This window comes from Lacerta agilis, chromosome 2, assembly GCF_009819535.1.
Source record: "Lacerta agilis isolate rLacAgi1 chromosome 2, rLacAgi1.pri, whole genome shotgun sequence".
Taxonomy (NCBI): Eukaryota; Metazoa; Chordata; class Lepidosauria; order Squamata; family Lacertidae; genus Lacerta; species Lacerta agilis.
The window spans coordinates 111,389,620-111,459,594 of record NC_046313.1 but is presented as its reverse complement, the minus strand read 5'-3'; the positions used below and the strand labels follow the sequence as shown (position 1 = coordinate 111,459,594).

At 45.8% G+C, this 69,975-nt stretch overlaps 4 protein-coding genes and 1 non-coding gene across 8 annotated transcripts in view; 2 read left to right on the top strand and 3 right to left on the bottom strand.

Moving 5' to 3' along the window:
* The window catches only part of LOC117042851 (zinc finger protein RFP-like), a 13,930-nt gene extending 13,451 nt beyond the window's left edge, over nucleotides 1-479 (bottom strand). Inside the window, exon 1 of the mRNA XM_033142510.1 lies at nucleotides 54-479. Coding sequence (XP_032998401.1) covers nucleotides 54-479 — 426 coding nt within the window. The remainder of the gene's footprint in view (nucleotides 1-53) is intronic.
* A 6,156-nt stretch (nucleotides 480-6,635) lies between these two features.
* On the bottom strand, nucleotides 6,636-17,515 carry LOC117042844 (zinc finger protein RFP-like). Of its 2 annotated transcripts, XM_033142503.1 has the most exons (8): nucleotides 17,090-17,515; nucleotides 16,010-16,105; nucleotides 13,674-13,904; nucleotides 12,609-12,631; nucleotides 11,506-11,624; nucleotides 8,888-8,920; nucleotides 8,141-8,170; nucleotides 6,636-7,349 (listed from the first exon to the last, which is right to left on the bottom strand). In XM_033142503.1, the coding sequence occupies exons 1-8, from the start codon at nucleotides 17,513-17,515 to the stop codon at nucleotides 6,835-6,837; spliced, it is 1,473 nt and encodes a 490-aa protein (XP_032998394.1). In that variant the 3' UTR covers nucleotides 6,636-6,834. The 2 variants fall into 2 exon arrangements, with proteins under 2 accessions (XP_032998394.1, XP_032998395.1); XM_033142504.1 differs by lacking the exon at nucleotides 8,141-8,170.
* A 7,220-nt stretch (nucleotides 17,516-24,735) lies between these two features.
* Nucleotides 24,736-55,381, bottom strand: LOC117042443 (zinc finger protein RFP-like). Its single transcript, XM_033141988.1, is given in 12 exon segments — nucleotides 24,736-25,546; nucleotides 30,843-30,865; nucleotides 31,598-31,828; nucleotides 33,384-33,479; nucleotides 35,992-36,471; nucleotides 38,457-38,629; nucleotides 41,451-41,591; nucleotides 47,925-48,106; nucleotides 49,199-49,221; nucleotides 49,905-50,135; nucleotides 52,160-52,255; nucleotides 54,928-55,381. Coding segments are annotated over 12 exon segments (2,637 nt in total). The 5' UTR covers nucleotides 55,354-55,381; the 3' UTR covers nucleotides 24,736-25,011.
* Nucleotides 55,382-59,114: 3,733 nt separating this feature from the next.
* Nucleotides 59,115-63,683, top strand: LOC117042685 (zinc finger protein with KRAB and SCAN domains 8-like). 3 transcript variants are annotated; one of them, XM_033142288.1, is made up of 3 exons: nucleotides 59,115-60,172; nucleotides 60,974-61,103; nucleotides 62,573-63,683. In XM_033142288.1, exons 1-3 carry the CDS (start codon nucleotides 59,450-59,452, stop codon nucleotides 63,568-63,570), a joined length of 1,851 nt encoding a protein of 616 aa, XP_032998179.1. In that variant the 5' UTR covers nucleotides 59,115-59,449; the 3' UTR covers nucleotides 63,571-63,683. The 3 variants fall into 3 exon arrangements, with proteins under 3 accessions (XP_032998179.1, XP_032998177.1, XP_032998178.1); XM_033142286.1 differs by having other exon boundaries at nucleotides 62,570-63,683; XM_033142287.1 differs by having other exon boundaries at nucleotides 59,117-60,172; nucleotides 60,977-61,103; nucleotides 62,570-63,682.
* Nucleotides 63,684-69,494: 5,811 nt separating this feature from the next.
* Nucleotides 69,495-69,567, top strand: TRNAV-CAC. Its single transcript has one exon. It is a non-coding gene; the product is annotated as a tRNA-Val (tRNA).
* Nucleotides 69,568-69,975: the final 408 nt, after the last annotated feature.

The window sequence follows — 69,975 nt, the reverse complement described above, 5'->3', positions numbered from 1 at the left end:
CAAAAAGAATCCACAGCTATTCATCCCCTTCAAAATCAATAATGATTTCCTACCTTGTATTCTTGGGACGCCTCCTCCAGAGGAATCACCTCGTGGTGTTTGTGCTCCTTGGATCTGTCACACACCACACAGATGGGGGCTTCATCCCTCTTGCAAAAGAGCTTCAGGGGCTCCTGGTGCTTCTCACAGACTCGCCCTTTTCCTCCTTCCTCTTTTCCCTCTTGACGGCTGAGATTCTTGATTAATTCTACAAAGTTTGCCAGTTGCCGGTTGGGAATGAGGCTCCTTCTCTGGACTCTTGTTCTGCACTGAGGGCACGAAGCCTCTGCCTCCGATTCCCCCAAGCACTGGATCAGGCAGGACTGGCAGAAGTTGTGCCCACATTCTGCGATCGTCACTGGATTCTTGAAGTAATCCAGGCAGATGGAGCAAGTGGATTCATCGTGGAGACACTGGAGGTGACCCCCACAAGCAGCCATGGCTCCCTCAGGACAAAGTCCCAGTTATGTTTCACTTTCTCAGTTTTCAGCCACTGGGTGTTTCACTTCCTGAAATGACTCAGTATCTCAGGCACCACATGATGTAAAAAAGATAAAGAAAAAAGTTGGCAGGTCCATGCAGTTGCCTAATGTTTTCTCAAGTAGCTGTGAATGTTTATTGATTGCTCCATCCCTTTTTATTATACACACAAACACACCTGGTTGTCCCCTGCAAACGGACTAAAATCCCACCCTTCCTGCTCCTCCTCCTGCTGACTGGAGGCTTGAGAACACAATCCTCTGGCTGCCTCCATTTGGAATCTTGCCTGGCGCCCCTTCCTCTACAGATGCAGCTCATGGGAACCTTTTCAACCCAGAGGAGAGATCTTGTGGAGGAAAAACCTCCTCCGTGCTTCCCTGGGCCAAAACAGTTGCATGCAGAGCAGGAGATGGCATGCATATGGGAAGGGACCTTCTGTTGCAGGTGTCTCTGAAGCAAAAGCCACAGCCAACGATATGGATGAGAAAAGTTCCTATATAGCAGAAAAGGTTAGAATTTGTTTTTTTAAAAGAAATTATTATTGTTCCTGTTACATTTCTTTGGAGGGAATCCAATGTGCGGTTTGCATGCACTCTCACGCTGTCTCCCTGTGCTGTGGGCACTAACAGGTGGACAACGGAAATGGCCTCTGCATGTCCTTCTGGTTGAGAAAAGAAGCACTCTTTTAAAAAAATTATATTTATTGATTTTCCAATACAAATCTCATTGAAATTATTTCAATTACTGATCAAATTACAATCCAAATTATTTATACAATTCCCAATTAAAACAATTCCAATTATAGCTCATTTTTATAACAATTTATATATGTGGACTTCCCTCAGACCCCCGAGCTTTCTTCTCATCTCTTTCAATTGCATCCAAAGTCCAGTACCTTCACAGCCTCTGATATATGCCAGCAGGCAGATGAAATTATACAGTGGTGCCCCGCTAGACGAATGCCTCGCTAGACAAAAAACTCGCTAGACGAAGGCATTCGTCTAGCGGGAGGCTGCCCCGGTAGACGAAAAAGTCTATGGGGCTGCCTCACAAGACGAAAATTTTTCGTCTAGCGAAAGCGCGGCTGTCATTGCCGCTTCACTAGACGAAAAACCCGCTAGACGAAAATTTTCGCAGAACGAATTATTTTCGTCTAGCGGGGCACCACTGTAATGAGTAATGTCTCTGTATGGATAAGGTCACTCTTCTTTCCAAATGCCACATTCCGACCGTCGCCATCTTCTCCTCCCGTTGCATACCAAACTTCTTCCCATAGCCTCTCTCCCCCGCTAGCGTTGCACCTACTCCATTCCAGGAGGGCCATTCACCTCTATAAAGTCCAATATCAATCATCCACCAGAACTGGTTTCTCCCTTTGAAGTGGTACTCTGCTTCACGGGCTCTCCACACCAATCTATCTTGGCTGCGCCATTACCAGTTGGATGTCCTCCATTACTATTAAATCTTTCCAAGTCTTGTTTTCAATTCCATACAGTTTATACATATAACATCCAATCTTTTCTGCCAAATTCAATCTCAATCTTTAAAGTCTGCTTGCTATTTCCCTGTGAAAGTGGATTTTCGGGGGGGGGGGGTTCACCTGTGTTAAGTAAAATATTGAGGCAAAACAAACATAGAGTCATGGGCTCCCCCCCTTCCTTTCCCTCCTTCACATACCATTGTAAAGTCCACATCTTCTTCCGATTTTTCTTTCTTAACTGCTCAGGGCTGAATCTGTTAGCAACATTCTTTTCACTCCTTTGTCCGAGGCATGCCCAAAACTTTTAGCCAAATTTATATTTCCAGTTCTGGGACTCGTGCACAAACAGGGCCGGTGTCCAGGAGATCCACTTTGCGCCCAGGCCCCCCCACTCGTTCCCGAAGGGTCAGAGTGGGTTGAGGGGCATCTGCGGGCGAGGCAGCCCTCCCCGTCATCCCGGGGAGGTAAGGGAGGCTGCTTACTCCCATCGCAGCTGCCAAATTCACTCGTGAACGATGGCGAAGATGTTACGGGTCAGCCATTTTCCTGTTGTGCACGAGCGGAAGTCTTGGAAAAGAAACACTCACCTGCTGCTCCTCTGTGCCCTGAAGATCTCCTTGCCCTTCCTGCGTTTGAACAGACAGCTGAGAATCATCGGTGTCGTTTAGTTACGTATTTGGACATATTGCCTGTATAGATTTATACATCTAAGTGAGGATCAATGGAGTGCTATAATTGTCAATTATAGCTGCTGATATTTCTTTTCTCTCTCTCTCCTATTTGCAAAGACAAGAATTATAAAAATGAAAACGAAAAAAGTGAAAGGTCTGGCAGTGACTGCAGTTGCTTTGACAGAGAGCGTCTTCTTTTTCGATCTGCAATCTCGCCGGCCCCTCTGAGCTGCAGGAGGCTCTAGGGCTGCCCCTTCCTCTGGACTCAAGCACCCGGCCAGTGGGAGGCACTGCTCAAAGCAGCTTCTGGCACTGATTTGCAGTGGAGAACCCACACCTTATCTGTGTCACAAGACATAGGCAGATGGCAACAGAGAAACCTACTGTAGCGAAAATAGGCTGAAATAAAGTAATTGATTCAGCAGTAAGTTTAAAGTACTAATTGATTAAAAATAGAAATTGGACCAATGTTTTCAGTTATCGCAATAAGTTTTTTAAAAAGGAGGAGAAACAGTTGATATCATAGGTATAAATCTAGAAGAGATATAGAACATCTGTAAGGACGTTCAGTGGTTTTGGTCCAGCAAAAGAGGCGCGGGATCCTGAACCCCTGCCTCCCCCTTCCACGTCTTTCCTGTCTGCGAACTCGGGGCGCGGGAAACTGTCCCTGTTCCCCGCTTCCCCCTTGGTGCTCAGGCTCTGCGATTCCTTCACAGCCCCTGCGCTGACTTCCTGCCTCCAACTCCCCCTCCCCACTGGAGGAATGGTCGCTTCCTCCTGAGGAGGGGGATGACGAACTGGTGAACAAAGGGGGTGGTTCCCTGTACTGATTAGAAAAATAATGTGCCCCCTGGGGGTTGAGGGATAGAGTGGGAGGAAAGTTTATTTTGAAGAGTCTATCTCTGTGTTGCACCAGCTGCAGTTGATATAAAAGATTACTAGACACATTCAGGAATGGCTATGTGGGGCCTCCACTGTTGGAGGCAGCAGGTGCCTTTGAGTTCCAGTTGTTGGGAATCCGGGGGGGGGGAGAGTAGGGGTGTTGTTCTTAGGTCCTCTTGGGGGCTTCCCCCTGGGACATCTGATTGGCCACTGGGAAAAGAGGAATCTGGACTAGATGGGCCTCTGGATTTGCATTGCCTTGTAATGAAGACCATTTAAGATAAGAGGATACCATTTTGTGTTCAACTCTTACGATGCCATCTTGGTTTTGTAACATCGTGACTGGTCTGTATCATTCGGCTGCATGTTCCTCTTTGGGGCTCTAAATGGGGTCTTGTTTTGAGTGTGACTTTTGGATGTGAATATAGAAACTTGTTGGATTCCTTATTAATTGCTTTTTACCTAACATAGAAATTAGTTGGGATTTCAGAAAGTTAAACGAATAGTATAAAGGAGGTCATGAGCCTTACTTCAAAGATGCAGAAGAGCTGTGGCTCAGGGGAACAGCGTCTGCTTGGCATGGAAAAGCTACCAGGTTCAGTCCCTTGCACCTCCCATTTCGGACTGGGAAAGGGGCCTGTCTGAATTCCAGGAGAGCCACAGCCACTCGGTGTAGACATTGCAGAGCAAGATGTCCCTTCATCTGAAGCACCAATGCAACTCGATTACACACAAACACATACACAAGCCAGTGCATGGCATCTCCAAGATGGACTTTCTGTTTCCACTGTTTGGGAAAGCTGGAGCTGAGAGATGTTGTGGTTTTTTTAGAGGCCTGTTCTGCTCCTTTCTAATTTGTTTTTTGGCTGCCTCGAGAAACCAGTTGTTGTTATTAATTCAAGAAAGTTCTCTTTCAAGGCTTCCTGCTCCAGGAGGGGACAAACAAACCGCACACCCCCTGCTCTGGTCCCCATGATGGAGGCAGGGAGAGAGAGAAAGAGACATTATCTCCACATTGCAGATCATCATAGCACTAGAACTCATGGCCCCCAAACAAAGCTGAATGTTGGGAGATACAGGATAGATAAAAGCATTTCATTGTGCAGCACATAATTTAGCTATGGAACTCACTGCCACTGGAGGCAGAGATGGCAACCAACTTAAAATCATGGAACTGCAGAGTTGGAAGGGACCACAAGGGTCATCTGGTCCTGATCTCTGCAATGCAGGAACCTTTTGCCCAACATGGTGCTCAAGCCAGTGACCCACCGAGCTGGAGAGAAGACAAGGGGACAAAATCATGGAACACTAGGCTTGAATTCTAAACCTCAGTTGCTGGAAGCTGCAGGGGGCGGGGAGGGCTGTTTTTGCTCTCTGGTCCTCCTTGCAGGTTTCCCATAGGCATCTGGGTGGCCCCTCTGTTCAGTGTTAACATTAAAGTTAACGTCACAGTGCCTCAGAGTCATGAGATGCAAAAGTCCTTTCATGACCACTGGCTTTTTTCCTGCGACACAGACAAAGGTCCAGCACACTTCAGCTGTGCTTTTAAAAGTCCTTTCCTTTCTTCTTCAAAGCAGAGATTTTCACAGCGGAAAAGCGAAAACAGTAGATCGCATCTGTATTTGACTTTGGCAATTACAGTGGTGCCCTGCTAGACGAATGCCTCGCTAGACGAAAAACTCGCTAGACGAACAGCATTCGCTAGCGGAAGGCTGCCTCGCAAGACGAAAAAGTCAATGGGGCTGCCTCGCAAGACGGGGAAAAAAAATCGGCACGAAAACCTCCGCGCTGCATTGCTGCTTCGCTAGACGAAAAATTCGCTCTACGAAGACACTCGTAGAACGAATTATTTTCGTCTAGCGGGGCACCACTGTACTCACAACAAACGCCAGCTCGTTAAAAAGAAGATTTATTTTTAAGGGCCAGGAGAAAACATTCCCATCCTGCTGGTAGCCGAGGACAGACTGTGTTACAGACTGATACGCATATCACGTTACACAGAGATCGTGTTTAAGTCCTGGATGCAGCACAACGTCATCCTGTGATGAAAGACGTACTGCTGAGCTTTTAACCCTTAAAGCTCACACGCTCTCACACCGTCTTGGACGCTGAACCAAATGGGCCATTTTTGTGTGCTTCCACAGGGTGAGTGGAGGCTCACAGGAAAACGTTCGATGACACACAAACGTCACCAACATCATATAGGGGATGAAGCCAGGGGAGGTGGGCCTCAGGCAGTTGAAGGGTGGAAAGGTGTGCTACCACCCCGTGGGAAACACAGGAAAAGGAGATCAGGCTGCACCGGTCAATAGTCAGCGGCCCTGTTAGTGCAGCTGGTAAAGTCCTGCCAGATCTTTGAGAGGGGTCAATTCCACAGGCATTTGTTCTTCTAAATGCAATGAGGTTTGTTTCTGACAAAGTGTGGAGATGGTGAGGCTGTATTTGCAGACACTCTAATAAGTGATGGAAATGTAAAGAAAAGGAAGGTACTTTTTATCTATGGTGGAATTGTAAAATAATCAAGAAATATTGGGAAACGATATATAATGAATTGATTTAAAAAAAAAAAAAACCTTTGTTAAAAGGCCAGAAGCTTTTTCCAAAGACTTGCCAAAAGAAAAACACAAACTCTTCATGTATGCTACAACGGTGACAAGGATACTATTAGGGTGGAAAGCGATAAAATACCAACAAAAGAATGGCAAGGGGAACTAATGGAATGGCAAAACTTACTGAAAGACTGCGCAATAAGGACAACAGAGACTTTAAAGATGCTTGGATACCATTGATTGCATATTTACAGAAACACAATTAACAAAAGGAACATAGGTTTTATAAGAATGCTGTTAAGATAAGAATAGAATAATAGGAACTCATAACGAGTAAGAAGTAAGAAATATTAGAACAAGCAGAAATGATATTATATAAAAACAAACTAGAGGAGGAAGTTGGGGGAGGTCCGGGAGTTTGGGGAATTTTTCAGATTTGCAATTGTGTATTTGATGTTACGTAACAATGTGAAAATGGAAATAGTAATAATAATAATTACTGTCTCTTTAAAAGGTAAGCTGTGGACAGAATTCTGGGGAAAGGAAGGAAAATGCAAAGCAACAGCAACCCATTTTTGTTTTGTTATTTCTGCTGATTTTGACTGGAATGAATCCTCTCAAAGGGCCTTTGAAAAGCTGCCCAATGTACTCTTGGTGGGTAAATGGTTTTTATATCGGTCACTCTGGTCTGGAGAGAAACTCCTGCTGGGCCTGAGAGGCAGATTTAGTCTCCTCAGGAGATACTGAGGTGGGTTTCATTTTTGCCCAGATAAAAGAAAGGGAGGAGGGTCTCTCCAGAGAACGAGGCTCCTGAGAAAGTGTAGAGTTCGGCTCCTGACTTGGCGTCAGAAAAAGACACATGTCCCCCTTCATAGTCCAGAGTCACCCGGATCCTCCTGGGATCCTCGTTCAGGGACAGATCAGAGTCAGGGGAGGTCAAGGCCCAGTACTTGCCTTCACACTTCTCCACAGCCCAGATCCCTTCCTCAGGCCCAAAGGAATACTTGCCCTTTCTCTTCACAGACTTCCTGGCGACCCCCACAACCCACCCTTCCCCACTTCCCACATTGACTTCCCAGAAATGTCTGCCTGCTGTGAATCCCTCACATCCCAACACACAAGGCCAGTAGTTGAATCTCTCAGGCTTTTTGGGCAGGACTTGCTTTTTGTCTCCCAATCTCACGCTTTTCCGGCCCTTGGACAGGATGAGTTCAGGATGGGCTGTGTCTGGATCCAGAGTCACATTTGCTGTTGGGGAGAAGATGAGGGGAAGAGAAGATTAGACAGAATCAGCAGAGAGACAGAGGCAGACATCCTGTCTTTCAAAATAATAATAATAATAATAATAATAATAATAATAATAATAATAATAATACAGATTATTCCCTTGCTTGCCACATGAAAGTATTTGAACTCATGTTCACATCTTTTTGAACATAAGTGTGCACAGAACAATTTATTAAACTGCTAAACAGGTACATATGGACTCTACTTAAGGGCATGGGGATGTTAACTCTTGCCCTCCCAGACTCCTTCTCCAAGATCTTGTAGCTGAGCCAGCGTCCTTTTAGTTCAGCCACAAGAGAAGGGATTTATACAGTATGTCGCTAGCTTAAGATACAGCTCTGGTGTGATTCTCTGCTGCAGACTAGCTTAGCTGGATGCCTTAGATCTGAGTCTAACGCACTAGAAAAATTTTCATGGGTTAACCAAACAAAATATCTTGGGGCATTTTGCCATATTTTTTAAAAAACCCACCTTGTTAGAAATTATAATCATTAAAATAGAGCCTGTGGCTGGGAAAATGAGGACACATGGCAACCAGGCCTGGAAAAGGTGACATGGAAAAGCAACCCAACTCTAGACAGGAAAAAACCTCTTCCCTCTTCCATCTGATCCACCCTCTCTGTCTTTGTAGTACTAACAGCAGGTCTAGAGTCAAGCTGTGGATTATCCTCAACTGTACAAAACAGACTCTTTACCCCCATGAAACACTAGTCCCCCCCTCCTGTGAATTGGGGTCTCCATGTGAAATTTACCTCTCTGGAGATTTCTGAATGACTGGACATCTGAGGAAGCAAAAAGGGAGGCTTTAACGGACTACACTTTAATAGCTCCAAAAAAAAAAACCTTTTTACAAAACAACACCTGTTCTTTCCTTATTTCAAGCAAAAGATGAAATCGTAGAACAAATGATTGCAAAGACAACAATTGTCGGCCTATGGAATTAAAACAACTAATGTGTTTAGCTATGATTCCTGCATTTCAGGGGGTTGGACTAGATGATCCTTGGGATGCTCTCAAACTCTGCTATTCCATGATTCCATGGGAAAATCAGAAATGGTAAACCATACTAGAAAATGGCGGAATACAATCATGAGATCCAGCGCCGAGGGCCTTCTGGCGGTTCCCTCACTGCGAGAAGCAAAGCTGCAGGGAACCAGGCAGAGGGCCTTCTCGGTGGTGGCGCCCGCCCTGTGGAACTCCCTCCCTTCAGATGTCAAAGAGATAAACAACTACCAGACGTTTAGAAGACATCTGAAGGCAGCCCTGTTTAGGGAAGCTTTTAATGTGTGATATTTTAATATATTTGATTTTTGTTGGAAGCCGCCCAGAGTAGCTGGGGAAATCCAGCCAGATGGGCGGGGTACAAATAATAAATATTATTAAATATTATTATTATTATTATTATTATTATTCAAATCCACAAATGAAATGGGGATCTGAACTGGAGGGCTGGAGGAAGGTTAACATCTGCCCCAAGTAAACTGGTGGAGGAAATTTACCTTTCTGAATCTGTTTTCTGAATAACAGAGCATCTGAGGAAGCAAAAAGATATAAAGTGTAAGGGCAACACTCTTCCACCAGAAATAAATCTCCATACAAAAGTAACACTTCAAAATGTGGCATCCTTAAATTCAAGTACAATTATTAAATAGTAGAAAAAATAATTAAAAACAAGAAAACCATAGGAAGAATCTATGACAAGAAGAAGAAGAAGAAGAAAAAGAAGAAGAAGAAGAAGAAGAGGAGTTTGGATTTGATATCCCGCTTTTAACTACCCGAAGGAGTCTCAAAGCGGCTAACATTCTCCTTTCCCTTCCTCCCCCACAACAAACACTCTCTGAGGTGAGTGGGGCTGAGAGACTTCAAAGAAGTGTGATTAGCTCAAGGTCACCCAGCAGCTGCATGTGGAGGAGCAGAGACACGAACCCGGTTCCCCAGATTATGAGTCTACCGCTCTTAACCACTGCACCACACTGGCTTTAAAACTCAGCAATCATAAAGCAAGATTACAAATAGCAGAATAAAAATATTCAGCATAAATCCTGATGGTCTCTGAACTTTGTCCCTGAAATTGGGCTCCATGTTGGAGGACTGGAAGGGGGGCAGAGCAATAGGAATCCTGTAAAAGGATAAAGAGGGGAGATGGAGGCAAGCCTTAACATCTTCCCCAAGCAAAGTGGTGGGGGAAATTATTAAAACCAAAATTGTGAAACAGAAGGAGAAGCGAAGGTTGATGAGGAAGGATTGGCAGAGCTGTAATGCAAAAGGAAACCCTTCCTCACAAAACGTCTATAAATCTTTAAGGTTGTTAAGAAGAGTTTGGATTTGGAAGAGTTTGAATTTGATATCCCACTTTATCACTACCCTAAGGAGTCTCAAAGCAGTTAACAATCTTTCCCTTCCTTCACAACAAACACTCTGTGAGGTGAGTGGGGCTGAGAGACTTCAGAGAAGTGTGACTAGCCCAAGGTCACCCAACAGCTGCATGTGGAGGAGCGGAGATGCGAACCCGGTTCCCCAGATTACAAGTCTACCACTCTTAACCACTACACCACACTGGCTATAGAAAGAATAATTGTGCCCTTTGGGGCTCATGTGCTCTTGCTTCCATCCTCAATGTGGGAACTCTCAGGAAATCTTGAAGGCTGAAGCACTAGATATGGCAGCTGCAGGGGGACGTGTGAGGAGGAGACAGCTCAGGCCTTGGCTCCACAGCTGAGAAACTAGCCTGAGCAGGAGGCAGAGGGGGAACTGGGGGCTTCTCAATGCCCTTTGACTCCATTCAGAGCAGGACAACCCCATATTGCGTAGAAGGGAAACCAAAAGGAAAAGGAGGTTTCATAGAACTGTAAACAGATGCACATTGGATGAAAAAATCCTGGCTTTGCTCTACACTCTGGTTCAGGATTTATTTTCAAGCTCCAGCATCACAATATACATGGGCCATTCTGGGGGACTGGAAATGAAGGCTTGAGGAAGTGGAAGGGGTTAATTAGCTAACATATATATATTCACCTGAATGTATTGTTAGTCCAGTGAATGTATTAAGTATAAAAGAACTTCTTAAGGTTTTCTGTATGAAACTGCTCTGTAAAGCTGTGAACTTGGATCTGCATTGTACTTCTCTCTGGCAAGCTTTGCCTTACTAAGTGTCTGGAGATAAGAACAGTAGACCTTACACAGAGAGTACTGTAGCTGTCCTTGCAGAGAGGAACTGTTGCCTAGGTCAAGAGATAGGGTGGCCTTGCTGGAGTGCGCATGAACCAACTCTGGCTAAATGTTCTTTTGCCTTATATGTCCTTTTGCCTTATATGTATAACAGGAAATGTACAACAGGAAATGTTCCTTATATGGACAAGAGGAAGTTTTCTGGGGTGGGAAGAGAGCCAGAGAACTGTCTATAAGAACTGTCTGAAATTTGACTAGTTTTGTACTTGCTTGGCTATCTAAACACCGAAGTACCTCTGCATGCAGAATAAAAAATCTTTCTCTCTCTGAAGCCAGAAGCCTCAGGTGTTTTCTGCTTCCATGTTTTCTCACCGGGCGCAACAATGGGAACCCGTAGGGGCAAATAAGGCTCCAGAAGGAAGGTATCCTGGGGTTACTCAATTCCATGCAATAAGAGCCTAGCATGCAGTGGTGGAGGAATCCTCTACGCCACCCGGGGCGGCGTGCGGAGGCACCCCCCTGGGGGCAGGGCATCGGTGCTGCTGCTCCTGCGATGACCGGGTGGGCTGCCGGGTGGGCGGCAGCTTGTGGGCTTTCCCGTCCGTACTACTTTACGGATGGGGCAGCCCCATGAGCTGCCGCTCGCTCGGTGGTTCGCTGCAGAATTTCCGGGCATGCGCAGTGCATCCCGCCAGCTGCTGCTGCTCCTGCGGCGAACGGCGGCTCGTGGGGCTGCCCCATCCATCTGTGCAGTGGGTTGCCGGGCATTGGGGAGTAGCAGGAGGGGCCGCCAAGTGTCACCCCCCCTCCCCTGGAACCCGGGGCGCAGCGCCCCCTATGCCCCGCCCTTCCTGCGCCACTGGTGGCATGTTCTGAAGAAGTAATAGAAGTAATACTGAAGAAGTAATAGAATTACCAGTGTGAAATCCTTGCAGCCATTTTTCATTACCTTTCCAATGTTTTATTGTATTCTCCACAAGATGATTTAGATCACAGGATTCCAAGTTATGGTTCCTCAGTTCTGGAGGGAAAGGCAGTGGCTTCTCTGGACTCTCTCTTTTCTCATACCTGGTGAAAAGAAAAACAATGAATGGCCCCATTGTGGCCCCATCTCCCTAATTATTGCAGGTAATTTCAATAAAATGAAAAAGGTTGATTTCCCAACAGCTTTATTTCCACCACAGATTGGGGAGACCTCAGTCCAAAACCCCTGAGGACAGCTGTCAGTGGCTTCTTAAGGATGCTAAACCGCACAAGGGACAAGATGTAAACATGTGTGACGCCACCGAAGGGCTCCCATGGCTTCCAAAGATGCTCCCCCATAACAGCTTTCTGGGAAGGTCCCAGGATGTAAGAACCAAACCCCTGAAGTGGAATGCCTGCAATCCCGCCCTCCCTGAGCCTCTCCAGAGGATGTGAGTGATGTCCAAAGCTGCCAAGCGCTCAATGAGAACAACCTCCATCCTTCCTGCACCCCCTCTCTCACCCAGGAAGGGCCCCATGGGACTCTCCCTCCAGAGGCAGGAAACAACCTGACTTTCACCCCCCACTCCAGACCACCTTCAGCCTCTCACGCTGGAAAGGCTCTCCCAAGAAAAATAACCCACCTATTCTAGACCAACAGGCCTTCCCTCCCTAAGTGCCTCAAAGGGGCTGAGTTACCAGAGTTGGGGAGCTTCTAGTTGGACATGGAAATCTATTGGTACGTCCTAAGCTCTTCCCAAGCATCTTTGGCACTTTCTCTTCTAGATGTTTCAAATTACCAAAAAGTCAATGAAGAGAAAGTGCAAGAGAAAGAAAAGAGCCCTTATCCCTGTGTGAAGTGATGTGGGGAGGGAGGGAGGAGGCAGAGCTCTGGCCTTGATCACCGGAGGGAGAATTGGGGGGGGGGGCCTACAAGTTCCAAAGAGGAGCCCCTGCTTTTACCTGTGAGATGCTGCAGAGAGTGAGTCCTACAATCTCCCCCCTGCAGCCCCTGGAGGGCCATGTCTGAGGTTCTTGCATCCCAGCCTCATGGAGTGATGCTAATGGAAATGAGCCAGATCCACTTACCTCTGCAAGGTGCTTCTCACATCCTAGAGGGGAAAAGATAAGGGAATTCACTGCACACCACAGGTCACACCAGGAAGACCCCTCAGACCCTGGCCCTCAGATGGCAGTCTGCCTGGCACATGCCCAGGTTTTGAGTAAGGATGGCTGAATCAGCCAGTTTGGGTTTCTCACAGCTTTTATTTTTCCATTCTGAAATGATTGATTTTTCCAATATCAATTTCTCCACATTTCAGTTTTCAATTATTCTTTTCAATCCTTAAGAAAATCCACTAGCATTTTAGAGAAATTTCATGTTTGTGGGTTCAATAGAAGATTCCTCCACATCTCTTGTCTTAAATTATAATTTATTAACTTTAATCCAGTTTGCACTGTGCAATCCAGACGTAAGTGAGCCTACAGGATAATCCTACCAGGGCACTGTCCCAAATTGTCTTCCATAGAAGTACCCAAATTTCAAATGCTACTTTCCACTTGGAAATTTAAAAAGCATCTGCAGCATAAAATGCCTCCAAAGGGATAATAAAACAGCTCCATGTTTCTTTGGGTTCATCTAAACTTCTGCTTTTTCTGTGCCCAGAAAACAAGGGTCCAAGTGAGTTTGCCTTTGTCCTGCCGCTTTCCCTCAGGAAAAACCTGCTCCTTAGTGCAATATCAAAGCATATGTCAATTCGGAAAAAACCTGTCTGTGGTGCCTACCCCTTCCCCCAAAGAATGAGACTTAAGAGACCAGAGACCTCTGTCATGCTCTTTGGTCACTGTGACTGAGCACTATTTTGGACTTATCTGAATCCATGAGGAAGGGGATCAACCCAGAAGTTGTGGAAGGAACAGGAAGAGAAGCTTTGTCAAGAGACTGGCTCATGCTGGAAGGAGGCCTGAATGCATCCTCGGTGAAGCCCAGCACAAGGCAGGAAGGCAGCATTGCCAAGCTGGAAGGCATTTGGTGTCCTGACTAGAGGCTCCATCATCTGAGTCCCTGCACTCCTTGCATACATGAAACGGGCACATAAAGGATTGCAGGCAGCCTCTTCCTGGAGCCTTGAGCTATTCCTGCCACCATCTTACCTGCAGGAGTTCACTCGCTGGCTGCTGACACTTTTCCTCCATCTCCTGGATGATCTTCTCAAGAGAGGAGAGTTTCCTGGTGAGTCTGGTCAGCTGCTCATCCCTTCTCCCTGCAATCTCCTTCTCCATCTCTTCCTCATGATTCAGCAGACGCTTTTCTTGTTCTTCCAGGAATTGGCGCAGTTCTCTGAACTTCTCCACAGTCTTCAGCCTCTCTGTTTCTGTCAATTTCTGCAAGAAAAGAGAAGGTCAAAGTGTGGAAGATGGTCAGCCTTCAAAACATCAGGAAGAGAATTATGAGAATTCCATTTTGAGTTTAAGAATTCTGCAGGGAGGACACTTCTGATTTTCTGGAGACATGAAACCTCCAATGGCTAAAGAAGTAAGCATTTATTTTGAAGGGAGGCCCTCTCCATTGCTGTTTCTGTTGACTTCAGTTTTGCAGAGGACTACAGCCTAAAGCAGGGGTCAGCAACCTTTTTCAGCCGTGGGCTGGTCCCCCGTCCCTCAGATCATGTGGTGGGCCACACTATATTTTTGGGGGGGGAAGGGGGGGAATGAATGAATTCCTATGCCCCACAAATAACCCAGAGATGCATTTTAAATAAAGCACACATTCTACTCATGTAAAAACACGCAGATTCCCGGACCGTCCATGGGCCATATTGAGAAGGCGATTGGGCCACATCCGGCCCACGTGCCTTAGGTTGCCTACCCCTGGCCTAAACGAAGGAGCTTTTTTCCTACCCATGGATGATCTCTGCATGTTTTTGGGTATGGCATAACCAGAGTTCACAGTTGCTCAGAGAACATTCATGGACATAAAACACCCCTCATGTGGGGATAGGTAGCCGGTACCACACGCGGAGAGTCGCTGAAGAGTCGCCTCACACGGGGTACCGGTTGTTGGGGAGGCCGGCGCTTAAAGAGCACCAGCCATAAGCAGCCTGAAGACGGGACGGCCGGTAATTCCGGAGCCAGCTCACACCATGCCGTGGACGAAGAGAACCTCTGGCTGCAACCTGAAGGGTTTGAATTCTGTGAGTTCACTGAAGAGTGCCTCGAAGATGGTTGCGAGCGTCTGTCGGGTTACAAAACTCCGAAGAGGAAAATAAAGCTAAAGGTGGCCAAAACTGAACGGCCAAAGAAAAGGTTTTAAAATAAAACTGGAAATAAAACACGAAGACGAAGACTGCAGTCTGGAGGATAACGGCTTTAGCTACCCCACATGGACGATTCTCTCTGGGCTTTCCGCACGTTCTCCACGCTGGGCTTTTCCGCACGTTCTCCACCGTTTTCCCACCGTTTTCCCACACATCCACACAGGGAGCGGCAGCTTTTATTGAATGAACAACCAACGTCATCACATAAACATGAACCAATCAGAACACTGTTGTTGCCCTAAAAAGAGCGGGAAAGCAGACTAACTGACCGTTGATAACTTTGAAGTTTGGAGCCATAAAGTCCTGCGGATTGATCCAGGCAGTAAAATGCCTGCTGGCTCCTACTTTCACTTTCCCTTCCTGGCGGAAGGATACAACTAATACAAGTATAATAAAACATAATCCCAAACGTATTCCCACACCCTCAGTTTAGACTGGAGCCATTTAGGTGCAGGAAGGAAACAGAAACGGAGGAGGAGGAGGAGGAGGAGAAAGTGCAGAGTTCATCCCTATAGCTACCCTGTTATCTTTAAAGGTTCAAAATGGCCTGAGTTTCCTAAAGTGCACATTTAGAAAGACAATTTTTTAGTAATATTTATGGTAATTCAGGATTTGAATTGAACCGCTTCCACCCTCTCAGCTCACAAGCCCTCAGGCTTCTCCTTGACTGCTTTTCACATAATAAATGGCAATGGGGAAAAACTCAATTTGTTGTTGCTTAGTTGTTAAGTCATGTTCGACTCTTCATGAGCCCATGGACCAGAGCATGCCAGGCATGCCTGTCTTCCACTACCTCCCTCAGTTTGGTCAAAGTCAATTTAGCTTCATTCAAAGGTGAATTTACCTAATTCGCAATTCTTGGAAAAATATGGAGACCGAAACAGAGCAATACGTTGAAATTCACGCCTCTGAATTTTTCAAGGTTGACCCAGCCAGGTAATGTTAACACAAAAATGTATTTATGAGGGTAAAGTACGTATCAAAATATTTATACAAGAAGGTAGCCACCCTAGCATTTGATTCAATTTCAGAATAATAAATAAATGAACAAATTGATATGGAAAAAAGAGAAATGGAGAGAAGTTGAAACGGGCAGATTTCCCCATCCCTCCTCAGTCCTGACTTGATTCTTCAAGTGCTTGTTCCCTCCCTAGTAACAACAGTGACATTTACAAGGAGGTCTTTGCTTTCCTTCTCCAGGTCTGCTTGATACGCCAGAATTTCCTCTCTCTCTTTCCTCAGAATCTCCAGGCAGCGACAGATCTCTCCCTGAAAAGAAAAGGGAAAACTAGGGTTTGATTGAGACACACAGAGAGGAGATGAATATTATACTGGCTTCTTGGGTCCAGTGGCCTTGCTATAGTAGCAAAGTAATTTACTGGAGGAAATAGTAGTACAGAGGTTTTCAACCTTTTGGGGTCGACAGCTCCCTGGACCAACTACATTCTTTCTGTGGTGTCCATATGCGCTGGAAAAAATCAACAGGGCCATGCGCAATACCATGCGGCTAATTGGTGGATTCTTTATCCCACATCCCACCATCAGGACAGATATGGCTGGCATATTCAGGGCGGATAGAGTGCATCTGACACCATTTGGTAATGACCTCTGGCTGCACGACTTGCAATAAATCTTCAGGGACTGGGTAGACAGCAAGGTTTGATGGCAGAGTGTTGGTGATGGTTCCTCCGTTGTGGGACTCTTGGCAGTGAGGCCCTTAGGAGCCTCGGGTGGCAGTTTTAGGCCTTGGCAAGGTATCCTTTAGTCTATCATCAAGTTGGTGGGGGGTGAATTCATGCTCCCTTCCCATGCAGCGGCACTTGCAGGGCCCGTTAAAGGGCAAAACCAGGAGTCCCTGGCCCTAGAGCGGCGGCATGTAGGTCTAACTCCCGGGCTGAGGTTAGTGGAAGGGCATGCTGTGTAAGTTTGTGCTTTACAGTCCCTTCCCACTGCACCTCATCAGCCTGCACATCCTCAGTCAGACGGGCTGAGAGGGTTACCTGCCAAGGCCTGTGCCAAGTTTCCCACTTCTGAAGCTCAATAAAGTTGTGGCCAATTTGAACCCATACTCTGGTCTCTGGTCTCATTCTTTGGGGGAAGGGGTAGGCACCACAGACAGGGTTTTGCGCATGTGCCCGCAATAAACAACCACCAATTCATGCCAGTCCTATTTTGGACCTGAGAATTAAAAAGAAAACCTCCCAAGAAGATTCCACAGCTATTTCTCCCCCTAAAGATCCAAGGATCTCCTACCTTGTATTCCTCGAAAGCCTCCTTCAGAGGAATCACCTCGTGGTGTTTGTGCTCCTTTGATCTGTCACACACCAGACAGATGGGGGCTTCATCTTTCTTGCAAAAGAGCTTCAGGGGCTCCTGGTGCTCCTCGCAGACTCCTCCTTTTCTTTTGTCTTCTTTCCCTCCTTGAACGCTGAAATTCTTGGCTATTTCTACCATGTTAGCCAGTTGCCGGTTGGGGGTGAGGCTCCTTCTCTGGACTGTTTTTCTGCACTGAGGGCAGGAAGCCTCTGCCTCTGATTCCCCCCAGTACTGGACCAAGCAGGACCGGCAGAAGTTGTGCCCACACTCTGGGATGGTCAATGGATCCTTAAAATATTCCAGGCAGATGGAGCAAGTGGCTTCATCACGGAGACGCTGGATGTGAGCCCCAGAAGCAGCCATTGCAACAAAGACCAAGTTGGGTTTCACATTCTCAGTTTTCAGCCACTGGGAGTTTCCCTTCCTGGAAATGACTCAGAAACTCAGTGACCATGTGATTTCTTTTTTCCATTAAAAAATAATGTATGTCCCCAGGTCTTTGTATTTGTATTTGCTGAATGAGTAGCAGTGAATGCTCTTTGAGTCCTTCCCATGCTTTTCATCACACACACACACAAACACACACCTAGTAACTTGTGGTATTCATACTGTAACATTTTCATTCATAGGCTTCCTTGTCATTTTTTAATTGGAGAACAGCTGCTGCTGCCCTAAATGGACAGGAGTTCTGAAGAAAACTCCTTAATTGCACATTTATTTAAAACCATAACAAGGGGACCCTTGTAGTAAAAAGCCATTTATCCAGCCCATTGGAGCAAAAATGTCACCAGAAAGTGCAGAAAGAGGACGCCTTTCACATCTCGACAGGAATAGGGGCAGCCACTCTCAAGGCCCTGCTCAGAGTCACTGTGCAAAAGGGCTTCTGAGATCTTGGGGATGTGCAGAAGAGACACTCCAACAGACTGCAGGGATCTAGTGGTGTATAAGGCATAAGCCCCTCTCTCAAGTAACCTGGTCTTGGAATATGTGAGACCTTGAACTTGGCCCAGGAGCTGACTGGCAGCCCGTGGAAATCTCGCCAGCAGGGCGATCGTTTGCCCCCACAAGCATGTTGGCTTTCTTGGCCATCTCTTGCACAAGCCATTCCACTCAGGGAACTAGTATGCGGCTGAGGGACTTTGGCTTAGGGCAGTGTTGCCACCAGGCCCCTTGAGACAGATGAGGCTCCGCCAGACAACTCCCAGAGACAAAGCTACATGGATGTGGCACTGAAATGAGATGGGGACTCATGTCCATGTCTGATTAAAAGAGCAGCGACTGTACCATGGAGTCTGGATAAAGAGAGCTCTGGTGATCAGTCACATGTCACTCAGCAATGAAGAAGCCATGAAGGATTTTAAGTCTGCTTGCTAGGAATGCCCAGAGAACTCCAATTAGAAGCGTAGTGGATATGCTTTTGTTTTGTTAAAGTGCTGTGGTAATTCAGATAATAACAGGTCTCCCTTAATTTTTTGTTAAAGGGTAGCAGGGACAATGGATCCAACATCTGGGACATTTGCTTGGTTCTGATCACAGTTGGCAGAAGTTGTAAAGAAGCTTTTTTACACACACAAACACCTAGTACGTTGTGGTACCATTTTCATTCATAGGCATCCTTGATATTTTTGAATTGACAAAAAAATCTGCTGCTCTAAATCCATAGGAGTTCTGATTTAGTCTCCTTGACTTGATTACATGAAGAAAACTCCTAAAAGTCTGCTTGCTAGTTTTAACTTAGTCAATTTTTAGCCTGCTGGCAAAGAACTTGAGATAGCCCCTTCCAGCCTTGTCCACCTGGTGCCCTATGTCCATTTAAGACGACAACTCCCATCATCCCTGGCCAGTACATCTCCAGGTATGGCTAGCAATGCCCTTGCCTGAAGACCCTTTAGAGCCACTGCCAGTCTGTGAAGGAAATACTGACCTCAGTGGACCAGTGGTCCTATGGGATGAGACCTTCTGCATGGAATGCATGTGCTTTGCCACTGGAGACAGAGCCTTTTACATGGTGGCACCCGAGTTATGGGGCTCCTTCCCAAGATATGATTCCTTGGTACTATCTTGACCATTATTATTAATCAATATTACTACACAGAGTGAATTCTTCCTATATTCCCAATAAAGTGGCTGAAAAATCTGGAGGGCTTTAACAGAATACTGGTTCTGAATTTCGGTTGCTGGAAACTCTAGAACAGGCATAGGCAATCTTCAGCCCTCCATATGTTTTGACCTACAACTCCCATGATCCCTGACCACTGGTCTTGTTAGTTAGGGATCATAGGAGTTGTAGGCCAAGACATCTGGAGGGCCGAAGGTTGCCTATGCCTGTTCTAGAAGGGGAGAGGGCTCCTGTGCTCAGATCCTGCTTATGGGTTTCCCTCGGGCATCTAGTTTCAGTAATTTCCCCCCAAAATGTTTCTCCTTTCATCACCACTTGCAGGTAAAAGGAGAGAGATCAAGATGGAGAATTCCCACCCAGGGGAAGCTATGCTAGAGGGAATGTCCCAGGGTAACGTTCCTTTGTTAGCTGAGATTGCAGAGCAAAGGTATGAGTCCAAAGGACACCAGGAAACAAAGGAATACAGCAATCTCCCAGAAGTTCCCTTTAGCGAAAACACAACACAGTTTGGAGTGGAAAAGCCCTTCTCCTCAAATCATGGGAGGAACAACCAGCAGAGTTTGGGTCTGGGGAGGCTGAATGCCAAAGAAAGTCCCTACGAATGCCCCCTGTGTTGGGAGAGATTCCAGCGAGGATCCGCCCTGGTTGAACACCAGAGGATGCACATGGGAGAGGAAGTGTGCAAATGGTCTGAAGGCGAGAAGCTCTTTCCCAAGCAAGAGATCTGGGTGCGCCATCAGAGCAGCCTCCTAGAAGAGAAACCATACGAGTGTCCCAAGTGCAGGAAGAGGTTCAGCAACAGAGCAATGCTGATGCGGCATCAGAGGATGTATCATGGATTGAGCAATGAATGTTGGAAATGTAAAAAAGTAGAAGGTACCTTCTATCACATGTGGTGGACGTGCCCAAAGGTTAAGGACTTCTGGGAGAAAATTTATAACGAATTTAAGAAAGTGTTGAAATACACTTTTTCTAAGAAACCAGAGGCCTTCCTGTTGGGCATAACCAACCATGAGATACCCAGAAAAGACAGAGTATTTTTTATGTATGCCACAACAGCTGCTAGAATTTTGATTGCTAAAAACTGGAAAGGTGAAGAGCTCCCAATGGTAGAAGATTGGCAGATGAAGTTAATTGAGTATATGGAACTCGCAGAACTGACCGTGAAACTCCGAGATCAGAGGGAGGAGAAGGTGCAAGAAGAGTGGAAGAAATTTAAAGACTATTTAAAACAACGTGAAAAATTGGACATTTTAAGTGAAATCAGTGTATATTATAGGCGATAGCTAAACAATGTTAAGGTTAAAATAGGTTATAAGAAGTTAAGAATTTGTTCTTTTTTATATTAGAAGTTATAGTTATGAATAAGTTGATAGAGATAAGATGTTATTTGAAGATTAAAAATAATGGTGAATGATTGTTAAAATAGCTACAAAGTTACTAAAGTAAATTAGAACTGAACGCAGAAGAGAGAATGGAGGAAGTCCCCCAAATAAGATTAGAAATAAGGTTATAATAAGTAGGATGGTGTGTTCCTGTGTTTTTGGGTGAGAGGTATGTATTAGTTTACTTGACTGTTATTTGTATTTTGTGTTGTGTTTGTTTTTTATATGCAGAATGTATGTTTTTCATTTGTTGTTTTATGTGGAAATACCAATAAATTTTATTTTTAAAAAAATGAAGAGAAACCGCACAAGTGAAAGCTTCAGCCAGAGGACCAATTTGGTGAGTCACCTGCGAATCCACACCAGAGAGAGGCCGTATCAATGCTCCCAGTGCAGGAAAAGCTTCCGGTGGCAACTCCATTTGAAGAGGCACCAGAAGATCCACACGGGAGAGAAGCCTCACGAATGCCCGGACTGCAGGAAAAGCTTTTCCCAGAGAGATACGCGGATCAAACACCAAAGAACCCATGTGGAGGAGAAACCTTATGAATGCCCTGTGTTTGGGAAAAGCTTCATTCAGAAGAAGACATTCATCAGACACCAGATAATTCATTTAGCGCAGTGGTGGGCAAACTTGGCCCTCCAGATGTTTTGGCACTACAAGTAACTCCCATCACCCCTAGCTAACAGGACCAATGGTCAGGGATGATGGGAATTGTAGTCCCAAAGCATCTGGAGGGCCGAGTTTGGCCACCACTGATTTAGGGAATACGTCCAGCTAATGTTCTTGAAAAGTGCCACATTCCACAGGAAAGAGAGGGAGAATGTTGGTTACATCCTGATTTGCAGTGGAGAAGCCACACCTTATCTATGTCACAATACTTAGGCGGATGAGAACAGAGAAGCCTAGCAAAAATAGGCTGAAATAACTAAATTTATTCAGCAGGAAGTTTAAAGTAAAAATTGATTATTAATAGAAAGCGGATTAATGTTTTCAGATATCACAAAAATATTTTTAAAAAGGAGGAGAAACAGTTGATGTCATAGGTATTAATCTAGAATATATAGATGATCTGGTTAGAAAAATAGATGTGCATCCTGGGAGTTGATAACAAAAAAGATTATAACAAAATAAAAAAATTCCTTCCAGTAGGACCTTAAGAGACCAACTAAGTTTGTTATTGGCATGAGCTTTCGTGTCCATGCACACTTCTTTAGATACACTGAAACAGAAAGTTCATACCAATTAGAAACTTAGTTGGTCTCTAAGGTGCTACTGGAAGGAATCTTTTTATTTTGACTACGGCAGACCAACACGGCTACCTACCTGCATCTAGAAAAACAGATTATGTTTTATTGATGAATAACTATTTTTTAAAAGAAGCAAGATCCCAGCCCAAGTTAATTTGTCAAGTCCCCAAATGTTCTAGACTCCAAGCATAACGGCTTGATGGCTCCAAATAAAGGCCAGGGACACATCACAAGGGCAACCACAGACCCACACTGACAAAGCAGCTCCCAGTGACTCACGCTATAGTGTACAAATGTGAAAGTGTGAACTCCACAAATGTGAGGAATAGGACTCCACTCTATTTTGCATACTTGGCAAAGAAAATAAGGAAATCCTTGCTGGATCAGGCCAAAGGTCCATTTAGTCCCAGATGATGGAAGATTCCGGACTGACAAAAGAAAGTAAAACTCTGGAACTCCCTTACATAAGAAGCAGGGAAGGCCACCAACTTGGCTGGCTTCAGAAGACTTGGAAGACTAGACACATTCAGGAACGGCTTCGTGGCACTTCCACCATCGGAGGCAGCAGGTGCCTTTGAGTTCCAGTAGTGGGGAATCCTTGGGGGGGGGAGAGTAGGGGTGTTGTTCTTAGGTCCTCTTGGGGGCTTCCCCCTGGGGCTTTGATTGGCCACTGGGAAAAGAGGAATCTGGACTAGATGGGTCTCTGGATTTGCATTGCCTTGTCATGAAGACCATTTAAGATAAGAGGAGACCATTTTCTGTTCAACTCTTATGCTGCCATCTTGGTTTTGTGGTTGTAACATTGTGGCTGGTCTGTATCATTCAGCTGCACGTTCCACTCTGGGGCTCTAAATGGGGTCTTGTTTTGAGCGTGACTTTTGGCTGTGAATATATAAACTTGTCGGACTCCTTTTTAATTGCTTTTTACCCAAGATACGAATTAGTTGGGATTTCAGAAAGTTAAATGAATAGTACAAAGGAGGTCATGAGCATTACTTCAAAAATGCAGAAGAGCTGCGGCTCAGGGGAACAGCGTCTGCTTGGCATGGAAAAGCTACCAGGTTCAATCACTTGCACCTCCCATTTCGGACTGGGAAAGGTGTCAGTCTGAATTCCAGGAGAGCCACAGCCACTCAGTGTAGACACAGCAGAGCAAGATGTCCCTGCATCTGAAGCACCAATGCAGCTCGATTACACACACACACACCCCAGTTCATGGCATTTCCAAGATGGACTTTTTGTTCCCACAGTTCAGGGATGCTGGAGCTGAGAGATGTTGTGTTGTGTTTGACAGTCCTGCTCCTTCCTGATTTGTTTTCCTGACTAGAAGTGGTGGCCCCCAAACAAAGCTGAATGTTTGGGAGATCCAGGACAGATAAAAGCATTTAATTGTGCAGCACGTAATTGAGCTATGGAACTCACTGCCACTGGAGGCAGAGACGGCAACCAATTTAAAATCATGGAATTGCAGAGTTGGGAGGGACCACAAGGGTCATCTAGTCCTGATCAATGTAATGCAGGGATCTTTTGCCCAACGTGGTGCTCAAGCCAGTGACCCTTAGATTAAGACTATCGTGCTCCACCCACCAAACTGGGGAGAAGACAAGGGGACAAATTCACCGAGCACCAGGCTGTTAATGGCTCTTAAGCACAATGGTTATGCTCTGCCTCCCCGATCAAGAGACAGCAGGCTTCTACATCTCAGATGCTGGAAGTTGCATGGGGTTGTGGTGGGGAGGCTGGTTTTGCTCTCTGGTCCTTCTTGCAGGTTTTCCACAAGTGCCTGGGTGGCCCCTCTTGGGTGCTGGACCAAATGGGCCACTTTTGTGTCCTTCCACGGGGTGAGTGGAGGCTCACAGGGAAATGTACAATGACACACAAACGAGGCCAACATCATATAGGGGATGGAGCAACGGGAGGCGGCCCTCAGGCGGGGGGGGGTGTCTTTATTCCGACATCTGCCACCACCCTGTGGGAAACGCAGGGAAAGGAGAGCAGACTGCACCGGTCAATACTCAGTGGCCATGATAGTGGAGCGAGAGAGAGTTCTGCCAGATCTTTGAGAGGGGTCAATTCCATAGGCATTTGTTGTTCTAGCTGTTAATATCCAAGGAGAGAAATCAGATGCACCTTGTGCCAAAAAGACACTCATTGGAGGAGCATTATGTATTTGGGGTGCGTCTGAGGAACACAGAGAAGGTGCCCTGCGTAATGTATAGGGAAGCACAGCCTATGGGGCCCCTTCCAGAAGCTGTTGGACTGCAACTCCCATTCTCTCTGTCCATGCTGGATGGGCCTGATGGGAGTTGGAGTCCAGCATTATCCAGAGGACACCCCATTTGATGCCGCCGATAGACAGAATCCAGCCTGTAAATAAGGAACGTTAATACATCGACCCTAAGCACATTGAACTGGGCAGAAACCCCACTGAATGCAATGAGGTTTATTTCTGACGAAGTGTGGAGAAGGGGAGGCTGTATTTGCAGAGGGCACTCGAAGCTAACACCCTGTTCAATTTCTTTTTCATTTTCGTACCATCTGAGGTCTCCAGAGCAAGGAGCTATCCTGCCTGATGTATGTGAAGGAGTTCATGTTTTAGTCCTCTATTACCAGTAATCCAATGTTGCATGCATTATCACAGCTGCATAAGGTCTTGTGAGGAGAGGAAGGTTTCCTAGAATTGCAGAGTTGTGAGGGGCCCTAAGGGTCATCTAGTCCCACCCCCTGCAGTGCAGGAAACATTTGCCCAACGTGGGGCTCAGACCCACAACTCTGGGATTAAGAGTCTCGTCTTCTGCCAAATCAGACATCTCAAAAGGAAAACAAGATTGAAGGTGAGAAGATTTATCAGGACTCCTAAAAGTGTGACTGTCTCTTTAAGAAGTAAACTGCAGAGGGAATTCTGGGAAAAGGAAGGAAAATGCAAAGGGACAGCAACCCATTTTTGTTTTGTTATTTCTGCTGATTTTGACTGGAATGAATCTTCTCAAAGGTCCCCTTGAAAAAGTGCCCAACGTTCTCTTGGTTGGTAAATGTTTTTTTATATTAGTCCCTCTGGTCTGGAGAGAAACTCCTGCTGGGCCTGAGAGGCAGATTTAGTCTCCTCATGAGATACTGAGGTGGGTTTTATTCCCCCACAGATGAAAGCAAGGGAGGAGGGTCTCTCCAGAGAACGCAGCTCCTGAGAACGTGTAGAGTTCGGCTCCTGAGTCAGCGTCAGAAAAAGACACACGTCCCCCTTCATAGTCCAGAGTCACCCGGATCCTCCTGGGATCCTCACTCAGGGACAGAGATGAAAGAGGGAAAGTACAGGCCCTGTACTTGCCTCCAGACTTCTCCACAGCCCAGATCCCCTCCTCAGGCCTAAAGGAGAAGCCGCCCTTTCTCCTCACAGACTTCCTGGCAACCCCCACATCCCACCCTTCCCCACTTCCCACATTGACTTCCCAGAAATGTCTGCCTGCTGTGAATCCCTCACGTCCCAACACACAAGGCCAGTAGTTGAATCTCTCAGGATTGTCAGGCAGGACTTGCTCTTTGTCTCCATATCTCACGCTTTTCCGATCCTTGGACAGGATGAGTTTGGGATAGGCTGTGTCTGGATCCAGAGTGACATTTGCTGTTGGGGAGAAGAGAGGAAGAGAAGATTAGGCAGAGTCAGCTGAGAGACAGAAACGGACATCTTCATTGAAAAACAACAACAATAACAACAACAACAATCGAAAAACCCAGATTCCATTTCAGATCAATGGGATTTCTTTGCATCACGTGCAAGACTGAGACTCCTCCTTGCAGACTTTCATCAGAATAAATATCTTCCTTGTTTGTTTTTAATTCAGTTTTCTCCACTTTCTTATATTTTTGATGTGTATTGTGTCTTCCTTCCTTTCAACCTAGGCATTTTCTAAGAGGAAAAACCACATATGGAAAATCCACATATAAAAACCTTTTACTCATTTCTTCTGTGTTAGTGAAGAGGAAAGAGAGGAGAACTAGAGGAGGCAGGAGAGGAGAGAAGCTGCTTTCCTCTGACAATCTCTGTGGGAATTGGCCTTTGGGGACCTCTGGTTCGGGTGGGGGATGAGGACCCCCTGTTCTAATAATAATAATAATAATAATAATAATAATAATAATAATAATAATAATTTATTCACATTTGACTACTGCCCTTCATCCATAGATCTCAGGGTGGTTCACAGCATAAAAATACAACATAAAAACACATATACAGTAGGTGGCCCCTCACTTTTGCGGGGGTCATGTTCCGTTGTGGCCACAAGTGAAAATCGTGTTAAGTGGGGAGCCTAATTTATTCCTGTTTATTCCTGCTCTCCCATCTCTCTCACCCACTTGGTCTCTCCTTGCCTTCCTCCCTACCATCTTGGATGTTCAGGGCTTGCCGCCAGGGAAGAGGAGGCAGGTGGCAGGGCAATTTTACAAAGGACTGCTTATTGCATGCTTCTCTTTTGGATTTAATATATACCATAAGACTAGTTTCCCGGGAGAAGGGGGAATAACTCAAAAGTTTACCAGTTAGGGGCTGAGACAGTCATGATAGGCAAGTGTAGAGTTGCCGTATTTTGAAGAGCAAGAAAGAGGACATATGTGCCCACTTCTGCTTTTAACCATGAATCGCTATGACGAGTCTCATTTGAAATACCCCTCCTATATGTAGGCTATAGAAGCTGTGATATATTGCTAGTAGCAATGCTCTTAACTTTCAACAACAAAATAATAATAATACATATTGCTCCCCTGCTTGCCACATGCAAGTATTTGGGCTCATGTTCACATCTTTGTGAACATAAATGTACACAGAACAATTTATTAAACTGTTAAACATGTACATTTGGACTCTCCTTAAGGGCAGGGGGTGTTAACTCTTGCCCTCCCGGACTCCTGGCCACAAGAGAAGGCATTTATACAGTATGTAGCTAGCTTAAGATGCTGCTCTGTTCTGAGTTTAGCCAGGTGCCTTAGATCTGAGTCTAATGCACTAGAAAATATTTCATGGGTTACTGTAAACAAACAAACAACCAAACAAAAAAACTTGAGACATTTTGCCAAATTTTAAAATTTTTAAAATCCGCCCAGGGGAGAAATTTTAACCATGAAAATAGAGGACGAGTCTGGGAAAAAGAGGACCTGTGGCAACCAGGCCTGAAAAAGGTCACGTGGAAAAGCAACCCAACTTTCCCTAGCCAGGAATAAAACTCTTTCCTCCTCCATTTGATCCTTCTGGGCAGTTTCTCTCCCTGCCTTCTGCACCTCCAAGTCCACCCTCTCTGCCTTTGTGGTACAAACAGCAGGGCTAGAGTCACCCTGTACAGAACAGGACTCTTTACACACACCAAAATGAAACACTAGTTCCCCCCTCCAGTGAATTGGGGTCTCCAGAATGTGTGGAGGGAAAACAAAATGCAAGGGAGGTTCCCTATACATGAGAACTCGACAAGATGGACATTGGACTGACCCTGCAGGATTCTCCTTAAGGGCTTTTGTAAGATATTGTAAGGTTCTGAGGCTCTTCCCCACAATCAAGCAGTACATACATTTTATTAAATAACTCAAAAGGTTACTATAAAATTGAGGGGTAAACCAGGATAATAGTGTATAGGAAGGAGTGAAACTCAGACAAGTGTGCAGGGACAAGCTCTGCCCCCAATCCAAGCCTTCAAACCCCTCCCAGTTCATTCATGGGACATACAAAGAACCCAAACACCAATAGAGGACTGTTACCCAGAGTGACGCCATTGATGGGGGTCCCAAAATCTGCAGGACAGATGGTTCAACACCCATGAAATATCAGTCCCCATCCCTCCTGTGAAATTGTTCCTCCCCTGGAAATTTACCTTTTCTGAATAGCAGAGCATCTGAGGAAGCAAAAAATATATAAAGTGTAAGGGCAACTCTCTTCCACCTGAAATAAATCTCCATACAAAAGTAACACTTCATAACATGGCATCCTTAAATTCAAGTACATTTATTAAATATTAATTAAAACATACAAAAAATTAAAAACTAGAAAATCATAGGAAAAATCTATGAAAATAACTAAAGTTTAAATAGCAGAATCAAAATATTCAGTATATATCCTGATGGTCTATAACTTTGTCCCTGAAATTGGGCACTACATTATTGGACTGGAAGGGGGGCAGAGCAATAGGAATCCTGTAAAATGATAAAGAGGGGAGATGGAGGCAGCCTTAACACCTTCCCAAGTAAAGTGGTGGGGAAAATTGGCAGAGGTCTCATGCAAAAGGAAGCCCTTCCTCACAAAACTTCTACAAATCTTTAAGGTTGTTAAGAAGAGTTTGGATTTGGAAGAGTTTGGATTTGATATCCTGCTTTATCACTACCCGAAGGAGTCTCAAAGCGGCTAACAATCTCCTTTCCCTTCCCCCTCCCCCACAACAAACACTCTGTGAGGTGAGTGGGGCTGAGAGACTTCAGAGAAGTGTGACTAGCCCAAGGTCATCCAGCAGCTGCATGTGGAGGAGAGGAGACGCGAACCCGGTTCACCAGATTACGAGTCCACCGCTCTTAACCACTACACCACACTGGCTATAAAAAGAATAAATGCCCTTTGGGGCTCATGTGCTCTTGATTCCATCCTCAGGAGATCTTGAAGGCTGAAGCACTAGATATGGCTGCTGCAGGGGGACGTCTGAGGAGGAGATGGCTCAGGCCTTGGCTCCACAGCTGAGAAACAAGCCTGAGCAGGAGGCAGAGGGGGAACTGGGGGGGGGGGGTTCTCAATGCCATTTGACTCCATTCAGAGCAGGAGAATCTTCAAAAGGACAACCCCAGATTATGTAGACGGGGAACCACAAGGAAAAGGAGTTTCCGTAGAACTGTAAACAGATACAGTGGTACCCCGCAAGACGAATGCCTCGCACAACGAAAAACTTGCAGAACGAAAGGGTTTTGCAAGTTTTTAGTTGACTCGCGAGACGAATTCGTCTATGCCTGTTTTTCGCAAGAGTAATTCGTCTAGCGAGGTACCACTGTAAGCCGGCGCCGCGTGGCTCTGGTGCTGGTCGGGAGGGGGCCGTGGGATCACCTTTTTCTGCAGCACACCTGTGGGGCTCAGGATCTCAGACATGCACAGTCGATCCAAAATGGCGGACGCGGACAACACCCCTCCCGACCGGAGTGAAAAGGTAAGCCTTTACAGCACAAACGCGGCGCTGCAGGGCTCCGTTGCCAGTCGGGAGGGGGCCGTGGGATCGCGCCCGCCCACCAAAGATGGCGGGCGCGATCCCACGGCCCCCTCCCTCCCGGAGCCCCGCGGCGCCGCGTTTTAAGACTGCAGCGAGCGAACAGCAGCGCAGCTGTTCGCTCACTGCAGTCTTAAAACGCAGCGCGGCGTGGCTCCGGTGCCGGGAGGGAGGGGCCCCCGGACTTTTTTCCCATAGGAACGCATTAATTAAATTTTAATGCGTTCCTATGGGAAAAGGTGCCTCGCAAGATGAAATTTCCGCAAGATGAAGAGTCTTGCGGAACGAATTAATTTCGTCTTGTGAGGCACCACTGTACACATGGGAGGGAAAAATCCTGGCTTTGCTCTACACTCTGGTTCAGGCTTTCTTTACAAGCTCCAGTGTCACAATATACATGGGCCATTCTGAGGACAGGAAATGAAGGCTGGAGCACTGAGAAGGAAGGTATCCTGGGGTTACTCAATTCCATGCAATAAGAGCTTGGCATGTTCAGTTCTGAAGAAGTGATAGAATTACCAGTGTGAAATCCTGACACCCATTTTTCATTATCTTTCCATTGTTTCATTGTATCCTCCACAAGGTGATTCAGATCACAGTATTCCAAGATCCTGTTCTTCAGCTCTGGATGGAAAAGCAGTGGCTTCTCTGGACGCTCTCTTTTCTCATAACTGGTGAAAAGGAAAACAATGAATGGTCCCATTGTGGCACCATCTCCCAAATTATTGCAGGAGATCTCAATAACATGAACAAAGTTGAAGTTCATTTCCCAACAGGTCATTTTCAGAATTCAGCTTCATCTGTTAACACCCACCACCAAGCCCCGGTCTAGCATTTCAACTTCCTGCCTTGACTGAGATGGAAAAGCGGGATAAAGCTGGGTGTCCACCACAGATTGGGGAGACCTGAGTCCAAAACCCCTGAGGACAGCTGTCAGTGGTTTCGTAAGGATGTTAAACACCACAAGGGACAAGAGGTAACCCTGTGTGACACCACCGGAGGGCTCCCATGGCTTCCAATGATGCTGCCCCGTAACAACTTTCTGGTAAGGTCCCAGGACGTAAGAACCAAACCCCTGAAGTGGAGTGCCTGCAATCCCTCGCTCTCTGAGCCTCTCCAGGAGAACAACCTCAACCCTCCTTACACCCCCTCTCTCACCCAGGAAGGGCACAACCCCATGCCCAACTGGACTCTCCCTCCAGAGGCAGGAAACAACCTGACTTTCACCCCCACTCCAGACCACCTTCAGCCTCTCAACCTGGAAACGCTCCCAAGAAAAAGAACCCACCTATTCTAGACCAACAGACCTTATCTCCCTAAGTGCCTCAAAGGGGCTGAGTTACCAGAGTTGGGTGACTTCTAGTTGGACATGGAAATATATTGGTACGTCCTAATCTCTTCCCAAGCATCTTTGGCACATTATCTTCTAGAAGTTTGAAAGTCCATGGACAGAAAGTACAAGAGACAGAAATGAGCCCCCATCCTTGAGTGAAGTGATGGGGAGGGAATGAGGAGGCAGAGCTCTGGCCTTGATCACTGGAGGGAGAATTGGGGGGCTACAAGTTCAAAAGAGGGGGTCCTGCTTTCACCTGTGAGATGCTGCAGGGAGTGAGTCCTACAGTCTTTCCCCTGCAGCCCCTGGAGGGCCATGTCTGAGGTTCCTGCATCCCAGCCTCATGGAGGGATGCTAATGGAAATGAGCCAGATCCACTTACCTCTGCAAGGTCCTTTTCACATCCTAGAGGGGAAAAGAGAAGGAAATTCACTGCACACCACAGGCCACACTAGGAAGACCCCTCAGACCCTGGAGTGGAGAAACAGCCTGGCCCTCGGATGGCAGTCTGCCTGGCACATGACAAGGTTTTGGGTAGGGAAGGCTGAATCAGCCAGTTTTCGTTTCTCACAGCTTTTATTTTTCCAACCTGAAATCATTAATTTTTCCAATATCAAGTTCTCCACATTTCACATCAGTTTGCAACTATTTTTTAAAATCCTTGTGAAAATCCACCAGCATTCTAGGGAAATCTCATGTTCGTGGGATCAAGAGAAGATTCCATCCCATCTCTTGTCTTAGATTATAATCTATTAACTTTAATCCAGTTTGCATTGTGCAATTCAGACGTAAACAAACCTACAGGATAATCCTACCAGGGCACTGTCCCAGATTGTCTTCCATAGAAGTCCCTAAATTTCAAATTCTATTTTCCATCTGGAAATTAAAAGAGCACCTGCAGCATGAAATTTCTCCAAAGGGGTAATAAAACAGCTCAGTGTTTCTTTGGGTTCATCCACACTTCTGCTTTTCCTGTGCCCAGAAAACACAGGTCCAAGTGGTTTTGCCTTTGCCCTGCCACTTCCCCTCAGGAAAAACCTGCTCCTTAGTGCAACATCAAAGCAAAGGTCAATCTGGAGAAAACCTGGCTGATGTTTGCTCTAATTCAGCAGTAAACAGCTGGTTTTCCCGTCTTACCTGCAGGAGTTCACTCGCTGGCTGCTGACCCTTTTCCTCCATCTCCTGGATGATCTTCTCAAGAGAGGAGAGTTTCCTGGAGAGTCTGTCCAGCTGCTCATCCCTTCTCCTGGAAATCTCCTTCTCCACCTCTTCCACATGATTCAGCACACGTTTTTCTTGTTCTTCCAGGAACTGGCGCAGTTCTTTGAACTTTTCCACAGTCTTCAGCCTCTCCGTTTCTGTTAATTTCTGCAAGAAAAGAGGAGGTCTGAGTGTGGAAGGTGCTCAGCCTTCAAAACATCAGGAAGAAAATTATGAGAATTCCACAGGGAGGACACTTCTGCTTTTTCAGAGACATGAAGCCTCCAGTGGCTAAAGAAGCAAACATTTATTTTGAAGGGAGGCCATCTCCTTTGCTGTTTCTGTTTACTTCTATTTTGCAGAGAGCTACAGCCTAAAGCAAGGAGCTTTTTTCCTAGTCACGGATGTTCCCTGCACGTTTTGGGGCATGGCAGAACCAGAGTTCACAGTTGTTCAAAGAAATCTGAATTGTTCAAGGCTGACCCAGCCAGGTAATGTTCACAAAAAAATGTATTTATGAGGGTAAATGTCAGGATCTCTCCAAGGTGTTGCTCATGAGTAACAACAGAGCCTTCAAAATAGAAAATTCTTTCCAGTGGCACCTTAGAGACCAACTGAGTTTGTTCTTGGTATGAGCTTTCATGTGCATGCACACTTCTTCAGATACCTTCAGTTACAGGTGGGTAGCCGTGTTGGTCTGCCATAGTCAAAACAAAATAAAAATTTCTTTCCAGTAGCACCTTAGAAACCAACTACCGGTAAGCTTGTTCTTGGTATGAGCTTTCGTGTATCTGAAGAAGTGTGCATGCACACGAAAGCTCATACCAAGAACAAACTTAGTTGGTCTCTAAGGTGCTACTGGAAAGAAATTTTTATTTTGTTTTGAACAGAGCCTTCAGTTGCTAAGACTATCTATTGTGCATAGCTATTTACAGTGTAGAGCTAGTTCAAAACATGACCTCTCAGGCACTTGCAGAATCCAGAAGTGCCCCTCTCCTGTTTCCCACCCAACACCAAAGTCTCGGCACCCTAAAAACACGTCTACGATGACTTCTGACCCCCCCCCCAATGCTGTGCTGGCGCCGGAAGTGGCATTTTCCCTCAGATCCTCTCTGGCTAGCGGAGCTGGGTCTTTGCCCAGTGTCTCCAAGCCTCTGCGTCTCTTCCTCCTCCCTTGGAGAGACGTCCCGGTGAAAGGCTAGAGGAGGAGGAATCTCGACAGAAGTGGCTGGGGTTCCCTGTAACGTAGAGAGGTTTCCTCTCGCGAAGGGCTGCTCTCCCAGTCCTCCTCCCGAGGAGGACCTCTCTCCTTGCCCTCCTCATGAGCAGGACTTCCACCCAGCCCCTCCTCTCGAGTAGTCCTCCTGTCCCTCGCCTCCTCGAGAGGAACATCCTTGCCCTGGCTCTCCTCCCTAGTAGGACCTCCCCTCGCCCCCTCCTCACGAGGAGCCTGGCGATCCCTGACAGTAAAGTACATATCAAAATATTTGTACAAGGAGGTAGCCACCCTAACGTTTGATTCAATTTCTGGATAGTAAATTAATAAACAGACTAATATGGAAAAATGAGAAATGGGGGAAAGCTGAAATGGGCAGATTTCCCCATCACTTCTCAGTCCTGACTCAATTCTTCTTCTTCTTCTTCTTCATTGAATTTGTATACTGCCCTACACCTGGAGGTCTCGTGTGCTTGTTCCCTCCCTAGTAACAACAGTGACACCTACAAGGAGGTCTTTGCTTTCTTTGTCCAGGTCTGCTTGATAGGCCAGAATTTCCTCTCTCTCTTTCCTCAGAATCTCCAGGCAGTGACAGATCTCTCCCTAAAGAGAAAAGGAAAAACTCACATTTGTTTGAGATACACAGAGAGGAGATGAATATTATACTGGCTTCTTGCGCCCAGCGGCCTTGCTATAACAGCGAAGTAGTTTACTGGAGGAAATAAAAGTCCAGAGGTTTTCAACCTTTTTGGGTCCACGGCTCCCTCAACCAACTACCTTTTTTCTGCAGCACACCTGTGGGGCTCAGGATCCCAGTTAGGTCACTCCTTGCTTGCAGAGCTGGCAGCCTCTCACCCTTTCTCGAACACCCTCCCGGCTCTCTCAGCCTCCTCTCCTCTCCCTTCTCCTTGGGAGTCCCAGCCTGACTTCACATCTTGAGGTCCCAGGGAGAAGGAGGAGGAGGAGGAGGAGGAGGAGGAGGAGGAGGAGGAGGAAGGGCTAAGGCAGGATCGAGCCTGGGATGTATCAGTCTAGCATCAAAGAGATAGTGAGGTCAGCCCAAGAGGCTAGAGATACACGAATAGAGCAGCGCTTCTCAAAACTTCACCCATTCCAAACCCCTCTTCTGCAAGCATAGGGCTTTTCCACCCTTCCTCTTGACCCAGCTGCTTTGCCACTTAATTGGGTCAGATGGCAATTGAGGTTTTCTGCTACTTGTCAGTCATTTTCTCTGCAGTAGCCAGAGCCCATATGTGCTTGTGCCACCAGGGGAGATTTAAGTGCTGCAGCTTCTTCCATTTCTGGGCCAAAGTAGTTCTTGCTGTGGCCAGAATCCACCTTAAGTAGCTCCTTCAATCAGAAGATTGCTGTCTGGTCACCCCGCAAGTTCAAAGGGGCCAGCTTCTTTTCACTGTTATTACTAATAAGTGGCATTATTGACATTGCATGGCACAGGAGCATTTCTGCACCACCGTAGTAGAACAAGTCAACTTTTTCAAGGTATTAAAAGGCATTTTTAAAAGTTTCTTCAGAAGCAGAATGGGAATCTTATCTTTTTTATATAATAGCACAGGTCCAATTCTGAGTTACTAACATGAGTTTGGCCAAACTGCGAGAGGCAGTGAAGGATAGGCGTGCCTGGCGTGCTCTGGTCCATGGGGTCACGAAGAGTCGGACACGACTGAACGACTGAACAACAACAACAACAAAATTCTGAGTTGTCATGAAAAAGTCATATTTCCCCCTAGTTCTTTGCAGAGGCTACTCTGAACCGCGTAGTCCTTTGCCATTCGGGATGGGAGGAGATCCTCAGCCCCCCCCCAAACCTCTTTGCACAGGCCCCACAGCACCCCCAGAATAAGCATGCTCCCCAACAGTAGGTGCTTCCACCACCCCCCACTCCAAAATCTGCTTCCAATAGATACTGGGGGGGGATCCTGACCACCTGGTCATCTCCTGGCCACTAGTTCCCCCCCACACAGCTGACCCCTTGCTGCTTGCAGGGCATTGAGGAAGCATCCTGATAGCCAAAGGAGACATGTTGTGTTGTTACGGGAAAAATCCAGGCACGAGGCTACTCAGCTACCTGGCCGCCAGGCAAAAAGCCTGCGGGTTCCTGAGGAGAAATAAAAAGGAGTCCAGCCACCAACCGGAGCAAAAGCAAAGATCAAAGTTTATTGCCCAACAGGTTCAAGTCAGGACTGAACACCTGGGAATAGGTTGCAAGAACTTTTCAAAACTTTTCTGGTTCCCACAATGCATCTTGTTACATGTCATAATTATGTCACTACTACATAGGTGAAACCTTAGAAAGGGGGGGAGGGGGAGGGTTATACATGATTAACATACTGGTAAACAAGATCAACATGGAGGAAATGAAATGCAAATCAGTGGTAAGCCCTGATGTATTCATCTTGAGTGTTCCTGGGAATAGAACAATGGGATTGCCTGGCCAGGTCTATCACCCTTCAATGGGTCCAGAGGAAGGAGATATGGCCTGTGTTTAACTGTCAATTGCCCTATGTTTTCCTGTGTCTGTGCCTTCCCGCTCAAGGGATCATGGCAGAGGCTGAGCAGTCTTGAAGCCCTTGACCAAAGTGGCAAGATGGCGGTGGAACCAAGACTCTGGGAGTTTGTGTACTGCCCATGTAACAATGTGTCAGGGGCAAGGGGACATTGTCTAGAGGGGCTCCCTTGAGGGCATAGATTCGTTCCTTACTGCTCAGCTTGGGAGACTTCGTTTAGATGACCCCCCCCCCCCGAATTCCATAACAGAGTGTATGTGCAATTTACATTTGTAGTGTTCTTCATATGTACAAAGCAACCTTGCTGGGGTGTGTGTATGAGGTTAACCCTTTCTTTCCCCCCCCCAGGCCCCAGTTCAAATCTTTGAAGCTGCTGTGAATATTTCAAGGGAAGATCCCTTTGTCCCCCTGGCAGAGGGAAAGACTTCAACTCCCTCCTCCCAGACCTCACGCTTCCCCTTGGCTGCTTTTTATGTAATAAACAACCACCAATTCATGCCATGCCTACTTTGGACCTGAGAATTAAAAAGAAAATCTCCCAAGAAGAATCCACAGCTATTTCTCCCTCTCAAGATCCGAGGATCTCCTACCTTGTATTCCTCGAAAGCCTCCTCCAGAGGAATCACCTTGTGACTTTCATGTTCCTTTGATTTGTCACATACCAGGCAGATGGGGGCTTCGTGGACTTTGCAAAAGAGCTTCAGGGGCTCCTGGTGCTTCTCGCAGACTCTCCCTTTCCCTCCTTCCTCCTTCCCCTCTTGAAGGCTGAGATTCTGGGCTATTTCTACCATGTTAGCCAGTTGCCGATTGGAGATGAGGCTCCTTCTCTGGACTCTTTCTCTGCACTGAGGGCAGGAAACCTCTGCCTCCGATTCCCCCCAGCAGTGGATCAGACAGGATCGGCAGAAGTTGTGCCCACACTCTGGGATGGTCACTGGATCCTTGAAGTAATCCAGGCAGATGGAGCAAGTGGCTTCATCAAGGAGACGCTGGATGTGACCCCCAGAAGCAGCCATGGCTCCTTCGCGTCAAAGACCCGAGTTAAGTTTCGTTTTCTCAGTTTTCAGCTGCTGGGAGTTTCCGTTCCTGGAAATGACTCAGAAACTCAGTGACCACGTGATCTTTTTTTTAAAAAAAAAACATGCCCTCAGGTGTTTGCATTTGCTGAATGTTTTCTGTAGAAGCAGCGAATGCTTCTGCATTGCCTTTCCATGCTTTTGATTACACACATGTACCTAGTAAGGTATGGTATTCGTACTGTAACATTTTCATTCATAGGCTTCCTTGCCTTTTTGAATTGGATACCATCTGCTTCTGCCCTAAATGGATGGGTTTTGATTTAGCAAGCGGGACTTGATTCTGTGAAGGTAACTCCTTAATTGCGCATTTCTTCTAAATCCAGATGAAACTTTCCTAGTTTAACGAGCGCAACAAAATTGATGAACTTGTTCCAGTGATACCAGCTTTTCCAAGTCTGGTAGTCATTTCCATCACCAGCTCCCCCCTGCTGCCCCCAGGGGCGTCCTAGCCACAGAGGCTACTGGCACAAGGGCGCCTCTGCCCTCCAGCCACGCCGACAGCGCCGCTCTCGCCCACGGCAGCACCACGCCACTGCTTCGGCCTAGCAGGCAGAGGCAGAGCAGAGCTGGCAGCATCCCTGCCCGCCGCACCACGCCCTCGGGCTGCCTGCCACGCTCGGCCCTGCCTGGCGGAGTGCGGGTTCGGCGTCATGTCGTCGGTCCTGCTCGTGGCGGGCGAGCAAGAAGCAGAAGGCACGCCATGGTGGCGTTGGAGGGGGGACAGCGCCTCAGAGGAGCTGAAGCAGCAGCTGCTGATCAGCCAGTCCGCGGTGGCCGCTGGCTGTGCCGTTGACCAAGCCCAGCAGTTCCTGCAGGCTGCCCACTGGCCGCGGATGGGCCGAGGGAGATGCGCGCCTGCGGGGGGGGGCGGGCTGAGCCGCCTGTTGGGTTGGGAAAGGTCTAATATAGGGGGAGGGTCGGTTTGTAGGATCGGAGTGGGATGGCGCTCTTGTGTGGGAAAGGGGGGGCGCGCCGGAGGGATCTTCGCACCACGGCGCCAGATATGCTTAAGAAGGCCCTGGCTGCCCCCTTGCCTCTTAGCGCCCCCCCCCCATGTAATGCCCCCTCCCCTTTCCCAGGGGGCACTACTGCCCACTCTGGGAAGCACGCTTTAAACATGGCCATGAGCACAGAAACAGTCTGGCAGCCAATGCAGCTGTTTTAGGGGTTCTAGGAGTACCAGCGGCAACCCTACCCAGGGATCTGGCTGCTAGCTGAAGTTTTGTGAAAAGGATCTAGGAGTCTTGGTAGACCATAAACTTGACATGAGTTGACAGTGTGATGCAGCAGCTAAAAAAGCCAATGCAATTCTGGGCTGCATCAATAGGAGTATAGCATCTAGATCAAGGGAAGTAATAGTACCACTATATTCCGCTCTGGTCAGACCTCACCTGGAGTACTGTGTCCAGTTCTGGGCACCACAGTTCAAGAAGGATACTGACAAGCTGGAACGTGTCCAGAGGAGGGCAACCAAAATGGTCAAAGGCCTGGAAACGATGCCTTATGAGGAACAGCTTAGGGAGCTGGGTATGTTTAGCCTGGAGAAGAGAAGGTTAAGGGGTGATATGATAGCCATCTTCAAATATAGAAAAGGATGTCATATAGAGGAGGGAGAAAGGTTGTTTTCTGCTGCTCCAAAGAAGCGGACACTGGGCAATGGATTCAAACTACAAGAAACTTTAGGAAGAACTTCCTGACAGTAAGAGCTGTTTGACAGTGGAATTTGCTGCCAAGGAGTGTGGTGGAGTCTCCTTCTTTGGAGGTCTTTAAGCGGAGGCTTGACAGCCATCTGTCAGGAATACTTTGATGGTGCTTCCTGCTTGGCAGGGGGTTGGACTGGATGGCCCTTGTGGTCTCTTCCAACTCTATGATTCTATGATTCTGAGTCATCTCCGAGGGCAGCCCCATACACAGCACCAGCACATTGCAGCAACCCAATCTGGGAGTCCGTGGAGAAATTGGATTAGCACTCTGACCTGCCACTTCCACGTCTCAGCTTTCCGATGGCTGGTCAGGAAATCCTCCACCAGGACCAGGTCTTGGTTGCAACTCTCTAACCCTCTTCTCTGACGCAGCTTGTGAGGAATGATGGCCAGGAACTGCTCCAGGATCAGCAGGTTCACTATAGTGGGCCGTGCAAACCACTGTTCTGAACGGTAATGCTTTTTATAGGGTAGGGGGCACAGGGCTTGCATTTATAGAACCAAAAGGGGGCTTGTTGTTTAGTTGTTTAGTCGTGTCCGACTCTTCGTGACCCCATGGACCAGAGCACGCCAGGCATTCCTGTCTTCCACTGCCTCCCGCAGTTTGGTCAGACTCATGTTGGTAGCTTTGAGAACACTGTCCAACCATCTCGTCCTCTGTCGTCCCCTTCTCCTTGTGCCCTCCATCTTTCCCAACATCAGGGTCTTTTCCAGGGAGTCTTCTCTTCTCATGAAGTGGCCAAAGTATTGGAGCCTCAGCTTCAGGATCTGTCCTTCCAGTGAGCACTCAGGGCTGTTTTCCTTAAGAATGGATAGGTTTGATCTTCTTGCAGTCCATGGGGCTCTCAAGAGTCTCCTCCAGCACCATAATTCAAAAGCATCAATTCTTGCATGTTACCTGGTTTTTCCTACGAGTGTTGTATCTGAGCTGCTATGGCCAGTGATCAGGGGTGATAGGAGTTGGAGTCCATCAAGATAGAGAGAGCAGCACATTGGCTATCATTAAGGCAGGGGTCAGCAAACTTTTTCAGCAGGGGGCTGATCCACTGTCCCTCAGACCTTGTGGGGGGCCGGACTATATTTTTTGGGGAAAATCTGAATGAATTCCTATGCCCCACAAATAACCCAGAGATGCTTTTTTAAAGTGGCAAGTAGTGCCCACAAGTTGTTGTAGTAAAATAGCCAAAGGAGAGGTTGCCACACAGCTAGAGGGTGAGAGTTCGGCTTACCTTTAGAAATGTGTGGCAAAATGTATCTTGGCTTCCAATAGAAAAGGACCTCTTTTTCAGGGCATCTGAGGCAAAAGCAAAAGGCAGCAAGCTGCCTTGCAGAGGGAGGTTTCAATCCAGCAACCTCTGGGTTATGGGTGAGTAGGACTATATCAGCATGATGGTGGAACTTTCATATTTACTCCCTTTTCCTGGGGATCCCTAAGATGGGAGTTCACCTTTCACAGCTGCCTCACACTGTATTGACAACTGCAATTATTATTATTATTATTATTAATTGAATTTATATACCGCCCTATGCCTGGAGGTCTCAGGGCGATTCACAGAATAAAATCAAAATATAAAACCACGAAATAAATAAAAACAACAACCCAGCAACACCCCCCCCCCCAAAAAAAAACCACATTTGAAAAGGGCATAGGATGTCAATTAAATCAATCAAAAGGCCTGGTTAAAAAGGCGAACTTCTCTGGGGAGAGCATTCCACAGGTGGGGAGACACTGTCAAAAAGGCCCGTTCTTGTGTTGCCACCCTCCGGAGGCACACGAAGAAGGGCCCCATAAGCTTCCTCCCCACTCAGCCCTCCCCCCACTTCAGTCATCTTTACCTTATAAGTAAGTAAACGGCCTCAGTCCTGTATACCTGAAGGAGCGTCTCCACCCCCATCATTCAGCCCGGACACTGAGATCCAGCGCCGAGGGCCTTCTGGCGGTTCCCTCACTGCGAGAAGCAAAACTACAGGGAACCAGGCAGAGGGCCTTCTCGGTAGTGGCGCCCGCCCTGTGGAACGCCCTCCCGTCAGAAGTCAAGGGAATAAACAACTACCTGACATTCAGAAAATATCTAAAGGCAGCCCTGTTTAGGGAAGTTTTTAATTTGTGACTCTGTATTGTATTTTGGTATTTGTTGGAGGCCGCCCAGAGTGGCTGGGGAGACCCGGCCAGATGGGCGGGGTATAAATAATAAATTTTATTATTATTATTATTATTATTATTATTATTATTAGTGAAGTTAGGAGCTTTTGCCCCAAATTTCATTACTTATCATTTGCATATTATTTTTATGTCCATTATCAGTTTGGAAATATCCTCACAATCAATCCCTTCTAGTTCCTACCACCTTGGACCATTTAAAGTCCTCAGTGAATTTGGCCACCTCATTTTCACCCAGAAGATTTCTAAATAGCGGATTCCTTCTTTTTGAATTTTAATCTTCTTAGTTGTTTACCACAGAGAAATAAGGCCAATCAAATTCCACATCCCACCTGCAGCTCTCCAAAATTTGGTGCTCTCACTGACAGTTGGGGTTCATTTCCCAGTCAATGAATATTTCTTTCCTTTCATTTACTTGTTTATTTATTGCTAATGCTTAATAAAGACAGATAACAGCAATCAAGTGACGGAAGCTTTTGAGGAAAAAGATTATTTATTGGGAATGTTCAGGTGTTTCCTTTTCTTTAAAATCTCAGCTGCAGAGGAAATTCCAGGAAAGGGAACCAATTTTTGTTTTGTTGCTTGTGCTGATTGTGACTAGAACAAATCCTCTCAAAGGGTCCCGGAAAAGCTGCCAGAAATGCTCTGAGAGGGAAATGCTGGTTTTATTTCAGTCATTCTGGTCAGGAGAGAAACTCCTGCTGGGCCTGTGAGGCAAATATAGTGTCTTCAGGAGATACTGAGCTGAGTTTTGCCTCCACCCAGACAAAAGAAAGGGAGGAGGGTCTCTCCAGAGAACAAGGCTCCCGAGAACGTGTAGAGTTCGGCTCCTGAGTCAGCGTCAAAAAAAGACACACGTCCCCCTTCATAGTCCAGTGTCACTCGGATCCTCTTGAGTTCCCCGCTTGAGGATAGAGGAGGGTCATCAGGGGAGGTGCAGGCCCAATACTTGCCTCCAGACTTCTCCACAGCCCAGATTCCTCCCTCAGGACTGAAGGGAAGAAAGCTCTTTCTCTTCACAGACTTCCTGGCGACCCCCACAGTCCACCATCCCTCGCTTCCCACAGTGACCTCCCAGAAATGTCTGCCTGCTATGAATCCCTCACGTCCCAACACAGAAGTACAATTGTTGAATCTCTCAGGATTGTCGGGCAGGGCTTGCCTATTATCTCCCAATCTCACACTTTTCCGATCCTCAGACAGGATGAGCCTGAGATAGGCTGTGTCTGGATCCAGAGTGACATTTGCTGTTGGGGGGAAGATGAGGGAAAGAGAAGAGAGGTAGAATCAGCCGAGAGTCAGAGACGGATATCCTGATCCGAGAAACAGCCCAGGAACCAGATTCCCTCTCATAAAAACAGGACTTATTTTGCATTGCATTTAGAGTTAGGACCCTCCTCTCCTTCTTCCAGACTCTCATCAGAATAAACTTTGAATAAAAACCATCCTTGTTATTTTTATATTCAATATACTTCCTATATTGCGCCCTTCCTGTCAATTCACAAATCTTCGGAGTAAAAACCCCCAATAATTTTTTATTCAGCTCTGCTTTGTCAGCTAAGGAGAGGGAGAGGGCAAAAGAGAAGGGAAACTGCCCTCCTTTGAAAACACTCTGTGTGAATTGGCTATTTAGGGCTTCCAGGGGATGGGGAATGAGGACAACCAGTTTAGATAGGCAGAGAACAGCCATGGACCCTTTAATGACCTCAATATGGTTAGAATTGGGGAGTGTCAATGCAAACCCAATTCTGCCTCAACTGGAGGCAGGACTAATGCTGCCTCAAGGGTTCCCTCTCAATGAGGGAGACAAAATTAGGCAACCTAGCAGATAAATGGCATTCCTTCTGGAAATTCCCACCGCAATTGTATTCCTTTGTTTCTGAGAAGAGGAGCAAATGAACAACTGTAATTTCCCTGCTGTTTCTATTCTCACCACAGGGTGTCACCTCACCACCAATCCAATTCTCTTTTTTATATATAAATCATTTTTATTAAATTTTCCACTTTAACAATCCAGTCAAATCACATTAAATATTCCAAATTATACATATACATATCAAATAATCCAAATATTCTGCCAAATTATCTTTTTGGGGGGACTTCCCATGCTTCAAGTTTGGATGGCTCTGATCATCTCTTCTACCTCTACTGCATTTCATAATCATTTCCGGTGGTTCCTGTTTCTTTCTGTTGCTGTCCTTCATTCTTTCGCAGCCTCTGAGTTGTTCCCACAAGTGAGTTAAAACAAACAATGTTGTGTTTCTGTGTGGATTTTATGTCTATGATTCCCTTCCATAAGTTCGCGGTATCTCCTCACACATTGCTGTTTCTGCCGAATCAATCCAAAAGTCTTTTCACTGCTGGCAGCCTCCATCTTTACATAGCCACCAATCCAATTCTCAACATCAGATGCCCTTTTAATTTTGTTTGGGTTAAAAAGGTAAAAGTACCCCTGACCATTAGGTCCAGTCGCGGAAGACTCTGGGGTTGCGCGCTCATCTCGCTGGCGTTTATCCGCGGACAGCTTCCAGTCACGCTCTGGAGAAACCAGAGCAGCGCATGGAAACGACGTTTACCTTCCTGCTGGAGCGGTACCTATTTATCTACTTGCACTTGACGTGTTTTCGAACTTGGGGTGTGTGTGTTATTGATTTTTGTTCTTGTTTTTATCCTGTATTTTGTATTTTCTATCTTTCTATTTTTAATGTTGTGAATAGTCCTGAGATCTACCGATAAAGGGTGGCATACAAATTTAATAAATTATAATAACAACAACATATTTAATGGTTTTCCCCACAAAGTAAGATTGAACCAAGATATCTACAATTCCTTAGTCCTGACATTGGGGGAAGATTCAGCTATAGGAGGCTCTAACAGGGAATGCAGCTATTTACAAGGCTGCCTCTGAATCCTGGGGGTGTCAGGCTTGAGGAATTCTCTCCCCCTCACCCCGTTGGCACTATGGCGTCTGTCAGTGGATGATTGCCTTTGAGCTCTTTGTTCTTGGACCCTTAACGAACACTGCGTTTTGGGAGAAGGGGGGCTGGTTATGCTGTCCAGTGATGTGTCAACTTGTTGCTGTTCTCTTGTCTCAGAGCTGCTATCTTCCTCAACGCCCTGCTGTAATTCGAGACTTTCTCTCTCCTCTCGGGGAAACTACAGAATGTCAGGTTTAATATGTCACCTTCGCCCCCCCCCCACCTCCTTCTGGTTTTACGCTGGTCTTCTAATCTACTCTTTCTCCTGCTTTTGGGAGATTCTGGCACTACAAGCCCCTCCTCATCTGGAGTCAAGTCTAACCCCCTCCTTTCTCCTGCATTTCAGAACTGGCAGGCAGCATTCCAGAGCGAGAGAGGTTCATCCCACTTTTACTGTGTGAAGAAATCAAGTTCCTACTCCACCCTGGCTCTCCCACCTCCTCTTCGGATTCCTCTCTGTCTGTCACAATGGGAACGTCACTACAGAGGCCCTGGACAGAGAACCCCCTGCCTTTTTGCTTGGGCACTGTCTTGCCAAATGTCCTGGTTTGCCACACGCAAAGCAATGGCGAGTCTCTCTGCGGCGTCTGCCTCCCTCCATCCATGCAGCTTCAGGAGTCGCCCTCCCTGCTGAGCCCAGCTGCATCGGTTCAGGAGCATCTTCCTGTCTGGGTGTACTGCCAACTCTCTGTTCTGGCATGCTAGGAATGTGGCTTCTCACAAACATTGGCCGTCCTTGCCCCCTCTTCTCCAACACCCTCCGCTGCTGTCTCAGGCCAATTTGCAGAGAAGCTCGTACTAAATCATCCAAAGATTCAAGGGGCTCCATTCTCCACAATTCATCCAAGATGGATTCATTCAACCCCGCTCGGTACCAAGCGGCCAAAATCGGACTGTCTGCCTGCCACCCAAGCTTCTGCATCAACAAGCTGAACGAAGTCCAAAAAGTAGAGACTGAATCATTGCCCTGACGTAGGTTCAGCAGCTGCTCCTTGGCCATATCAATCTGCAGGGGATCTTGGAACATGCTATCCATCATTTGCACAAACTCCTCCAGGTTTGAGAGTGCGCAATGCTTGCTTGCCATAAGAGAATGGGTCCATAATTTAGCATTCCCTTCCAGCATACTGATTAGATAAGCGACTCTCTCCTTATCAGTCTTAAATTCTCCCGATTTTACATCTAGAATATAAAGCGCTTCTGTTTTAAAAGCTAGATATTCATCAGGCTCTCCAGAGTATCGCGGTGGATTAGCCACATGCATGTTACTTGCTCTGAGCGTCCTCTCTGCCTCTAGGTGTAATCTCTGTTCTCCCAGGGCTCCTGCTAATGTATCTAATTGTGATTGCAGCTGCCAGCTGTATTGCCGAAGTTCATTCAGGGGGTCTCTTGGCTCTGCTGCCCCAGCAACCACTGCTCCAGCCCCCGCTGGGTCTTGACCTTCCACCTTTGCCGCTCTCTGCCGTCCTTCTGTGTGAGAGAGATTGTAGTCGAGTCAAGCTGTCAGGTTTAGTATGTCTCTCCCACACACGAAACAGCACGCTGACAGTTTTATTACTTTCAGATTTGTTCAGCAATTATAGGGTTTCAGCAGTCCGAGTTTCCTCGGGTCATCCGTCACTGTCGGAGTCAGTTGACTCAACTAGATTCCTTTTCCAGCCAAGGCAAGATACTCTCCACCTCCCCCCCCCCTTTCCAGTTTTACGCTGTTCTTCTAATCTACTCTTTCTCCTGCTTTTGGGGGATTCTGGCACTGCTAGCCCCTCCTCATCTGGAGTCAAGTCTAATCCCCTCCTTTCTCCTGCATCCTGCTCTTTCAGCTCTGTGTTGCTTTCAGAACTGACAGGCAGCATTCCAGAGCGAGACGAGAGGCTTATCTCACTTTCACTGTGTGAAGGAATCAAGTTTCTACGCCTCTCTGGCTCTCCGCACTCCTCTCTGGATTCCTCTCTGTCTGTCAGAAAGGGAACGCTCTGACACAGGATAAGGGTGTGTGTGATCTCCATCATTCCTGCTCCTCTCCCCCCTTGCCCTTATCAGTCCAGTCCCTGACAGGGGATGGGAGTCAGAAAATGGCGAGAGCCTCTGCTTTTCTGCCCTGATTGAAGGCTTCCTGGTGGCATCAGTTTAGCTCCTGCTGGAAAGAGGATTCTGGGCAAGATGGACTCTTCTTCTGACCCAACAGAGCTCTTGCAAAGTGCTTTGATCACATGGAAAAGTAACCAAACTCTCTCTAGGAAGGAAATAACTCTTCCCTCCTTAGTCTGCACCTTCTCACCCTGTCTGTGCCTTCAAGCCCACCTTCCCTGCCTTTATTGTACATAGGAAGAACTCAAACAGCAGGGATAGACTCAAGTGCTGGGTCGCTTGAAACTCTGCAGCACAGACACTTTCACCCCCCTGAAACACCCTCCCCCCCATGAATTTGGGACTCCATGTGAAATTTACCTTTCTGATGTTTTCCGAATGACAGAACCTCTGAGGAAGCAAAAAGATATAATGTTTAAGGGCCTACGCAGCTATATCTAAAATAAAAATAAAAAATATCATTACAAAACAATGCTTCATAACTTATCATCCGTTGTTTCCTTATTCCAAGCGAAAGATTAAATCATAGAACAAATTACTAATGAGAAAACTGTATGACTAAGAAATTCAAACAGCCAACTTGTCTAGCTGCTATTCCTGCATTGCAGGAGGTTGGACTAGATGACCCCTGGAAACCTTTAAAATTCTTAAACCTATTCTATGATTCTATGTGAAAATCAGAAATGGTAAACCGTACTGGAAAATGGCAGAATAAAATTATTCAGAATCCATGAATGAAATGAGGATCAATAATGGATGGCAGTGCAATTTCCATCTTTTAAAAGGATGGAGAGCTGGAGGAAGGTTAACATCTGCCTGAAGTGAACAGGTGGTAAAAAGCTATTTAAAGCCAGAATTTTTAGACATGCTGACACTAATGCTGATGGTCCCAAAGTCTAAAGAACAGACTGTTCAACACCCATGAAACACCAGTCCCCTATCCCTCCTGTTCCTTCCCCGGAAATTTACCTTCCTTAAGCTGTTCTCTGAGTAACCAAGCACCTGAGGAAGCAAAAAGAAATAAAGTGTAAGGGCGACTCTCTTCCACCTGAAATAAATCTCCATATAAAAATAATGCTTCATAATGTAGCATTATTATAATTTAAGGAAAAGATTAACTAGTAGAAAAAAATAATTGTAAACAAGAAAACCATAGAAAGAATCTATGGAAATAACTAAAGTTTTAAAACTCAGCAAACATAAAGCAAGCTTACAAATAGCAGAACAAAAATATTCAGCATTAATCTCTGAACTTTGTCACTGAAATTGGACTCCACATTGGAGGACTGGAAGGGGGGCAGAGCAATAGGAATCCTGTAAAAGGATAAAGAGGGGAGATGGAGGCTAGCCTTAACATTTTCCCCAAGTTAAGTGGTGAGGAAAATCATTAAAACCAAAATTGTGAAACATGAGAAGTGAAGGTTGATGAAGGAGGATTGGCAGAGCTCTCATGCAGAGGAAGCCCTTCCTCACAAATTTTCAGATTGTTAAAGAGCATAATTGTGCCCTTTGTGGTTCATGTGCTCTTGCTTCCATCCTCGATGGGGGAACTCTCAAGGAGATCTTGAAGGCTGAAGCGCTAGATATGGCAGCTGCAGGGGGACATCTGCGGAGGAGACGGCTCAGGCCTTGACTCCACTGCTGAGAAACAAGCCTGAACAGGAGGCAGAGGGGGAACTGGGGGCTTCTCAATGCCCTTTGATTCCATTCAGAGCAGCTAAAGGTAAAGGTACCCCTGACCATTAGGTCCAGTCGCGGACGACTGTGTGGTTGCAGCACTCATCTCGCTCTATAGGCCGAGGGAGCCGACGTTTGTCCTCCGACAGCTTCCGGGTCATGTGGCCAGCATGACTAAGCTGCTTCTGGCGAATCAGAGCAGCGCACAGAAACACTGTTTACCTTCCTGCTGAAGCGGTACCTATTTATCTACTTGCACTTTGACGTGCTTTTGAACTGCTAGGCGGGCAGGAGCTGGGACCAAGCAACGGGAGCTCTCTCCGTTGCAGGGATTTGAACCGCTGACTTTCTGATCAGCAAGCCCTAGCGTCTGTGGTTTAGACCACAGCGCCAGCCACGTCCCATTCAGAGCAGGAGAACCTCCCCAGATTGTGTAGACAGATAACCAAAAGGAAAAGGAGGTTGTGTATAATTGTAAACAGATACATACTGAATGAAAGAACCCTGATTTTGATATACACTTTGATATGCCTCTTCTTCTTTTTTAATCGTGACAGACACCATTTCTCTTCTCTGAACCCCCCTGCACCAGAATGACAATGTATATGGGGAATTCTGGGGGAAATAAAATAATGACTGCATCACCAAGAAGGAAGGTATCCTGGTGGTACGCATGTCTGTGGTGAGAACAAAATACAAAACAATAAGAGCCAGGCGTGCCCAGCTTTGGACTATAGGCAACGACTGTTTTGCACAGGGGTTATGTTCTTGACCCCTGCCCCTCCCCCTTTCCCGGTCACTTCTGGGTTGCGGTGATGGATGTGGTCACGGTCCCACATAAATTAGCTGTTGCCTGTAATATATGCTCAATATAAAACCCTTGAAGCCATTTTTCATTACCTTTGAATTGCTTCATGACATCCTCCAGGAGAGGGTTTATATCACAGAATTCTGAAATTCTCCCCTTCAGCTCTGGAGGGAAAGCCAGTGGATTCACCAACGCCTCTCTTTTCTCATACCTGGTGAAAAGAAACACAATGTCAGTCTGTTCAAATCCACAGTTCCACAGAAAGGAATTGAGAGAGAGGAAGAGAGCTGCAGACAGGTAAGCACAGAGGGGACAGTTTCTTCTTCTGCACTACGGACTCCACAGCAAGACATCTCAGGACCAGAACAGCAACTGCAGGCCTCTGAGTCTCCCTGCTTATATTTACTCAAAGAAGAAGCACCATCATGTGATATCAGGGGGCATGAATTCTCTGAGTGCCTGATGACAGCACAGCATCTTTCTCTAGATGTCCCCAGAGAAGGTGTAGAGAAGAAAAAGACGGCTGCTGCTGTTCATATACGTGAAATGTTCCTTATAACCTCTCTCCTGAACCTGAATGACACATTGAAGTTACAAATCACAGGATCAGGAACAAAGGTACACCACCAACTCTCTTCCTTGTGAGATTTCCCCCCGTCTGGGGATATAGCACACTTGGTGAAGTGGCCAAGAGAGTGCTGCAGAGCAACTGCAGTAAGTTTCCCTTGTTTTGTGTGCGAGGAGAACAGCTTCCCCTTAGAGTAAATTCAAAGTATTTGTTTCTTGAGCTTGGTGATATCTTGCTTTGATATGTAGATAACCTCTGCTCTACAACCAAATGATCTCAGAGGATGAGGCAGACCTTCCGCAGATGTACAAGCAAGCCAAGTTAATGGTCAAAAGCCCATTATACAATTTAAATAAGTAAAACAAAAATTAGCAGGGGAAATGGCAGTACTTCACCTTGGAAACCACCTCTGCCTAAAAGGCCCCATCATGGCACAGTCTCCGAAATTTTCCATGCAACTTCAATAAAATGAAAAACTCTTACAGTAGAAAGATCTTTTCCCAAGGGGTCATTCATGACCTGCTCAGCAGGATAGCCTGCGATCGTATCCAGGAGAAGTTTGAGGAGCAATTCCAAGGGAAAACAGAAAACAAACTCCAGGACCCCTAAACCCTCACAGATCCTGGTGTATTTCAGAGGTAGAAGTCCCATTATCTCCCCCACAGTGGTCTTATGTGAAAGACTTTTCCCAGTCTTATGGAGTGATGCTAATGGAAATGAGCAGGATCCACTTACCTCTGCAAGGTGCTTCTCACATCCTAGAGGGGAAAAGAGGACAGAAATCACTGCACACCACAGGCCACACTAGGAAGACCCCCTCAGACCCTGCAATGGAGGAACACTCTGGCCCTCTGATATCAGTTTGGGGTAGGAACAGCTACATCAGGTAATTTTCTGCAATTGGGTGAATTGTACACATTACTTGGCTGGAGAGCTGCCTTGGAAAGTCCACTGAAGTGCAAACATTGATGGAAGATTGTGACTCTGTGTATTGATTTATAAAGAGCAAATGAGGCAGGTTCACCTTTAAGTGTGGGCTCAGTGGAATTCCCCACCCACCTTCGGATGTCAAAAAAAGTGTGCTCAGTGCTGGAGCTCACATCTGCTTTGATTCATTTTACTTTTGGTAAGCTCTGAGGTGACCTAAGCAACTTCTGGGAAGCCCACTACAAGGCATGAAGACAGCACTGCCAAACTGGAAGGCAATAGGAGGCAAACTATTAGCAAGGAGGAAAAAACAACACATGGTTCCATCAACAGCGCAGAAGAATCTCTAGTTTGCATTAAGGTAAGGAAAGCACCCCAGGTCTCTTGGTGCACCTGTGCATAAGAGACTAGACTAGAGACTCCACCTACTAAGCTCTTTTACTGCTTGCATAAATTAAGGAGGCACATAATTTTTTGCAGACTCGTCCTTGGGCTGTTCCTGCCACCATCTTACCTGCAGGAGTTCATTTGCTGGCTGCAGACGCTTCTCCTCCATTTCCTTGACCACCTTTTCAAGACAGGCGAGTTCCCTGGAGAGTCTGGCCAGCTGCTCGTTCCTTTTCCTTGCAATCTCCTTCTCCACCTCTTCTATATGATCCAGATGGTGTTTTTCTTGTTCTTTGAGAAACTCTTGCAGTTGTCTGAACTTCTCCACTGTCTTCTGCCTCCCGGTTTCTGTTAATTTCTGCAAGAAGCAGGAGGGGAAAAAGAGAACAGAATCTGAAATACGGCCAGTCTTCACGACATCAGGAGGGGAGTTATGAGATCTCCGCAGGAAGTGCACTTTTAATGACTTTTTTCTTACACATGAAAAAACTTCCAGTGGCTAAAGAAGCAGGGGAGGCAGAAAGGAATACATTCTATTTGCCATCTCTATTTCTGTTGCCTTCCATTTTGTGGGAAGCAACAGCCCTAAAGCATAGAGCATTTTTCTAGACATGGAGGTTCCTTGCACGATTTTATATTCAGCACAGAGCCTAGGGCTTGCTGATCAGAAGGTCGGCGGTTCAAATCCCCGCGATGGGGTGAGCTCCCGTTGCTCGGTCCCAGCTCCTGCCCACCTAGCAGTTCGAAAGCACGTCAAAAGTGCAAGTAGATAAATAGGTACCGCTCTGGCAGGAAGGTAAACAGCATTACTGTGCGCTGCTCTGGTTCGCCAGAAGCGGCTTTGTCATGCTGGCCACATGACCCGGAAGCTGTACGCCGGCTCCCTCAGCCAGTAATGCAAGATGAGTGCCGCCACCCCAGAGTCGGACACGACTAGATCTAATGGTCAGGGATCCCTTTACCTTTACCTTTACATAATCAAGATTCTAAGATGTTCAGAGAGCCTCCAAGGGCACAAAATACCCCTCACTTCAGACCTGTGCCATTCATGAGTACAAAGACAACAACAATAAAAAATGGAGGAGGAGGAGGGGTGGCAGAGCTAACATGCTCATGCCCAGCACTCTCCTATTTAAGGTAAAGGTAAATGTAAACATGAGTTTGGCCAAACTGCGAGAGGCAGTGAAGGATAGGCGTGCCTGGCGTGCTCTGGTCCATGGGGTCACGGAGTCGGACATGACTGAACAACAAAAATGTAAAGGACCCCTGGATGGTCATTTCCAGTCGAATTTGACTATGGGGTGCAGTGCTCATTTCCACTTCAAGCCAAGGGAGCCAGAATTGTCCACAAACAGCTTTCAGGGACATGTGGCCAGCATGACTAAACCGCTTCTGGCACAATGGAACACCGTGACGGAAACCAGAGCGCACGGAAACGCCGTTTACCTTCCCGCCAGAGCGGCACCTGTTTATTTACTGACACTGGCATGCTTTCAAACTGCTAGGTTGGCAGGAGCTGGGACAGAGGAACGGGAGCTCACCCCGTTGGGTGGATTCAAACTGCTGACCTTGCGATAGGCAAGCCCAAGAGGCTAAGTGGTTTAGACCAACATACCACCTGCATTCACCTCCCCTATTTACTTTAAAGCTTCAATATGGCGTGCGTCTCCTGCAGATGAACAAGCGGGCACATTCAGAAACCTATTTCATTAACCATTTTTATAGTAATTGTCTCAAGCAATCTATGTTCTGTAGAACTGGGCTGTCAAATGGGAAAGAAATTCAATTTAGTTTGCATTCAAAACACAGCAGTCCCCCGAAATTCACACTTTTCTGAGTTTCCCAAGTTACTCCAGCCAGGAAGCGTTTACATAAATGCATATATGGGGGGGGGTGAAGTATGAATTAAGATTTATTTATTTATTTAAAGATTTATTTATTAATATAAATAGCTAAGTAACTAGAATAATATTAGGCAGTGCTTTTTTCTGGGGGTACATGGGTGGGGGTACTATGCATACCCCTAAACATTTTGTGAATCTAAGTTTGACCTCATTAAGGGGCAGTATTTCAATATGAATAGGAAAATAAGAGTAGCCTACCCCTGAACATATTTTTTTTAGAAAAAAAGCACTGATATTAGGGAAGATTGTCTTGCAAAATTTTAAATATAAGGAAATTGCAGATGAAAATATTTATATATGGAGAAATCCACTCTAAAATCTGATTAATTTTCAGCATGGTTTTTTTTAAAAACAAACAAACAAACAAACAAATGTGGAAAAATGAGAAATGGAAAGACACCGAAATGGACAGATTTGCCCATCCTGACTTGATTCATAAAGTACTTGCTCCCTGCCTAATAATAATAGTGATACTTACAAGAAGTTCTTGGCCTTCCTTGTCCAGGTCTGCTTGATAGGCCAGAAGTTTCTCTTTCTCTTTCCTCAGAATCTCCAGGTGGCTGCAAATGAGTCCCTAAAGAGAAAAGAAAAAAACTCGTTAGACAGAGAGAGGAGGAGGAGGAGAGAGGAATTGACTATTTTGCTGATTTCTAGTTACTGAAGGCATTGCATGTAATAGTTTGTAGCTTTGTAGTCCTCCTCCCCCCTTCTATTTCATCAATTCTTTTTGAGAAGATATAAAATGCAACAGTTAATGTTTGCATTTTTTAAATAATTATAAAGAAGTCTTGATAAAAACATAAGAGTATGGGGGGCATTTTTAGCAGTCTTTGCCAACCTGCTGACATCCAGAAGTTTTTATTGTTATTTTTATTAACATAAAATAAAAAATACAGACAAAAGAATAAGCAAAAATAATAAAAGTTACAAAACAGTGTAGAGGTTGTGCACACAGGTCCCACTTCCCAAACACAATTAGATCCTTGGAAATCGTTCATTAGGCAAGCATTCACATAATGAGGCTATGATTTCCATTATTTCCTACGGAATTACTTCTAATGTGGGATCTGTCTCCTTTCTTCCCCCCTCCATGTTTTTTCTGAAATGGCTGCAGCCAATCAGCAAAAAAGAGACAAAGTAAAACAAAACAAAATCGAAAGTTCTTTCTAGTAGCACCTTAGAGACCAACTGAGTTTGTTCCTGGTATGAGCTTTCGTGTGCATGCACACTTCTTCAGACACACTGAAACAGAAGTCACCAGATCCTTAAATATAGTGGGGGAGTGGGGAGGGGTATTACTCAGAAGGGTGGTGGGAATGGGTGATAGGCTGATAAGTGTGGAAAACCTGTTGACGACTCTAAACGGCTGCAATTAGTCTTGCAGGGAAAGGCAAGGGGTGAGATGGCTAAAGATGGCTTTGTTATGTATAATGAGATAAGAATCCAATGTCTTTGTTCAAACCAGGTTTCTCCATGGTTTTAAGTTTGGTGATTAGTTGCAATTCAGCCACTTCTGTTGACAATTCAGCCACTCTAAACGGCTGCAATTAGTCTTGCAGTTTCCCTGCAAGACTAATTGCAGCCGAGTCGTCAACAGGTTTTCCACACTTATCAGCCTATCACCCATTCCCACCACCCTTCTGAGTAATACCCCTCCCCACTCCCCCACTATATTTAAGGATCTGGTGACTTCTGTTTCAGTGTATCTGAAGAAGTGTGCATGCACACGAAAGCTCATACCAGGAACAAACTCAGTTGGTCTCTAAGGTGCTACTAGAAAGAACTTTCGATTTTGTTTTGACTATGGCAGACCAACACGGCTACCCACCTGTAAAGTAAAACAACTGATTTGTCCAATCTCTCCTGCTCTGTGATTTGTCCAATCTCATTTCCCCACCTCTGTGGTTTCTGCCACCAAAAGGCTGCCACCAACCAGCAAAACACATGTGGAGCTTAGAGCAGTGTTCGAAATTTGCCAGGTGTCAGGCATATTTTGCACCTGGCTATTGGCCACTTGCAACCAAGATGCCTGAGTGCCAGGATGACGCCTGATGTCCCACCATCTGGGGGTGCATGCTTGGGGATCCTTGGATCTTGACTGTTTTCACACACTAGCAACATGTCCTGTAGAATTCTATCCATTATATTTTATCTGCAAAATCAGAATGAATTTCAGGAACCAAAAAGCATTATTGAAAATTATGACTTTTGAGCTGCTTGGTCCCAAAATGGCAACTAGGCATTCCATTTTGGTGACTGTAACCCCGGCTTAAGGAGCCATTTGGCACCTAGCTAATATATCTGAGTTTCTAACACTGGTTTAAGCACTTTCTCTTCCTGCCATTCTGGCAACACAAATCTTCGAAGCTGCTGTTTGCATTTCAAGGGAAGCTCCTTTGGTACCCTAGCAAAGAGAGAAAAAATCCAACTTCCTCCTCCCAGCCAGCCCTCAGGCTTCTCCTCAGCTGCTTTTTACATAATATAACCTTAGAATGGATGCGGGTGGCGCTGTGGTCTAAACCACAGAGCCTAGGGCTTGCTGATCAGAAGGTCGGCAGTTCGAATCCCCATGATGGGGTGAGCTCCCGTTGCTCGGTCGCTGCTCCTGCCAACCTAGCAGTTCGAAAGCACGTCAAAGTGCAAGTAGATAAATAGGTACCACTCCGACGGGAAGGTAAATAGCGTTTCCAGTTTCGCCAGAAGTGGCTTAGTCATGCTGGCCACATGACCCGGAAGCTGTCTGCAGACAAATGCTGGCTCCTTCGGCCAGTAAAGCAAGATGAGAGCGCAACCCCAGAGTCGTCCATGACTGGACCTATGGTCAGGGGTCCCTTTACCTTTAACCTTTGAAGACATCTGAAGGCAGCTCTGTATAGGGAAGCTTTTAAAGGTGTATTCTTTGATTGTGTTTTTATATATGTTGGAAGCCGGCAAGAGTGGCTGGGGCAACCTAGGAGGATGGACGGGGTACTACTACTACTACTACTAATTATTATTGTTATTATTATTATTAACAAGTATGGAAACTGCATTCAGGCAATTAATACCATGCATAATTCAGGCAGTTTGGCCAAACTGCAGGAGGCAGTGAAAGATAGGCGTGCCTGGCGTGCTCTGGTCCATCGGGTCACGAAGAGTCGGACACAACTGAACGACTGAACAACAATTCAGGCATAAGAGTTAAAGAAAATTGCTGAAGAAGAATCCACAGCTATCCCTCTGCCCCCCCCCCCTTTAAGATCCTACCTTGTACTTCTCGAAAGCCTCCTCCAGAGGAATCACCTTGTGATTTTCATGCATCTTGGATTTGTCACACACTACACAGATAGGACTTTCATGGTCCTCACAGAAGAGGCTCAGGGGTTCCTGGTGCTTCTCACAGACTCTCCCCTCTGGTCCTCCCTCCTCATCCCTTTCGAGACTGAGCTTCTTGATCAATTCCACAAGGTGAGCCAGTTGCCTGTTTGGGATGAGATTCCTTTTCTGCACTGTTCCTCTGCACTGAGGGCAGGAGGCCTGCCTGCCTCTCGCCCCACAACACTGGACCAAGCAGGACCGGCAGAAGTTGTGCCCACACTCTGCGGTGGTCACTGGATCCTTGAAATACTCCAGGCAGATGGAGCAAGTGGCTTCATCGCAGAGATCTTGCACGGGACTCCCTGCAGCAGCCATGGCTCCCTCGCGCCACAGAAAGAGTTAAATTTCACTTCTTCCGTTTTCAGCCACTGGGTTTTCCCCTTCCTGCAAAGGACTCCAGAACTCAATGCCCACGTGGCTTCTTTTTTTCTTTTCTTTTCAGTGCTGGCAGGCTGCTGCTTAATCAGCTTTGATGGTCTCTTCATTGCTTTGCAGAGAGGAGGGGACGGGGAGAGAGAGATCTACACTGACCCAAGAAGGCAATGTGTAAATAATGTTAAAAAACAAATAAACTTAAGCATTGTGGAGAGACAGGCTCTGTTTAAAGAAAATCCATCTTCCAGCTCTACAATTCCCCCTCAGTCTGCTTTTTCCTGAGGGTTTGTTGCCGGAGCTGGAGAGATAAATTGGAGTTCTTGTTATTAATATACCAAAAAAAACACACACACCAAGAACTCTGGCCAGAAATTTCAATATGTTACGGAAATTATGGGGGGGGGGGTCACCTAAGCAAAGTCTCCTCCTGAGTAAACTCATTTGGGGTAAAACAAAATCGAAAATTCTTTCTAGTAGCACCTTAGAGACCAACTGAGTTTGTTCCTGGTATGAGCTTTCGTGTGCATGCACACTTCTTCATTTGGGGTATGGAGTGATGCACTTAAGGGGACCCATCTCTCTGCCATGATCCAGTAGGCGAGAGACCACGTACACAGGGAGATGCCTCAGCAGGTAATCTCTGGGTGCTTCAGGAAGCCACTGGGCTAATATCCCTCAACTGGAATCCCATTGTTCTCTCCCAGATAAGTGCTCAAGGTATCTTTGCCAATAACATCCATTCACATTGGCTGAGGGCTATCTCCCTGATATTGCTCTGTTTCCCCCATATGCTAATCTTGTTTTTCCTGTTTTTCCTATATGTCAATCATGTATAACGCTTCCCTTTCGTGATGTAGTGATGATGTAGTAATGATGTTTCCAAACTGTATTCTGGGATATGATAGGAGTTTTTAAAAGTTCTTGTAACACTGCTCTGGGTGTGCAGTTTGACTGTAACCTATTGCGCAATAAACCCTGTCTTGTCATTGCTCCAGTGGCTGGACTTCTTTTATTTAACTCCGCAGAAACCAGTGGGCTTATCCCTAAGGGCCAGGTGCCTGGGCAGTTCCACACCTGGGATTTTTCCATTACAAATACTAGGAATAAATCCTACTCATGAGTTACAGTCAAATAAAGGTATATATTCTGGTAAGAGTAACAGGCTTGTAAATTCTAACAGAAAAACAGCTTTTTAAAGTCACATACGTATAATTCGTTACAATGTAGAACAAAAGAGGTTTAACTCAACAACAAATGATGTATAAGTCCGTAACCAAAAGTATTCAAAAGGTTGTTTTGTATGTGGAGCCGGAGTCGAGAGATGATTCAAAGAAAGAACCCAGGACAGAGCCCTGTTTCGGTATGAACGCCTTCGTCAGCTAATGTGTGAATTCGTGTTAGTTTGTAAAGTACCAAGTGGTTCTATGTTTTTCAAATGTAGCGTCTACGTATGAAGCGATCAACGTGTCTCTATGCGTGTGTTTTTTGGAGCTGGAGAGATGACAATCCAGAGTAGTGAAAGCTCTGGTTATCTCCCACTTGGACTACTGCAATGCGCTCTACGTCAGGCTACCTTTGACGATGACCTGGAAACTCCAACTAATCCAGAATGCGACAGCTAGACTGGTGACTGGGAGCAGCCGCTGGGGCGATATAACACCCTGTTCCTAAAATATCTGCAGTGGCTTCTAGTGCATTTCTGAGCACAATTCAAAGTGCTGGTGCTGACCTTTAAATCCCTAAATGGCCTTGGCCCTGCCTGAAGGAGCGTCTACACCCCCATCATTCAGCCCAGACACAGGTCCTTTTCCAAGGGTCTTCTGCTGGTTCCCTCACTGTGAGAAGCGAAGTTACAGGGAACGAGGCAGAGAGCCTTATCGGTAGTGGCGCCCTCTCTGTGGAACGCCGTCCCTTCAGATGTCAAGGAGATAAAGAACTATACAACATTTAGAAGACACCTGAAGGCAGCCCTGTATCTGGAAGTTTTTAATGTTTGATATTTTACTATGTTTTATATATGTTGTAAGCCACCCAGAGTAACAGGGAACCAGGCAGAGGGCCTTCTTGGTAGTGGCGCCCGCCCTGTGGAACGCCCTCCCATCAGAAGTCAAGGGAATAAACAACTACCTGACATTCAGAAAATACCTGAAGGCAGCCCTGTTTAGGGAAATTTTTAAACTGTGATATTTTAAATGTATTTTAATGTTTGGTGGAAGCCGCCCAGAGTGGCTGAGGAGACCCAGCCAGATGGGCGGGGTACAAATAAATTATTATTATTATTATTATTATTATTATTATTATTATTATTATTATTATTATTATTATTATTATTTAGCTGGGGAAACCCAGCCTAATAGGTGGGTTATAAATAATAAAATTATTGCTACAGCAGTGTAGTGCAGAGGGAGCATGTTGGGCACCTAAGAACACATGTTTCCACACTAGTTATCTGATTTCTGATTTCAACCGTTTGTATATTTTTAATTGTATGGTTTTATGTCCACTTTGATTTCTAAAATAAACTTCCATTCTAATTTTTTTGGGGGAAATGCAGGCATTTGCACCATTCACAGTCAGTTATGAGACTTCCAACCCATCTGTTGCTCAGGCAAGTTCTGTGACCGCATCTAAGGGGTGTGAAGGGGTTAAAGCAACGGAGTTTCGAATCCTAGAGCGGCCCAAGCATATGTCAAAGGAAGATGGGTTGCAGGGGCGGGCGGAAGGGAGACGCTGCTTTCCGGTTCCCTCCCTCCTTCTCTTGACTGGCGCCTGAGAATGACGTAGCTGGCTGCAGGTTCTCTGCGAGGTAAATGAGAAAGCAGGTGAGCGAAAGGTGGGAAGAAGCGGAGGGTCTGCCCAGGTCCGCTTCTGTTTTAATTTAATTAAGTTTTTGAATTGCTCCTTATTCGGAGCTTGGGGAGGTCTCATAAGACTAGGGGACCAGGGCAACGGAGGCATCCCCATCACTTGGGTCAGCTGCTGTTAAAAGTTGCAAGCTGGCCCTCCCATTAAGCAGAATGAATTGGGGAACTGGTTTTGAATGGCCAGGTTTGGGTGCTGTGCCTTTTGTTGCTGATAGCTCCGTTGGTTAGAGCATGGTGCTGATAACATCGAGGATTGGGTTCAAGTCCCCATATGGGGCACCTGCATCTTCCTGCGTTGCAGGGGGTTGGACTAGATGACCCTCAGGGGTCCCCTCCCACTGCACGGTTAGACTTTCCAAGTGCACGGTGCTATTTTCCGCCCTGCCGCAGGCAGCAAAATGTCTTAGGCTAGCCCTGCTTCTGGGCTGCTGAGACCCTACACCCACTCCCAATCTTATGTATGGCCTTATCCACACTATACATTTAAAGCAGTCTCATACCACTTTCAGCAGTCACTGCTTCCCCCATAAAATCCTGGGGAGCGCAATCTGTTAAGGAAACTGAGAGTTGTTAAGAGGCACATGCCCACATTGCCCTCCAATTCCGAGAGTGTCTTCACAATCCAACCCTTTTTCTAGGGGACTCTGGGATTGTTTAAAAGTTTTTTAGAGGCTGTAGCAAGCTATCCTGGCTGTTTACATCACCTTGGCTTGTGAGCACAAGAGGCGAATTAAGTATCATGTGCATTGAGTTTTTGTCTGTCTGAAGGTTCCTTAGGAATTAAAATAGATTTTTGGAGGTGCAGAAATAGCAGACACAATTAATATGGGGTATTCAGAGATTCTGAGAGGTTTTAGTCTTCAGACCTATAGATTTTCTCTCTTATTTTTCACTCCACTCCCCCCTCAGTAGGTGAAGTTTGGTCGTATTAGCTTCAAGGACAGTCAGATTCTGCTGGTTGTTGAAAGTTCCAGATGTTTTGCTGTCTCACTTGAAGAGTCCAGTTGGATGAATATCTTTAGCTGAAGGACAAGGATATTAGCAAGAGCGCTGAGGCATCCCTAAAGGGTTGATAGTGAAAGAGAGAGCAGAGAAGAGGCACAACAAGGCCAGTCCCTGTGGGAAGAAAAAGGCTGTGACACAAGAGACTGTGGCAGGTGCTAAAGCTGGTCATGGAACCAGAAATCAAAATGGAGGAGCAGAGCTGGAGCCCTGAATTTGGAGACCAAAGATCAATTCGTCCAAAAACTGGGAGGCTCAAGGAAGTTCTCCTTGGGGAAGCCCAACAAAATGTGAAACAGGAGCCAAACGATGATCCGTCAAGGAACTGGGACGCCCAGTTGCAGGAGTTTTTGAAGATGCTACAGGATTCTCATTCTGGAGAGGGAAACCCACAAGTGCCTGAGACAAGGGATTGGGACAATCCCAAAGTATTGGAAGTTACTTCTGAGGGAGTGACAGGTGACCACAGCTGGCCCAGAGTATTGTGGGCTTCCCAAATCCAGCCACATCTTGCTGGGGAAGCCCAAGAGGACCATGAGACCAATCTGAATGCCATTCCCAGTGGGAAGGAGAAGGCAAGAACTCCATCTGGGGATGGTGCCGAGATGGAGAGGCAGCGCCGGTGTTTTCGTGAGCTCTGCTACCAAGAGGCCGATGGGCCTTACAAGCTTTTCAGGCAGCTCCAGGCATGTTGCCATCAGTGGCTGAAGCCAGAGAGACACACCAAGGAGCAGATCCTGGAGCTGGTGACCCTGGAGCAGTTCCTGGCTGCCCTGCCACAGGAGATGCAGAGCTGGGTGAGGGAACGTAACCCAGGGAGCTGTGCCTGGGCAGTGACCCTGGCGGAGGAATTCCTTCTGAGTCAGAAGGAGGTCAACAGCTGGGAAGGGCAGGTGAGATGATGTTTCCAAAGTTGTGTCCTTGGTCACATCCACAGCATACATTTGATGCAGGTGTGACTCATATGGCTTCCTCCAAAGTATCCTGGGAAGTGTAGTTTATTAACGGTGCTGTGTGTTGTAGCTCTGTGAGGGGTAAACTACATTTCCCAGAACTCAATGGGGAGAAGCTATGTGCTTTAAATGTGTACTGCAGGCATTGCAAGCATGCCTGAATTGGGTTTTGAAAATGGTGCCCTTGAAGCACTCTTGGGTCTTGAATTGCTGTTGCTGCTGCTGCTGCTGCTGCTGCTGCTACTACTACTACTACTACTACTATTAAAACTTATTATCAGTCTATATTTTTGCCAATGCAACCCAAAGCGACTTACAACAATGTTTGTAAGCACAAAGCCCCAATTGGGCACCTAGCCACCTTGACAAAGCCAGTGTCAAGGCAGCAACCAGGAGCAAGTCAGCAGTAACTCACAAAGTGTCAGTGAAATTCACTCTTTATTCAAAGAAACAAAGCAGCTCAGGCCTAGTGATCACAGCAATTCTTCCCAGTAGATATTTACCCAATGAGGCAGTTGTGAGGAACCTGAGACTCCTTCCTCTTGTCTCCCTTTGCTCCACCCTCTTCATTCCCCTTTGTGTTCTGGGAGACTAGGGCTCTTATTACATTCTTGTGATAGATTGTGATAATATCAAGTCCTTGTAATAAGTAACATTTATCGCCAACCTCTAAACACACATTTTGCCTGCACTGTGACTTGGTTTTGAACTGACTCTTCTCCCCTGCGTCTTCCCCACCAGCAGATCACAGGGATGTCAGAAAAGGAGCTTGTAAATCCCCACGAGGCAGAACAGGCTCTGCCGGGCATGGTGAAGATGCAGCTTTCCACATGGCCCAAGCAGGGGGACGAGGAGAGTGTGAGCTTATTGGGTGAGTTCCTCCGGGGTCTATCTCTTCAAATACCTCAGGGACTCCTGAATTACCAGTTTTGTTGCTTTCCCCCACCTAAAATGGAGGAAGGCTCGTCTTCCCAGGTCACCTTCAAGCTCTGTGGGTTTGGGGGCCATTTTAGAAATACATGATTCCTAAAACTGTCCACACAACTGGCCATTGCCTGCTAAGTAGTGGTCCTGCTCAATTATGGGGCAGATTAATCATTTTTGCAAAGGGTGCAGACGCACAGAGAGGGAAGCTTGTTAGTCTAGACCAGGGGTGGGTACTATTTGGCCAATAAGTCCATTTTTAAAATTGCATTTGCAATTCAAAAAAAATCAGTACCTACCGGTATATATGCAATTCAGAAATGCACAGATAGATAGATTTAGTGTGTTTTTTTAATAAAATTTTTATTTTCTACATTAAACAACAAACATATCAAACAAATAAAGCAGAAACAATTAACAAATAATAAAAAACACATCAAACACATTACAACAACATAAAAAACAACAAAAGAAAACTTATACATACCTAGACTGGAACATTAAAAGTATCATTGTTTAATTCTAGTTTCTATCTTCTTTAGGGGACTTCCCCCGTTCCCTCAACTGCGTTCAATATTAATATACTTTGGTAACTTTATAACTATTTTCTTAACATTCACCACTATTCTTAATAATCTTTAAGATACTAATTAATCATATATAATTCATTACTTAAACAACATATTAAACATCAGATAGATAGATTTAGAACTGGAAAATGTGCAGAAAGGAACTTCAAAAATGATCAACTCCTCTAGAATAAAATGTTCCACATTTGTTAGAAATTGATCTCTTATTGTGGTGACACCTACACATTGGAACTCCCTGCCTGTTGACATTACGCAGGCACACCCTTTTTGACTCCTGCTAAAAACATTTTTTGTTTATAGACAACCCTAGTAAGATATTAGAATGCTGATGTGTTTTTAGTTTATTGCTGGTTTTCTGAGCATTTTAATTATTTTTACTGCAATCTTACTGTTTTATTATTTTTTAAAACTGTTTTGGGGTTCTCTACAATCAGATGGCTTATCAATTTTGGGGGCTATTTAATTTGGTGGGGGAAACATAGTAGAGCTATCTGCATTTAGGCATGGCATGGAGAAAGGGAATAGGGACAAAAAAGAAGTCCACTTTCTCATATAGTACTTTGTATCACAAGTGGTAGAAGATTCATGATAGACAAAAGAGGAAGCACTTCTTCACAAAGAGCAAAGCTGGAGCTATTGCTATTTTTCTAGAAAAGGAGGTGCCGGAACTCACCATGAACGCTTCTTCCCTTGTTCTCTTCGAATGGCAATGGCGCCCACCTGAGAGGAGCCAGAATCAATTTCCAGTGTGTTCCAGCTGAAAAAAAGCCCTGGTTGGGGCTGTGTCTGATTCTCTTCTTTCTTCTTCTCTTCTTTCTTCCAGCAGGGGACAGGCGACTGAGTGAAAGCAAGGGGCAGAAGCGCTTGCGAGAAAGTCCTGAACAAACAGAGCTGCAGAAGACAACCTTGAAAGCAGGCCAAGAGAAGGATTACCTGTGCCAGGGAGAAGCTGATAAGGACCGGCGTAGGGCAGAGACACAGAAGAGAAATGACACAAAGAAGGCAGCAGATCCATTTATTATCCAACAAGGTGTTTGCAAAGATGCCGCCCAGCAGCATGAAGAGAATGACATGGAATATGACACGGGCGGGGAAATCTGTGGTCAAAAGGCTCACGGGAGTACGGACGAGGGTATTCCCACAGAGGAGACACCATACAAATGTTGGCAATGCGGTCGGAGCTTCAGCAGCAGCTCAGACCTTTTGATACACGAGAGAAGCCACGTAGGTGAGAAACTGTATAAATGCTCCCACTGTGGAAAAAGAGAGACAATCCAGACCGGCCAGACTGCGCATAAATGTTCCCAGTGTGGGAAAAACTTTGACTGGATCCCTCAAGTAAGACCCCGTGGGAGAGAAGAACGTTACTCCTGCACGGAGTGCGAGAAAAGCTACACCTCCAAGTCGTTCCTCCTCAAACACCAGCAACTCCACAGAGGCGAGAAACCTTATAAATGCTGCTTTTGCCCGGAAGCCTACACAAACTGGTGGGAGCTCAAAGCTCATCGGCAAACTCACCGAGGCGACACACCACATAAGCCATATAAATGTTCGCATTGCGGGATGATCTTCCTCTGGAACTCGCAGCTTCTGTCCCGCGAGGGTAGCCACACAGCCTTCTGCTGCTACTGCGGGAAAGGCTTCATGCAAAACTCGGAGCTCGTTGAGCACGAGAAGACCCACGCGGCAGAGGAGCCGTTGGCGTGTTTTATCTGCGGGGAAAACTTTGGAGTCAGCGCTGAGCTGCTTGCCCATGTGCAGAAGCACAGAGAGAACCCACTTCAATGCTCGGTTTGTGGAGAGGTCTTCAAGAACAGTTTGTAAGCCCATGGACTAGAAGTTATGGGTGACGGCCAATCGTTGCCTCCCGTTTGCACAATGTACTTCTCTTGGTGTTGTATACCTTAGCCATCAAATGCCTCGTTTAAAAATATTAACAAAATAGAAAATTCTTTCCAGTAGCACCTTAGAGACCAACTGAGTTTGTTCTTGGTATGAGCTTTCGTGTGCATGCACACGAAAGCTCATACCAAGAACAAACTCAGTTGGTCTCTAAGGTGCTACTGGAAAGAATTTTCTATTTTGTTTCGACTATGGCAGACCAACACGGCTACCCACCTGTAACTAAAAATATTAAAACTGTAATGTTTTAAAATTCCTTGTGAATATGAATGGCGTGCGTGAACCTGTGCTTGGTCAGATTTCAGAGGCATTGCAGGCGACGACCAATTTAGTGGCATCGGATTTCGCAGGTGTGCATGGACCAAACCCAGAAGTAGCCCCCAAAGGTCATAAAGTTGTCACAAAAAGTGGGGGGGATGACACAGGGCAGAGTAGGTTTATACACGTGAGCATCCAGAACGTAACCCCCTTGCAAAACAAGGACTGCCGGTGTATGCATCTGAATACCAGTTGGTGGAAAGGAGAGGAGAGGAAAGGACTTTTGTGCCTAGTCCCTGCTTGCAAGTTTCTCACGAGCATCCCTTTAGCTCCTGCGAGAACAGGATGCTTCTTGGGACATTGCCCTCTGGACATCAGGCAGGTACCTTCGCCACATTCTTTTTGGCACCTGCTGAAAAGCACTGTGTCCAGACATGTAGACGTTGGAGTGTTTTAACCTCTCTCCAATTTACTGCTGATTTTAATTTTTTTTAATGTTTCTAATGTACTTGTTTTTAACTGCTTTTAACTGATCCGTTTAATATTTCTTGTAAACTGCCTAGAGGTTTTGTCTTTACAACCAAGCGATATATTTTGTTATATAAGGCAATAAAAATGCCGGGCTAGATGGACCAGGACTGATCGAGCAGGCTCCTCTTATGCGCCATGTATGCGCCAGTCATCAGCCGGCCCGCTTCATCTGCTGGAGCTCCCCAGAAACCTAGCTGGAACGTGTGCCGAGGAGGAGGGTGGGCGACCAAGATGATCAAGGGTCTGTAAACCAAGCCTTATGAGACAGGGGTTGAAGGAGCTAGGTAGGTTTAGCCTGGAGGAGACTGAGAGGAGATAGGATAGCCATCTTCAAATATCTCAAGGGCTGTCACATGGAATATGGAGCAAGCTTGTTTTCTCCGGCTGTGGAAGGTTGGGACTCAAACCACTGGCTTTAAGTTACTAGGAAGGAGATTCCGACTAAACATCAGGAAGAGCTTTCTGGCGGTTTTGACAGCGGAATGGTCTCCCTCGGGAGATGGTGGACTCGGGGGTGCACATGTGCAGTGTCCAGTTGGTGTCATGGTGGTGGCACCCGCCCTTATTCTGGTAGGAAGTGCTCTGCGCACTGGGGGGGGGCAAAAAAGGAGGGGGCAAGGAGGGTCCGTTGAGTTGGAGTGAGAACTCCTGGGGGGCAGCGGCAGAAACACAAGTGCCGAAGGGACAGGTGCAGGGAGGTGGGGACGAGGTTAAGCAGGGAGACCCAAAGGAAGAGAGCAGCAGGAAGGCCATTGTGGCAGAGAAGGAACAACTTCAGATTCCCTTGAACCCCCCCCCCCCAGTTTTTTAAAAAGTACATTTATCTTTGCCAACCCCATTACTAGTGACACCTCTTCTATTATATAATCAGTGGACATGCCCCCACCTGCTTCCCTTTCAATGCCCTTCAGCTTCCATGCTCTTGTACAGCATGTTTCTTTTCAACCGTTTAAAAAACATCTTTGCAGTCCATTAACGCCCCCTCCACCATAGAGAAAGGCAGTGTGGTGTAGTGGTTCCAGTGTGTAGCACAAGGACTTGGGAGGTGCAGATTCAAACCCGCCACCCTCCTCAACAGCCACAAAGCCCATTGGGTGCTCCTGAAGACCCTTTCCTACCTCTTAAGGCAGTCCTAAAGGGGAAATGAGGACAGGACAAAACACAGACCTAATTTATCTCCCTGGAGAAAATGTGAGGTATAAATGTAACAAAACACCAAAAAAAAATGTTGGCATGTGGGTAACCTGACTTGAGAGATGTTTTGGTGTTGTAAAATATTTCAGATATTTTAACTGCTTTTAAATGACTTAAATATGTTTTGTTTTGTTTTTTGTTTTGTTTTGTATTCCTTGGCTACTCATTGGTTTGCCACCCTGGGCTCTTTTGGCAGGAAGAAGGGTGGAAATTTAATAAATAAGGAATCAATTTATATTTGTTAAGGATTGGAAACTTCTTGTGGGCTTTTTGCATGAAAGAGACAATGAACCTGCAATATCTGGAGCTGAACATTGAAAAAATAGTGGTTTATAGAAAATAGAATGGTTGGATTTCAATTTGAGTGAATCCTTTGAACAAGTTGTTATACTTACCAGTACTTGACAGAATCAGAAGTCTTTCTGTGTTTTTCTATTTCCCCCCTTTTCTTTTCTTTTTCTTCTGCTTCTTTTTTCCTTCTACCTTCTCTTTGCTCCTGTTTCTTTTTAGATTAGATTTTTAAAAATTCTTTTATTCTGGTATATTATAAAAATATACTTTGCACTGTGTATAAACTTTTGAATATCTTTTGATGAGTATCAGTAAAAATAAAATGTGGAAAAAAGGAATCATTAGTGTTATCCATAATCTCCCCAGCCCAGCCCCAAATGTTACTGTTAGGTGGGTTTGTAAATAACACAAAACACGTAGGTAAAAGGTGAATGACTCCTGGATGGTTAAGTCCATTCAAAGGCGACTATGGGGTTGCGGCGCTCATCTCGCTTTCAGGTCGAGGGAGCTGGTGTTTGTCCACAGACAGCTTTTTGGGTCATGTGGCCAACATGACTAAACTGCTTCTGGTGCAACGCAACACCGTGATGGAAACCAGAGCGCCCGGAAACGCTGTTTAACTTCATTGCATCTTTTAAATTTCCAACGATTCACAAACCAAAAAGAAAATATCAACATAATTTCACATTACAAAGTCTCCATGTAAACCTGCCAGTGATTTTAACTGTTTAAGAAGAAGAATAATTTATTATTTATACCCCGTCCATCTGGCTGGGGTACTACACTTGGGCAAAAAAAAAAAAATGAAAGGCACAAATACAGGATGGGTGACACCTGGCTTGAGAGCAGTACATGTGAAAAGGATCTAGGAGTCTTGGTAGACCATAAACATGACATGAGTCAACAGTGTGATGCAGCAGCTTAAAAAGCCAATGCAATTCTGGGCTGCATCGGTAGGATTATAGCATCTAGATCAAGGGAAGTAATAGTACCACTGTATTCCTCTCTGGTCAGACCTCACCTGGAATACTGTGTCCAGTTCTGGGCACCACAGTTCAAGAAGGATACTGACAAGCTGGAACGTGTCCAGAGGAGGGCAACCAAAATGGTCACAGGCCTGGAAACGATGCCTTATGAGGAACGGCTTAGGGAGCTGGGTATGTTTATGTTAGGAAAACGTCCCGGGGGGAAAAGTTGTGAGACTGACCCCCAGGTAGGGACGAAGCCTGCATGCCCTCCTGACTACTCGAGTCCAGGGGCATGCTGATAATATGCAATTGCTCTCCGGCGTGAAGAACAACACACACAAGCCATTAAGGCTAAAAACTACTTTATTGCAGATAAAATGCAGAGTATGTCTCTGCTTGCCAGCTCAGACAGTCAGAGATTTACATAAAAGCGTCCAGCATCTCAGAGCCAGAAACGAAAGTAAAGTACAACAGTACAGTACAAAACATCACGTGTGTGAGAAAGCTGGAAGGACTAGTGGCTTTCCCACAGGATGAAAACAGACACAATAGTTATGTGAGCCTCGCTGCTGAGGCTTTTGCAGCTTGGCTTGTAATAATATCACAACAGTTTAGCCTGGAGAAGAGAAGGTTAAGGGGTTATATGATAGCCATGTTCAAATATACAAAAGGATGTCATATAGAAGAGGGAGAAAGGTTGTTGTCTGCTGCTCCAGAGAAGCGGACACGGGGCAATGGATTCAAACTACAAGAAAGAAGATTCCACCTAAACATTAGGAAGAACTTCCTGACAGTGAGAGCTGTTCGGCAGTGGAATTTGCTACCAAGGAGTGTGGTGGAGTCTCCTTCTTTGGAGGTCTTTAAGCAGAGGCTTGACAGCCATCTGTCAGGAATGCTTTGATGGTGTTTCCTGCTTGGTAGGGGGTTGGACTGGATGGCCCTTGTGGTCTCTTCCAACTCTATGATTCAATTCATTATATATTATTTCCCAGAAAGTTATATATTATTTCCCAGAAAGAAAATTTGGCTGTATCTAGAATAATTCCGTAAGTGGGAAAATGTCTCCTTATACCAAGATGAGGAATAGATTGAAATACAGAGAATTAGTTGTAGTTATAGGAAATGAATTGCTGTGAAATGAACTGCTTATGATCATTCTGTATTATATTTCTGTAACTATTTTTTGCGTCTGCTTTGTTTTTGTATAATTTTTTTTCTCTTTCTTTTTATTCGTCTGTATAATTTGTTTTGTTTGTATTCACATTTGTATTTGCATAATAACCCAATAAAATAATATTTAAAAATGGATTTAAATCACTAGTCAATAAGACTTGATTTAAATCATTCCCCCCCAAAAAAGACTCATTCTTGCTGGTATAATCTTAATATTTACAACCAGATGAAAGTTTTGTTTTTGGAATAATAAATTTTTGGAGTAGTTTTTACAATTATATCAAAAATTACTGATTTGGTTGTACTCTTAGAAATACATAGACAGATAATTATGAAATTATTGTGAGGTTTAATAAGTTAACTTTATATTGGAACAACTTTTCTGCTGTACTCTATTGAAAGGAGAAAAATAATCATTTCCTTAATGACAATCTAAACCACGGGTGTCAAACACAAGGCCCGCAGGCCGAATCAGGCCCGCCAGACCTCATCATGTGGCCCGTGTAGCTGCCGCCGGACTGAGTGCGCACTCCGTGGCTGGGCTCCCGCCGCTGCTGTCGCTCTGCTGCCGCTATCAGCAGCGATGCTGCAAGCCCGCCAGATGAAAAGGCGGCTTGGGGGCAACTGCCGATCGTGCGCGGCAGCCCCCCCAAGCCGCATTTGCACTCAGAAGGCTCGCAAAGTCGCTGCGGAAGTGGCAGCGGCAGCAGGAGCCCAGCAACGGAGTGCGCACATGCGACATTATTACTTACATTATTACAAAAAACAGTCATAATTGAATGCAGTGACAATAATTTATGATAATAAAGAGTGGACACATAGTCCTACAGATACAACCGGCCCTTTGAGGGTGACCAAACTGCTGATGCGGCCCCCGATGAATTTGAGTTTGACACCCCTGATCTAAACCATTTATTTAACTAAAACAGTAACATTATAGCATATGCACCAATCTTTGTTAATTGATGTGACTAAACATTAAAAAAAAAAAAAACTTAGATTGAGTTTTAGCTCACATGAAAAACTTAAAAGAAATCCTTATTTCCTGTTGAAATGGAAAACTATCTTTAGAATGATTTTTCCTCCAAAAGCATTTTATTTTAAAAATCCAATTTAAATTTTAAAAAATCTGATTTAAATCAAAGAAATCCAATTTAAATCAAAGAAATCCTTTATTTTTATCCACCCTGGGAAATGGTGATGTCTCAGGGGACAGTTTGAGTCTAGGGGTTGGGAATCTACTCTGTTGTTGTTTTTCAGTTTCTGTTTCTTTCCCAGCATTTTTTTTCTTTTTTAATCTCCTCCCTTCCCTCATGTTGCTCTTTCTCCTTGATTGCTCAGCATCCTGTACTATCAGTGGCGCAGGTTGGGTGGATTGACACAGGAAAGGCTGGTCTTCAGCTAGAGGGTGGGACACAAGGGCACAGCACAGTTTCTGTAGTGTAGTGGTTATCACGTTCGCCTCACACGCGAAAGGTCCCTGGTTCGAAACCAGGCAGAAACAGTTTTATTCTTTATTTGTTGAGCTTGTTTTCGGTTGCTCCTCTAGATGGTGCTCACAGCATCCAACAGCAAGAAGGCAAAGAAAGTATAATACAATTGAATAAGCAATTATTATTTAGTGCAGAAACAAGCCTGCTTACCAAAAGTAAAATTCACATGAATTGTTCCACTCACTTGTACCTCTGGCCCCACCTACCACTGACAAGGACGATCTCCAAACCATCCTAAATATCTTTGCAGAAGCTTGTGGAAAACTTGGCCTATCACTCAAAATCCAAAAAACCAAATGCTGCACCAACTAGCACAAAAGAACCCCTCTGCAGCACCACAAATCCAACTCAATGGTGTAATGTTGGAAAGTGTTAATCACTTCTCCTACCTGGGAAGTTACCTTTCCTCAAGGGCTGAC

What these genes read in the sequence shown, in the direction of transcription:
- LOC117042844 (XM_033142503.1), bottom strand. Translation starts at nt 17,515, where the DNA reads ATGGCTGCTTCTGGGGCTCACATCCAGCGTCTCCGTGATGAAGCCACT. An exon ending in GTGAGAAGCACCTTGCAGAG is followed by an intron (nt 11,625 to 12,608) that starts GTAAGTGGATCT and finishes TCTTTTCACCAG; the next exon opens with GTATGAGAAAAGAGAGAGTC. An exon ending in CAGAAAACAGATTCAGAAAG is followed by an intron (nt 8,171 to 8,887) that starts GTAAATTTCCTC and finishes TTGCTTCCTCAG; the next exon opens with ATGTCCAGTCATTCAGAAAT.
- LOC117042685 (XM_033142286.1), top strand. Translation starts at nt 59,450, where the DNA reads ATGGAACCAGAAATCAAAATGGAGGAGCAGAGCTGGAGCCCTGAATTT. An exon ending in TCAACAGCTGGGAAGGGCAG is followed by an intron (nt 60,173 to 60,973) that starts GTGAGATGATGT and finishes CTTCCCCACCAG; the next exon opens with CAGATCACAGGGATGTCAGA. An exon ending in GGAGAGTGTGAGCTTATTGG is followed by an intron (nt 61,104 to 62,569) that starts GTGAGTTCCTCC and finishes TCTTTCTTCCAG; the next exon opens with CAGGGGACAGGCGACTGAGT.